This window comes from Strigops habroptila, chromosome 2 (assembly GCF_004027225.2).
Source record: "Strigops habroptila isolate Jane chromosome 2, bStrHab1.2.pri, whole genome shotgun sequence".
Classification (NCBI taxonomy): Eukaryota; Metazoa; Chordata; class Aves; order Psittaciformes; family Psittacidae; genus Strigops; species Strigops habroptila.
Window position 1 is genome coordinate 84,752,851 of NC_044278.2, and position 72,089 is coordinate 84,824,939.

A 72,089-nucleotide genomic window follows, 5' to 3' on the forward strand; every position below is an offset into this window, starting at 1 on the left:
AAAGTAAGTTTCAGTGTGCACCCATGAATCTAAGAATGAAGTCCTCTGTGTTAAACTTACTCAGAATCTAATATATTTAAAAGACATCATTTTGCAGCATGGAGTGACTCCATTCCAGTGGAGAAAGAAATAATCTCAGTCTATTCTAAAATTACAAAGAAATACACTTTTGATTGTTTTGCTTTTTATTCTAGATGAATTAACAGCTCAGAGAGGAGACGGAATCCTGTCTGACACTGTTGCAGACTTGATCAGCTGGTATTTTTCACCTGCAGCAGCCCTTAGCCTAGTATCTATCAGACCAGTGACCATTCTACATGCGTACAACTATGACTCTCTCAGAATAACAGCCCATCAGAGTGTATTGAAATGGCTGGAATCTTCTTTTTTACCTCTTTCCAAATGTCGCGAATGCAAGCAGCTCATTAAAAACTAAACCCCTAAAAAAATCTCAGGCAATTGATTATTTTATATCCACACATTAATTACTGGTGATCTAGACATTAATAGATTTAATTTATTTTTTTATTAAGTCATGAACATAAAAAATATATTCCCTCAAACTAATTACATTTTTAAATTGCTGTGTTTTAAGAACAACTTCAGGCAATACATTCTAGTGAGTACAACAGAAGCTCGTTATATGCATTGATCAAATTTCAGATTTAATGAAGATATGGAATATAACTCTTTTACTTTAATAGTGGCAAGCAACCACTTGAAGAAATTAAACAACTCCAGATTTTCACAATGTGTGAGAAAAAGAGTTGTGACCAGAGAACACCTAGCTAGTAAGAATTGAAGCCCAAAGAAGTTTTGGATGCCCCATCCCTGGAAGTGTTCAAGTCCAGGGTGGATGGGGCCTTGAGTGACCTGGTCTAATGGGAAGTGTCCCTGTTGATGGCACGGGGGTTGGAACTAGATGATTTTTAAGGTCCCTTCCAACCCAAACCATTTTATGTTTCTATGAACCCTGGAACCACCTGCTTCAGAAAAAGAAACAAGTAGGCCTGGATGCTTCGGATGAGAGATGTAAAACGTAATAGGAAGACATTCAATACTCTGCTGCACATGAATGTCTCTTCTAAATTTTTAAGACACACAGACACCTTTAAATACCAAAATTTGAAGTTTAATCATTCTTGCAGAGTATCACTGTATTAAATGTTAACTGTTAAGTCAAAAACATAGCATTGCATCAGCTACTAAGAAGGAGAGAAACAGCTGTTACAGCTGAACCCAGGACACAAGGTATTGTTATTAACATTTAATTTACACAGAGAGAAAGCATAGAATCTTAAGACCAAAATTTACATGTCTAGAATGTAGGCATCTAAGTTAGCCACTAGATTAATGGGACAGAATCAGTACAAATGGGACAGAACTACAGTGCTGTTCTTCTCCTATGAAAGCTGATACCTAAAATATATTAGTATTTTATTCATTCCAGTCAGCTTGAAAATTATTATCACTACAAGACAACTTAAAAAAAAATAAATATATAAAATCAGACCATGTGTAATAGGTAGGTAATTCCTTTCTGCAAGATTATGTGCTAAAAACTAAATTCCTTCAGAGGATCATTGTACTAACTATGGAGAAATAGCTTCTAGCTCAGGAAGTCCTTGAGCTACAAATTGTCAGAAACTAAGAACACATTCATGCCACAAATTCTTTCCTACATTTTATTTGCAGAAAGCAGAGTAAAGGGATTTTAACCTTATCAAATATTGGCAGACTTCTGTTCGTAATAGGTAAAAAATATTCACCAATAACTTTTCACCATAATTTCATTTAATTTCAAGTGCTTATTTGGCCCACAAATGAGTCAGTAAATAAAATCACAGCAGTTATTTTCAGTTTTCTGAAGTCAAAATTGCTGTAGTAACAATAATGATAATGATGGTAATATCAACAACTAATAAACCCTTTAATAATAAAATTTCCATCTGAAAATTGATGTTTAACATATTTACTGTAAGCAACTTCTGAAGAACAGCAACAAGAAAAATTGAAGGACCTTTGTCTAGAAACTACATGAAGGTAGATGACATAAAACTCTGTGGCTATGTAACTACAATTTTATAGGTCATTCCTTAGGAGACACCTAATAAAGATATGCCAGGGAGCACTCACTATGTTGTATTCTCAGTTATACGCTCAAATGAGGCATTTAAGTTTCATTCAGGGCATACCCCTAGGTATAGCCCTACTTAAAGTACAAAGGTCTGCATAAGTGTCACTGTAAGTAACAACACCCTCCTGGAAAAGAGAAGGCACACAACAGTGGATAGGATTCTAGTCCTGACTGCTCATGTGGGGCTAAGTTTCGTCTTAGAGCTCCTTAGAAAGGGAGATAAGCTCACATCTATCAATCCCTGTCTCCCTTCACAGCTGTGGGACGATATGGACTGGAAGTCTTTTGCTTAGTGCTTTGCCAGTGAGCTTCTTAAATATATTAATATCCAGCAGGCAGTGGGGGTTTTTTTCTCTTTTAGTGCTAATTGCTAGGACTACTGAAGATTAGGAGAATTCTTACTACTGGAGAGGATGACAGAATTTATGAGAACAGGGACTAAAAAAGTAATGCGGAATTGACTGTTCATAGTGGATTTACATGGAAGATTTTCATCCCCAGAATGAATTTTACTAGAGAGGTAATTTACTAATTTTATTAGAGAGGGTAAGACTAACATTCTACAGATTTCAGTTAATGTAGTTTCATTATCTTACATCCATGAATTTCATTAGATATGGAAAAGATTTAAGGAAGCACTGCATACCTGTAAAATGTATCAAATTTTAAGAAGTTTCATGTGAATAAAATAGATTTTCATTTTTAACCTGTACTTCCATGAAGTATTTAAGTATATTATATGCATTTAAGTATTCTCTTAAATAAACAAATACACAAATGAGTAGACAGACAACTATGTCCTGACATGGATGATGGCCTTCTACCAGATATGTGCTTTGCCTTGTGAAATTATTTGCTGTGACCTCTGTTTATTAATTCCCATGCATATACTTTTAATTGTATAATCCTTATTAAATAGGATTTTTTAATTTTTTTTTTTAAGAATAGTGATTATCTTTATTGGTGTAATTTTGTGGGCTAGCAGTTTATTTCTTACTTATACTTCCTGATTCACTAAAGTACAGAAATTAAATTAAAAAAAAAAAGAAAAAAAAAAAAGCAAAAAAAAAAAAAAAACAGTGCTATGAAGGTGTCTTTGTTAAGAAGATAAAATTTTATACCACTAGTGGTTTGATTGAATTTTCTGCTCTGTTTTCTTTATTCCTGTGAAAATTGTAGGTTTCTTAGCATAACCTCTACATCCTTTTCATATTGGTTCTGATGAACAATTCTTAATCCTTGTTGTACAGCAACACCCTGGAGGAGCTGAGGAAATTAATGTTTCATTCATTATAATAAATAGATATTACTCTATAACATTGGTTCTTGGGTTTAGAGAATATATTGAATTTAAATGCCCTATACAGATACATACTATTTATTTTGGACTAAAAATTTCAATAAAAGTTCTTAGAGGGTTAATTCAGCAATTAACTATTGCTTTTCTTCACTGTATGTTCAGTTTTCCTCTTGAACATAAAATTATTTTAATGGTTTTCATCCACACAAATACACAACACACACACACCTCATTTTGCATAATCTGCCATGGGTTGCACGTCTGCAAACATAATAGCTAATTTTACCAGACAGGTGGTGCTATTATTCTGTGTACCAAAGGGCAGACTCCAGCCATAAGAGCCGACAGCAAGTCTCTCTTCACATTTTATTCTGAAAAGCAACTGGCATTTTTTCCCCTCTGCGCTCTGAGGGAGCTCGCAGAATAATAGGTGAAATGTCAAGAATAATTAAGAAAAATGATGGTGTTATATTGCAGCAAAAGAAATTCATCTTTTCTGCTCTGATCCTCCTGCCCACCTTCCCTTCTGCTTTTAAATGTCATCTCTGTTCTGAAATTATTTAGGATAGGCCTTGAAAGAGGGTAGAATATTTTTTTAGATAATTTCTAAATTTGGGTTGAATTTCTGATGGCTATTTCTCTCCATATCCCTCCAGTTAAAAAGACTTCTTTCAATTCTTTTTCCGACTATGTTCAATTGTGGTAAAATTAAGTACAGATGTACAGATGTTTTAGTTTCATGGCAGAAATGGAAGAGCGAGTTCAAGCCCAGATACCCTCTTCTTTCCTCTTCATCTGAAAATGGTTTCATATATTTTATTTTACCATCACTCTGCTGGGCTGGATGCTCAAAGGCAGGGTCTCCTCTACACATCATGCAACTGATGCTACATGGAGTAAGTGGGCCGCACTAATTACACAACGAGCTTGAATAGGAAATCCCAGTCGTCCAGGAATTCTAGAAGTCATCATGGACTGGGCAGAGGGCAAAGATTTTGGGATGTCACCAGAGGAGCAGGTGATGCTTGCCGAAGAGGCCCCACCCTATAATGAACTGTCAGAGAGTGAAAAGCAATATGCCTTGTTTACTGATGGGTCCTCTGTATTGTGGGAAAGCGGTTGAGATGGAAAGCAGCTGTGTGGAATCCCCTGTGACAAGTTGCAGAAACTGCTGGAGGAGAGGGTGAATCGAGTCAGTTTGCAGAGGTGAAAGCCATCCAGCTGGCCTTGGACATTGCTGAATGAGAAAAACGGCCAGTACTTTATCTCTACACTGACTCATGGATGGTGGCAAACGCCCTGTGGGGGTGGTTGCAGCAATGGAAGCAGAGCAACTGGCAACGCAGAAGTAAACCCATCTGGGCTGCTGCATTGTGGCAAGATATCACTGCCTGGGTGCAGAACCTAGTGGTAAGCCACGCAGATGCTCCTCTACCCAAGAGTCAGGCTACTGAGGAACATCAGAACAACCAGCAAGTGGATAAAGCTGCTAAGATTGAAGTGGCTCAGAAGGACTTAGACTGGCAACATAAGGGTGAATTATTTTTAGCCCGGTGGGCCCATGACACCTCAGGCCATCAAGGCAGAGATGCAACATATAGATGGGCTCATGATCGAGGGGTGGACTTAACAATGGACACTATTGCCCAGGTTATTCAGGAATGTGAAACGTGCTGCAATGAAGGAAGCCAAGCGACAGAAGGAAAGGCGGGGAAAGTTGGAGGTTTACTTCTGTCCTTGTTCTGCTTGACTTTGCTACTGCTGATAGTAGATACCAGATAGAAACCAGATAGAAAGAGAACAAATTTCCTCTACCAAGAATTTTGAAGGATTTTTCTTATTTATAATATAAACTGAAGAGAAATGTTACATACAGTTTAGTTCTTCACCTTTCATGCCATTGTATCTCCCATTATAGTCAATCAGATGTGTATTGGACTAGAGGAGGTGGCATTGCATCTTTTGGATTTATTTCTCTCTGTAGAATGAGTAACTCATTTTCACAACAGCTGTGTCAGATCAATCAATGTTATAATATTTTGTGACTCACAACCACAAAATTTTAATAGGATATCTTGTCAATGACCTCTAGCTATATACTGTTAAGATTTTCTTACCTACTCAGTCAACCAGCCTGAGATTTGTCTCACCTAAATTGGCTTATCTGAAGTTAGACATTCAGTCTAACACTGATGTCTAAAATGCCTTGGTAGTCAATAGGAAAAAAAAAATCCCAAACTGAAAACCAAAACACACTTGCAGTCAGCAAGTCATCCCAACATGAAAAGGTAATTCTTTATTACAGTGAGAGGGAATCTGAATGACTTATTTAGACTAGTCTCCTGCTTTTTTGATTGGCTTAAGTTATGTGGTTTTTTCCTATTTAATTTTCTTTATGACTGCATTCTGAAAATCAGGTTTAACCACTCTGCGATCTTCGTAGCTCTGCTTTATATATCTGCTCAAGTTTTCTCCAATTACGTTAACAATTGGGGAAAGAAACTGAACTTACTGTCTCATATATTTTATCTTGAGTAAAATTGTCCCCAAACAGCTGTTAGATTTTCAAATTTTATGGTCTATAGCTATATTCACAGCCATTTTTGTTATTTCATTTTTTGACAAATAAGTGGCAAGTTAGGCCTAATTAACATGACAAGCCATCTATAGCCTAATTCTCTAATTTTTCCATTCACTAAGATATATTGTACTAATGGTAACACTTGCCCAGATATTACTGTCTTCAGATACAAACCACTAAAAATCCACCCTATGGAGTTTGGAAAGATAGATACAAAGACCTGTACATTACTTACACCAAATTTATATCTACTGTGATTCAGAAAAAAAGGACAAAATTGATATCAGGAATAAAGGGAAAAGTAGCATACTATTTCTAATAAATAAAAAGAAACTCAACATTTCAGAAAAGAAGATTGAGAATGGCAGATAATGTAAGCAATTCTGATGCTATAGTATAAACCAGGATAAAGTGCGTATGATAAAAAGAAGGTAGGCTCCTTTAAAAAAATGTAGGTAGAGTTTGTAGACCTCATGTATTAATTGTCTTTTAAAACACTCATGCTCAGCAAACAGCTAAATTTCCTGATCTATGTTTGACCTAAAACTTTCCTAATTACCTGAAATTCCACTTTTGCATATGCCTAGAACTGGTTTTGTTTCCTCCTGAGGACGAACAGACCTCAACTAACTCCTGATGGAATTCATGTCACCTAAGAAGACCAAGGTGGTAGGACTTCAGACTGAGAGTCTGAATCTTGTACTTTGAGCACGCCTGACACTTACTGAGCCACTTACAAAACAGCTTTACCTTTAAAACACAGCTGTCAGAGGAAGGTGATGAGGGGATGCATTGCTCATGTTTTGTATGACAGACTCTTGGTTAAAGAAATCACTTGGGAGATTTGAGTTCAGTATCCTTAATCTAAAGGATTTCAAACTAAAATCACTTTTTTCCCAGGAGTGTGCCCTGATCACCACAGAAGCATAAGGGAGGAAGGAAGGAAATTAGGAGAAAAGAAAATGGGGATACCTTTTTCACCTCATGTTGAAGCTTTGTCTCTGGTCAAGAATACAAGATTCATGAACCCTGCAGGAGAATAAACACAGCTCTTCAGCTTTAGAGTTAAGAAATTCATAGCAAAGGACAGGCACCAGCACTCTTAAAAACCCTGAGCCTTGTTCAGAATTGTTACAGTTATTGTCTCTCTCTTTGCATTCTCAGCCCTAAGTCCATGGTAGAGAGCTACCTTCCAAATACTTATACCCAGCTGAGAAGTCTCTGCCTTTTGTTATCATTGTCTCAATGCGGTAGGGCTTCCTGAAAACAGTGATTTGGCAAGTTATCCCATGTTTGTACTGGTAACAGATCTAGTACTAGTAGTGCAGAGATAATTGAAATTCACTACTTTTCAGACAGCAAAAGCATCCTTCGTTAAGCAACCAGAGCGTGTCTTGTTGAATCACACAAGAACTTGTTACCCTTCAACAAACTGTGGACTGTGTCCTCACTCCATTGATTTTTTGCTTTCTCGTTTAGAGAAAAAATGGGTATACCGTTCAGTTTATTAAAAAAGTATCAAGGGCAGAGTGTGTAGCATAAAGCCAATGAAAGGTAGGAGCACACACTCTCAAGCAATTAGAAGTTTAGGGTGTGTCATTGTAAATGACACACAAGCCAGTTTCTTATGTCACTTTGGTGTATTTCATCTCTTAATGAAAACAGGCTAACAATACTGCCAGAAGGAAGCAACAGGTAATTAAGATGGCAGTTTTATTAAGAAATTAAGAATTCAGTATCTGGATACTAAATGGCAAATGTTGAAATATCGACTGTATATGTCTGTCTGGTTAACTCTGAATTGGATTCTGTCCTACCAGTCATCTCGTTCAATGTTAATGTATTTAAAGTAAAAGAAAAAAAAATCTGCTTTAACTTCTTTTGCCCACTTTTCTTTAGTGTAAACAACTCCTGAAGCTGAAATTCAAAGGAGAATTGATTAGGTTCTATGAATAATCCTGAGTATTAGATTATGGGGCATCTCTGATGCTGCAGCCCCACATAACATTCAAATGCGGTTTGTTTAATATAGCATATTAAGAATTAGCAGTGAAAGTGGCTTCACTTATTAAAAGGATGCTGATCTCAGAAAGATTTTTTAAAAAACAATAGATGCCCATTCCCTTAACTTCACAGTGTATTATGACACCTTAGATTTTAAAATATGTATCTCTCTATCCTCTCAGAAGCAGATATGGGAGCAATGTTTCTTTTCAACCATTTGTTTGTGTTAGTCTTGCAGTTGTCTGCAGCACCATTCTGTTAATTCGTCGGTCTAGATCAGCAATGGTGCAAATGCTAGGGGTAATCTGAGCTCCTATACTTCTCATAAGGAGAGAGAGAAAAGAAGCATTAAGCTTTTATGGGAATCTCCTGGCTTGTAACGATACCCAAATTAATTATAAAGAAATCAGAGGAGAGCCAGAATAACAACATTTGGATTCAAATTTTGAACAAGCAAAAATATAGGGATTTAGTTCATCTTATTATAGAGAGAATGACCAGCTGCTGAGTTTGGATACAGTCTGAATCTAATCCTGAAACATTATTCCTAACATATTTGTGCTGATCTCAGATGTATGGCAATGGCTTTGTCCTGATAATGCATGGATGACCAATCCCTGCAGTATGTGGTTCACCAGTTTTTCTACAAAAGCCCTTTTTCAGTGATTAATTTTGAGACAATTGCGTAATTTCCAGTTCCTCAACTGAAGAATTACTTCTGCCTGCAGTGAATTTGAACATTCCAAGGTCCAGATGTTTTCAAATTACAATTATGTCTGATCCCTAAACCACTTTATTTATTATTTTATTTGTATGTAAATCATAGAATCATAGAATCATAGAATGGGTAGGGTTGGAAAGGACCTTAGGATCATCTAGTTCCAACACCCTCGCCATGGCAGTGATGCCTCACACTAGCTCATGTCGCCCAAGGCTCTGTCCAGCCTGGCCTTGAACACTGCCAGGGATGGAGCATTTACCACTTCTTTGGGCAACCTGTTCCAGTGCCTCACCGCTCTCGCAGTAAAGAACTTCTTCCTTGTATCTAACTTGAACTTCCCCTGTTTTAGTTTGAACCCCTTACCCCTTGTCCTAATGCTACAGTCCCTGATGAAATGTCCCTCTCCAGTATCCTTGTAGGCCCCCTTCAGATATTGGAAGACTGCTATGAGGTCACCATGTAGACTTCTGTTCTCCAGGCTGAACAGCCGTAACTTTCTTATAAATGGTCTAGCACATCCTCTAGGTCATTCTTTTTCCATAGATTGTTCTACTACCAGAATGCTAACCCACTTTGGCCACTGAAATATTAGAAAAAAGATCCTATTACTTCAATCTAATCAACTGAAAAGATGTTCATGAAGGATGCCTGCTGGTTGTGTATATGTGTATTTATGTTCTTGGTTTGTTGTTGAATAAATGATTAAAACACAGGACTGCCAATTTTGCACATAACTTCAACAAACTGTTATTTGATTTAATTCTTATTTGAAGCCAAAGTAAATATTCTCATTACAGTACAGAGTTTTATCTAGAAAATGAGATACCATGTTTCAATATGATCTGACTAGAAGCTGCCTTTGATCACTTTAACACAAAATTATACATGTATAGCTTATTTCAGCTCCTACGATCCACCAAAGTATGCAGCTACTGTGCTACAATCACTACTAACAAATCATTAGCTATTATAAAAATAACTTCAAAACTTATATAATATCAAATTATAAATTAAATTTCAAAGTATGCTGGAGCACTAACATTTTATTTCAGTTTCTAACACTCATATATCATTGCAAGTGATAAAAAATATCATCTTTTCCTCACTGAAAAGATTGGCAAAGTTTTCTATTAGCTCGTCTTTATAATTGTATGCAAATACAGATCTGGAATGCTATTGCTTCTTCACAGAGTATATCCACCACAAAGAATAGCTGTGCATCTTCAAATTTAACAAAGATCTTAAGCCTGCCCTAAAGGCTTTGTTTTATCTGTTGAAATGTTAGTTTCAGTTTAACAGTTTTATTTGTTATGACAATTTTGGAATTGTAGATGTATATTAGAAGCTGACATTAAGTCCTTTAAAGTAATTTCATATCTGGTAGAACAATGCTATTAAATACTAATGACTTTCACTAATAATGCTAAAGCTGTAAGTTTATACAAAAGTAAAGTCTTGGTCTGTTTTCCATGAAAAATACAAACAATTTTGAAGCACTTCAATGTCTTCTAAATTAATATTGCTTTGATTTTTTTTTTCTTTTTTTTTTTTTAGTGTCTATGTCCAAACTTTGGAGAGATTTAATAATACATATTCTTCATCTGTTTTCCAACAAGCCACTTGTCCTCATTTAAATGGAAAATTGTTTTTAAGCTTATTAATAAGTGTATAAATGCTTTTCATATAAAGTCTTTAGAAAATTTAATTAAATACCTCCACGTTTAATGGAGGCCCTTTCAGGAATATTTTCCAATAGGTCTACACTTCTCCCTTACAGGAATCACCTGCCATTTACCCAACACTGAAGTATCTAAAGGCCATTTTTAGGTGGAAGTCCTTCTTACTGTCAACCACTGACTTGAAAACTGACTAAATCCCAAAGGTCACATGAATAGTTGATTTTGTGTTTAACAAATGAATATTAAGTACATTGCTTGACACAGCATTAGTTACTGTAAGCAATTTTGAGATACTGAAAAAGTTGATGTTTTAGGAATTGCAAAAGCCATTGTATATGGAACATTAAGAATGGAACAAGTTTAAGGATGTGCATTGCTATGAACACATACTGAGTTGCATAAAATTAAATCATGATATACCAACCTTCATAACAATGAAGGAAATTATAGGAAAATAGAACATGTCTCTAGGCCAAGATTATTTTTTTTCAGTTGATGACTTAGTATACAGAAATAAGAGTAGGTACTCATCCCATGCTTGCAAGTAAATCTTTAGCTTTCTTTCACACTGTACTTGAAAGTTTTAGGATGTTTGCTTCCTAATTTCTATTCAATATATCTTTTTTTCTCTCTCCCTTCTTCAAATGAGACATTTTTTCTCCAAGTCCGTCATATATATTAAGCCATGATACTGGCTAAAATTATTTATTATTCTGTTTGAAGAAAAACGGCTATGTCAAACAGCAGCTGTGTGCAACAGTTCTTTTTACAGTTTATTCTGAACTTGAACAGATCTCTAACACTTCCTCCCTGCCCTCTGTTCCTCTCAATCAAACTAACATCTAATCCAAGTATTAGATTAGCTTTAACTTTGGAAATTTCAATTTATGAATCTAAATGATGGGTAGAAGAAGGAAAATAAAGCTAAGATCATTTTGCTATTTGTGGTAATATTTCACAGAATTACAGACAATAAAATTACATTTTCCAGTAACTCACTGAGTCTGAATCACCTTTCTCCAAGTTACCCCAAAATTCTCCAGTAGAGAAGCCAGGCAATTTGCTCTCTTATTGATTGTTAGAGGTCAAAATACAGTCAACTTTTTAACATAGAAAATGGGGCAGTACAATCAGACACTTATTATAAGCCAGGGTGAGGCTACTATACAGACAAAATGTATAAATGTTAAACCAATCATTACAAACCAGAATCTTAGCTATACTGCATAATTTGGATGAGGATTTTAGGCAGATCAGCAGATGCATTTCCATGTCCCTGTTCATCTGCTGCTATACTGAATTAGACACTATTTTGTGTGTGCAATTAGGGTTGCATCACTTTCATACATACTCAAGTGGTTTTAAAAAAACATCTATGATGGCTTATGACACTGCCACTAAATTCAATGGCAGTCAGTTCAAAACAAAAATTAACATTGTAGTTTCATAGGAAAAATTTAAAAGTCTAAAAATTTTAAAAACTGAGATTTAGGATTTTAAAGTAAATACTAAAAGCTTTTAATTCCTTCCATTTTTGGGGGGTTTTAAACAGCGACATTTTGATATGTAAATTTGGAAGCATTATAGGAATACCATATGTTGGGCAAATGATCAGAATTCCAAATTTTTATTCCTACAATTCCATTGTTTGTTGCCTGAATTTAGCAAACAAATTTACTTTCTTTACCTGTAAACCAGAGATGAAAATAGCAATTATTTATTTTGTGGAGCATTCTACAAAAGCTACTTAAAACTGTTATGAAATTAATATATAACTGAGGAGAGAATCCCAGACTGCAGGGAAAAAAAATAAAAGTCAATGATTTTATAACTGATATAAAACAGAAATATCCTGAAGCAGTTTAAAAACCAAGGGATGTTTTCACACCTCTCAAAAGCTAAACAGCTCACTGTGATGACCAGGGAAGATGGTTTTCTCTTCTTCCATATAGTGCAGCACCATTATTCAGCTATACAGGTGACAGGAAAATTTTTGACTGTCTTTGAAGTCTCAGATATTGAAAACTACTAAATTTATCGGTGCACTGATTTGGTTTGGGATAGCAGGTGAGATTTCTTTATTCATAGAATCATAGAATCATAGAATAGTAAGGGTTGGAAAGGACCTTAAGATCATCTAGATCCAACCCCCCTGCCATGGGCAGGGACACCTTGCACTAAACCATGTCGCCCAAGGCTCTGTCCAACCTGGCCTTGAACACCGCCAGGGATGGAGCATCCACAACCTCCCTGGGCAACCCATTCCAGTGCTTCACCACCCTCACTGTAAAGAACTTCTTCCTTATATCTAATCTAAACTTCCCCTGTTGAAGTTTGAACCCATTACCCCTTGTCCTAACACTACAGTCCCTAAGGAAGAGCCCCTCCCCAGCATCCTTATAGGCCCTCTTCAGATACTGGAAGGCTCCTATGAGGTCTCCACGCAGACTTCTCTTCTCCAGGCTGAACAGCCCCAACTCTCTCAGCCTGTCTTCATACGGGAGGTGCTCCAGCCCCCTTATCATCCTCGTGGCCCTCTTCTGGACTTGCTCCAACAGCTCCATGTCCTTTTTATGTTGAGGACACCAGAACTGTACACAGTACTCCAAGTGAGGTCTCACAAGAGCAGAGTAGAGGGGCAGGATCACCTCCTTCAACCTGCTGGTCACGCTTCTTTTGGTGCAGCCCAGGATACAGTTGGCTTTCTGGGCTGCAAGTGCACACTGCCGACTCATGTTAAGCTTCTCCTCAACCAACACCCCCAAGTCCTTCTCTGCAGGGCTGCTCTGAATCTCTTCTCTGCCCAACCTGTAGCAGTGCCTGGGATTGCCCCGACCCAGGTGTAGGACCTTACACTTGGCTTGTTTAAACTTCACAAGGTTTAACCTTATTCCATCTACTATGAGAGGTTTAACTCAATTCCTTTCTCACTAGGCCATTTTAACTTTTAATTCCCAAATTGTATTTGCATCTGCTGCATCTAAATAAAAATGGGGCTTCTGAACACTTGTTCTGAATACATTTGGGGGCTGCTAAGTGAATGTATATCTCACTAAGGTCAGTCCAGTTTAAACGTAGGCACCTACTTTTATTTGATATGGCCTGGAGTTTCCATAATACTGGACCAGCAGATGTTATGTAGGCCTTATAAGAAACCCAAAAGTTTCTGTGACGACACCACAGCCTAGGTAAGGTATCCCAGAGCATACAAAAAGACACTAGACAGTTATGTTTTGGCAATTGAAAGCTGTTCTGTGCGTCTTTGTATTAACCAAAGGGCTTATAATCTGTCCCAAGGTGATGGAAGTAATAAGAAGCATCACCAGTACATATTACAAAGTTTCTGATTTTCTGTATTTCTGTCATACAGGCTTTATCAGAGGAAGGTGGTATTAGCTGAGGATTGGGAGAATGAACACACATACCTTTACTCAGATCTTGGCAGGATCAGCATATAGGTGCCTACATTTAGGAAGCTAAAGATTGACATTCTCATGTGAACTGAAGGTTTGCTTCAGCCAATTAATTGTCATGTCTAGACACTCCACATTGCATTTTCAGCTTCCTAGCCAGTTTGACACAAATCTCCCATAGGTCTAATGCAGCTTCTGTCAATCACATATGAATGTCACAAATACACTAGTCTATCTCATATGGCATTGGACACCTACTGTTAGGATGAATCAAACTTCAAATACCCAATAACATGAACTTTATAAGATATGATCACTGCCACATGTAAGCTGCACTGAAATTCTGTTGCCTGCAAGACAGAAATGAATCTACAACACAAAAAATGAATCCCACTGTTAATCATTGACTAGATTTAAATTCAATTAAAATTGTTTAGATTGTATCTAAAGAGAAGAGTTATTCCTGTTACACATTTTTCATTTCACAGATAAAGATTTAATGAACTCATAGATGTTTTCTGTAGTGTTGAACAGAAAATAAAGCACAAAAAAACCCCATTATATGAAAGTTATGATCTAAAGAAGTTTAGAGCAATTTTGTGAAACGTTGCACACAAAAATAGTGCAAGAGTGGTTATTGCTGTTCAGTGAACATGGAAACAAAACCCCAGTAATTAAGATTGTGTAATTTGACCTTTTTTTTGATGCAGCTATTAATATAAAATATGATTTAGTAGCCCTCATAGCCCTCACAAAATTGGATAGATACTTAGTATCTCTGGAGCTGTAAGAAGTCTAGCACAATATTGAGAAACAGGGGAAAGAACTCGGGGAAGAACACAGGACCTGGAGATGTATGAAAAGGTAAATCAAAGGCAGGGAGCCAGTATCAGGAACAGAAAATTGAAAACTGATCAGAACTTAAAGGGAAGAGGTAAAAGATAGCTCAGAGCTGTAGTCATCGATTATAAGTGTTAAACAACAGGAATTAAGAACAGGAACAGACACAAACAGGTATTCTAGCATAAAGACAGCTACCTCTGTTGGGTGATAAACATTCAGTCTAACAAGTTGTCCTGAGTTCAGCTTTCCGGCTGGGCTTAAACCATGACACAAGTATAAGCAGTTTCAAAAATCAGTCAATTTATCTCATTAAAGGGAACTGATAGGAAATTTTTGGTCTGCGTCATTACTATAGTGCTACATCACTGTAATTTCATTGATTTTTGTATTTTTCCATAAAATAATGAATATTTTCTCAGCTGTTCTCTGTGGCCTTTCTCCACACCTGGCACATACACTAGATAGAGTAATACAGTTTGAAAATCTTTATTACTGCAGGTATTACTATGTTTTATAATATTTCTTTTGTATTTATGTAATAGCTAGATGCTAAAGCCAGATAATTTCAAAATGGAAATTCAGATGAGTGTGGGAGAAGGACAGTAAATAAAGGAGAAGATAACTTCTCATAATCACGAGTCCTTCACTAACCTGATCTTAAAGAGATATACCAAAAATGACAACTAGGTCAGATGACAGAGGACAAATGTTACAGAGTAGCACAAACCTATAGGTTGAAAATCAAAAGGCTAATGAGTGAAAAAAATATGTAGTAAGTACTGTTACTAAGAAAACCTTATTCAACTATATAAGAAGAAAAAGGAAAAGAATTGCTGCATCATTCTGTAGAGAAATTCCCCAGCAGACAACACCAAGACTGAACTTTTTCATTAAAGTTGCTAATGATAGTCAGACAACCAACACAATTCATAGCAGCTCTAAAGAGGTAAGAGGTCATTTAGAACAAGAAAATAAACGAAGAAGTAATATTGAGGAAAACTTAAAAATTCAGGAAGAAAGCATCCTTTTTTTTAAGTTCTCAGAAATGCACACGTTTCAAGTCATATTTAGACTGTGCTTATTCTATTGCCTAAAGCTACTGGCACTTTCTTTGTTTAATAATTTAGGCATTAACACACTTGCCTGGTAAAGGAAAGAGGCTTTACTCTTTTTATTATTATTCATGTTTATACCTTTAGAGGGCATTTCAGTTCTTGGATCCAGATTAACCTGGTTCCAAAATAGTGAGGCTGGGGATCCTGCAGTAGCAAAGGTCTTAAATAAACTCATTTCTCTGCATGGTATATATACTCAGCATTGAGAATGCTAACTGATGTGAATTCCATTTTTGCTCTTCTACAAATATCACCCTTTAGATGGTTACCTAATTACTTTGAATTTCATTCTTGGAACAAAGTTTCTAAGTCTTAGGCAATGCAAAACTATGAATCATAACACTTAAGGGCATTTGCTGAATGTCTGCTTCAGAGATACACTCTTAGCATTTATCTTTGAGAACTCATGAAAGATGGATGAGGTCCTAAAGACTAAGAACACAAAACAAAACAAAAAGACAAGGTGCCTATCTTTGAAAAGGAAGAGTGGTGAAACAGGTCAGAAGGGAATAAATATTGACCAGCTAGTCAACTTTATTTTCCAGAAAAGTACTGGAACAAATTATCAAATAAAATGTTTGTAACTACACAGAAAATAACAAGGACGTAAATAACAGCAAGATGTTAAGAACAACTCCTATCAAACAATACTCTTTTTGTTGGTGGTGGTAGTGGTGGTTTTTTCTCCTATAACAAGGTGGTAAACCCTTTAGTTAGAGAAGAAGCTGTAGACTTCTCATACCTTGATTTTAAAGAGGCTTTTTATGTGTTATTCTTAATGAGACTTGCCAAATAGCTAGGATGTATTGTATCAGGTTTTGCAGAGCTCTAGTCAGCTGTTGATGTTACTTATTAAAAATTGGACAAACAAATTGGAAAAGCAGCATGATAAAATCAGATGACATCTTTTAAAACTGTGCCTGAAGTCCTACAATTAGTAGAAATAACCACAAATACAGGCTAGGAAACAACAGATTATGTGGCAGTTACAGCAAAAGATCTGGAAATTTTAATGGCTGAGTATTTCTGTCCTGAGTCAAATAAGAATAATATTTTAATGGGTATAATTACAATATTATCTATAACTTTACTAAGTTATACTCAGTAGCAGCTGAAGAAAGTAACTATTTGAAGTGCTTGGTACAAATTATTTGGCTTTTGGTTGCAGTGCAGAAAGGTGTTGGTCTCCCTATGGTATAGCCACTAAACCCATACAGAAGTCTCAGATACCATAGGTCATTTCAAATGGCCCTAAACACCTATGTTTATGTACCCAAACTAATGCCCAGGCATTGACACATTAGCTACATGGTTACATGCAACCAAGGGAAATCTAGTTGATATGGACAGCATTGTCTTTAGGGATTTGATTCTTTTATGTTGGAATAGGCTTCAGTTGCCTCATGAGATGCCTGGAAGGTTCAAAAGATCCAAATGGGTAGGGAAGATGTGATACAATGACTTAGAGGGGACCTCTGCCATTCTGTAACTGCAGTGCAGGACCAGAAACAGTGTGCCAGAGCATTTCAAATTACATGAACACCTGTGCAATTCTTTAGCTTAAGCATTTATGCCACTCTTTCACTTTAGAGTAGGCCTAATAAGTGCTGTTGGTTCATTTAACCAGATAATCAGTTATTACACAGGAGGCCTTCAGATCTATGTCAGGTGTGTACACGCCTGCATAGAATCATAGAATGGTTGGAAAGGACCTTAAAATCATCTAGTTCCAACCCCTTGCCATGGGCATGCAGACAGAAAGTTACGTGTCTACAGAACGAAATCACTGTCAGGACTCTAAGGGCACTAATAGGTCTGACTGTTCCTTACCAGCCTCTCTGGTGCTTCCCCACCCTGCCTATGGCCCAGGACGCGAGAGCTGTCAGATGCTGACCCAGCAACACCACAGCAGGGCTGGTCTCCAGCTCCCCACAGCCCTTTCTGCCCAGCCACAGGCCCCTCTGCACTATGCCCACCTGTGGGCCCACGTCCCAGCTTCACGTAGGTCTGCCCCCAGTGAGGTGCCCACTGCCTGGGGCTGGGGCTTCCCCAGTGCCCCCTGGCTGCCCTGCCCCTGGCTGAGGGGTGGGACAGGTCCTGGCTGCCAGACAGTGGGACTTTGAGCAACGTGGTCTAGTGAAAGGTGTCCCTCCCCATGGCATGGTTTTGGAACTAGATGATCTTTAAGGTCCTTTCCAACCCAAACCACTCTATGATTCCATGAATTAATTCATAGAATTAATGGGTAGGGACGCCCCACACTAGACCATGTCGCCCAAGGCTCTATCCAACCTGGCCTTGAACACTGCCAGGGGTTGACCATTCACCACTTCTTCGGGCAACCTGTTAAAATGTCTCACCACCCTCACAGTAAAGAACTTCTTCCTTGTATCTAACCTGAACTTCCCCTGGTTTAGTTTAAACCCATTACCCTTTGTCCTATTGCTACAGTCCCTGACGAAGAGTTGCCCTCCAGCTTCCTTGTAGACCCCCTTCAGATATTGGAAGGCTTCTATTACATGACAGTATTTAATATGATATAATGGCCTCATCTTTCTTAAATTTGATGTATCAATTTAAAATCCTTTGTTTTTTTCACTAGTTACTGCACACTTCCTGCTGACAGCTAGTGTTGAAAAACTTAATAGTAAGATTCAATGTAGAAAGCTGCAACTAAATTAATACAACAAAAATACAGGAAAAACGGGGATGGCAAAACAGTCCTTAGAGTAGAGGTGATCAGTGAATTTTCGCAAGACTTGTTCTTTATTAATGTCAGAAAAGACACATAACCCTAAATTGTTTGTTTGAGGTCAAATACCTAACATATGGAAGATGCTGAAAATTATGTTTCCATTGTACCAATTCCCAGTCTAACTTGACCCACTGGGATTTAATTACACTGTGGCTCTGATGGAATTGCTCCAAAACTGAAGCTTGGTAAACCAGTCGTTCTTAAGTGCCTTCTCCTCCCATATAGCTACTGAGGAGAGGGACGTGCATGACTGTCTTCTGTTGGGAGCTCCACTCAGCTAAATTAACAAACAGCCCTTCCAGATATTTAGCTGTTGAGAAGTAGGAAGGTATTAGCATCTGCCCATATTTAGACATTTGCACTGAAGAGCTCCATAAAGTGCCTATCTCTTTCCAACAGTGATGTTACCTGGTTAATTTAAAATCTTAATTTCATATTTGTCACAACCTTAATTAAGATTCACTCAGGCTTTCAAAGCTAATTGGACAAATTTTAATTAATTAAATAGCACTCTAATATCTGTAATACAACTTTTATTCAAAACCTTTAGGTTTTCCAGCAAAAACATGTTAACTCAAGAATGAAAGTCTAGGCAGACTCCAGCCTAAATGTTATTCTTCTTTCCTGCTACAGCTTCTTCCCCTCTACAGATACACATGCAAACTTCCTACATTAACTACACTGCAAATATGAATTATGAAATCTGAATACTGATGGTAGCCCATAAAGAATACTTCCGTAAAGAATTTCTTGAAAATGAAAGCATAACCTAGTATTTTCCAGAACAAAGCCATAATAGCCAACAAGCCTACAACCACTAATACTGGTCCAGATCTTTTGCAGAAAATGAGAGATAACTCATTATTTGCCACAATACCATATGGGCTAGTGTGATGGTTATGCAAGCAAAACAGTGAGTACCACATTCCAATACTGGCCCTGACACAGATACTCTTAAGACAGACACAGGTTCTTTGGCTGAATGGAAACAGCAGCCCCTCATGGCTCCCCATGCTTAGTAATCACCTTTCAGACCTGAAATGTTTGAGAAAGGCAGTTACTATCGGGAGTCAAAGAAAATTTAAGAGCTTTCTAGAAATTAAAGGGAGTTGCCCTGAAAGAAATTAATTACATAATGCCTGGAAGGATATTAGACACATTTAGGCAAGGAGGTGAATCTTTCCCATGTGTGAGGTGGATATTTACAACAAGACGGAGAATCTTTACACATCCAAATCTGCATAATTAACATATACAGAAATTGAACCTGGAGAACGGGCTGAAGTTTTACTGCCTAAAGTACTCCTCCAGTATCTTACTGATACAAATGCATTAATAGTGAAAAAACTTTAGATATAGGTTAAATGTCTTGGAGACGTGAAATAACTCTCACCTTGAACTACTATCATAAAATCATAGAATAGTTAGGGTTGGAAAGGACCTTAAGATCATCTAGATCCAACCCCCCTGCCATGGGCAGGGACACCTTGCACTAAACCATGTCGCCCAAGGCTCTGTCCAACCTGGCCTTAACACCGCCAGGGATAGAGCATTCACAACCTCCCTGGGCAACCCATTCCAGTGCCTCACCACCCTCACTGTAAAGAACTTCTTCCTTATATCTAATCTAAACTTCCCCTGTTGAAGTTTGAACCCATTACCCCTTGTCCTAACACTACAGTCCCTAAGGAAGAGCCCCTCCCCAGCATCCTTATAGGCCCTCTTCAGATACTGGAAGGCTCCTATGAGGTCTCCACGCAGACTTCTCTTCTCCAGGCTGAACAGCCCCAACTCTCTCAGCCTGTCTTCATACGGGAGGTGCTCCAGCCCCCTTATCATCCTCGTGGCCCTCTTCTGGACTCGCTCCAACAGCTCCATGTCCTTCTTATGTTGAGGACACCAGAACTGTACACAATACTCCAAGTGAGGTCTCACGACAGCAGAGTAGAGGGGCAGGATCACCTCCTTCGACCTGCTAGTCACATTTCTTTTGGTGCAGCCCAGGATACGGTTGGCTTTCTGGGCTGCAAGCGCACACTGCTGGCACATGTTAAGTTTCTCATCAACCAACACCCCCAAGTCCTTCTCTGCAGGGCTGCTCTGAATCTCTTCTCCGCCCAACCTGTAGCTGTGCCTGGGATTGCCCTGACCCAGGTGTAGGACCTTACACTTGGCTTGGTTAAACTTCATAAGATTGGCATCGGCCCACCTCACAAGCATGTCCAGGTCCCTCTGGATGGCATCCTTTCCCTTCAGTGTACCAACCAAACCAACACAGTTTAGTGTCGTTGGCAAACTTGCTGAGAGAGCACTCAATCCCACTGTCCATGCTGCCGACAAAGATGTTGAACAGGACCGGTCCCAATACCAATCCCTGAGGGACACCACTCGTTACTGTTTCTGAACTGGACATTGAGCCGTTGTCCACAACTCTTTGAGTGCAGCCATCCAGCCAGTTCTTTATCCACTGAGTGGCCCGTCCACCAAATTGATATCTCTCCTATTTAGAGAAATTGGTCAGGCAGGATTTCCCCTTAGTGAAGCCATGTTAGCTGTCCCAACCACCTCATTGTTTTTCATGTGCCTTAGCATGCTTTTGAGGAGAATCTGCTCCAAGATTTTGCCAGGCGAGGCTGACTGGTCTGTAGTTTCCTGGGTCTTCCACCTTCCCCTTCTTGAAAATGGGGGTTATATTTCCCTTTTTCCAGTCATCGGGAACTTCACCTGACTGACAGGATTTTTCAAATATGATGGACAGTGGCCTAGCAACTTCATTCGCCAGCTCCTTCAGGACCCACAGATGGATTTCAGCAGGTCCCATGGACTTGTGCATGTTCAGGTTTGAACCTGATCCTCTCCTACAGTGGGCCTAAGGTCTTCATTCTCACAGTCCCTGCATCTGCCTTCCAAGACCTGGGCAGCGTGGTCAGAGCATATGCCAGTGAAGACTGAGGCAAAGAAGTCGTTAAGAACCTCACTCAGCCTTCTCCAAATCCAGGGTAGCCAGTTCTCCCGATAGCTTCCGGAGATGGCGCACGTAGTTCCTAGTCTGTCTTTTACTTGCTACGTACCTATAGAAGCCGCTCCTGTTATCTTTCACATCCCTTGCCAGATTTAATTCTAACTGGGCCTTAGCTTTCCTAACCTTGTCCCTAGCTTCCCAGACAATATCCCTGTATTCTTCCCAGGCCGCTTGTCCTCGCTTCCACCTTTTACAAGCTTCTTTTTTTCCTCTAAGTTTCCTCAGCAGCTCCTTATCCATCCATGGAGGTCTCCTGGCCCTCGTTTTGCACTTTCTTCTAGTCGGGATGCAACACTCCTGAGCACGTAGCAAGTGATCCTTGAATATCAACCAGCAGACTTGGGCCCCCATGCCCTCTAGGGCTTTATCCTATGGAACCTTACTAAGCAGGTTCCTGAAAAGGCCAAAGCCTGCTCTCTTGAAGTCCAGGGCAGTGAGCTTGCTGCACGCTCTTCTCACTGACCTGAGGATCTCGAACTCAACCACCTCATGATCGCTACAGCCAAGGCTGCCCCTGGAGAGTCACATTCCCCACCAGCCCCTCCCTGTTGGTGAGCACGAGGTCAAGCATGGCACCTCTCCTTGTCAGCTCCTCTATTACTTGCAAGAGGAAGTTGTCTTCCACACAATCGAGGAGCCTCCGGGATTGCTTGTGCCGGGCCATACTGTCCCTCCAACAGATATCAGGATGGTTTACAGCCCCCATGAGGACAAGAGCCTGCAAGCGTGAGGCTGCTCCTATCTGTCTGTAGAGCGCTTCATCTGCAGAGTCCTCTTGATCAGGCGGCCTGTAACAGATCCCCACCGTAATGTCCCCCCTCACTGTTCTCCCTTTGACCCTGACCCACAAACTCTCTGTTGACTCATCACCCGTCCCCAGACAGAGTTCCATACTCTCCAGTCTGTCACTGACAAAGAGCAACTCCCCCTCCCCGTCTGCCTGGCCTGTCTTTTCTAAACAGCCTGTAACCTTCCCTTCCAACACTCCAGTCATAGGAGCCATCCCACCATGTTTCTGTGATACCAATGATATCATATCCATGTAGCTGTGCACACATCTCTAATTCCTCTTGCTTGTTCCCCATACTACGGGCGTTTGTATAGAGGCATCTGAGCCGAGCTCCAAATGAAGCCGACTCAATGGCTGGGCCAGCTGAAACATCTCTACATCGCTCCAAGCACTTATTACAGGTGCTGGCAACTGACCAGGAGTGTTGGGATGGAACAATGCTCTCCTCCCCCAACACAACTAGTTTAAAGCTTTCTTGACCAGCCTGGCAAGCCTCTTACCAAAACAGCTCTTCCCCTTCTTTGTCAGACCAACTCCACCAGCCTCCAGCAGACCTGGCCTCCCAAATCGAGCTCCATGTTCTAAATACCCAAACCCCAGATTATATGGCACCACCGTTCTAACCATTTATTTACCTGTCAAATGTGCCTAGCTTTTTTAAAGTCCTCCTCCTTATCCTAGAGAATTGACGAAAAAATCTCTGAGCTCCAGAGCCCCTAACCACCTCTCCCAGGGCTCTGTAGTCCTTCTCAATGTTCTCCAGGCTACTGCTATTTATATCGCCAGCACCCACATGGACTACTAGAAGGGGGTAACAGTCGGCAGGACTTACTAGACCAGGCAGCCACTCAGCAACATCCCTGATCCGAGCCCCTGGTAGGCAACACACCTCCCTCGAGACTGAGTCAGGCCAACAGATGGGTGCCTCTGTGCCCTTCAGAGTCACCTGCTTCTACGACCCGCCATGTTTTTCCTAGAGGCACCAGCAGTGATCCTCTTTACTGGTGCATCAGCAGGTTGTTCACTTGGTGCAGTGTTTGTTTCCTCCTCAGCCCCCCCGCAGAGCTGTGCAGCGCTTCTGGGTGGGGACATCAGATTTAGGAGGAAGCCTCTTGATATTAGTTGTCCTCTTCCTCCTTTTTTTGTTGGGTTTTTTTTTTTTTTTTTTTTTTTTTGTTACCAGCTCCCAGCTTCCTAGGTTGCTGCCCTCCTTCTTTCCCGTATGAGCTATGATAGACACTTGTGGCCCCTGCAGGGTTTGGGCCTGAGGCAAGCAGTCCAACTCCCCCTCAGCTTCCCTGGCATCTTTTAGCTACTGACAGTCTGCCGCAGCTCAGCCCCCACTGCAGGAGGACTTCCACCAGGGCGCACCGAGTGCAGCCCTGCCCATTGTGCAGCCCTGCCCATTGTGCAGCCGTGTCTCAAGAGACAAGTGGAGGCACTTTCTACACCCATAGCTCTGCGCTGCAGCCTCCCCTCTCATCAGTTCTGTTTGAGTGCGTACATTGGCCACCGCCGGGGCAGCCAGAGCAGAGCAGAGCTCCCAGACCACGCCCTGGTCGTGAGGCGAATGCTCACCATCCTGCTCGCTGTCCGGTCGCCCTGCCTGCACGAACTGCCACACCACGCCCTGTTGGCTCGTGTTCCCTGGGGCGGATTTTTACCCACTGAGGGCTGATGCCGTCCCTGCTGGCGCCGCGTCCTGTGAGCGCCTGCTCTTGTCAGCGGAGCTGCCGGCTCCTAGCCAAGTCGTGTCGAGGACTTGAGGGTCCCTTGGTAGCTCTCGCCGCTCAGAACTGAGGCTCCGGGACGCTGTGCTTCACCCCGCTCCGGTCTCAAAGGCGTCCTCTCTGGAGACTCACCTCGGCAATTACATTACACAAATAGCAATGACATTCTGTAAAGGATATTGAGAAAGACAGGAAAAAATACTGAAAATTGAACCAATTTGGGGTTGTTTTTTTTTTTATTTCTGCAGTCAAATTCTTCGTAGTTGGGCCTCCAGTGTTATGTTATCTCTAGCAAATTGTACCCAAATTGGGAATTCAGAGAATCAGTTGGAGTCTCAAGCATGTGTTCTTGCACCTTGTAGACAGTTTCAAACTGATCTTCTCAGTGATTTGTAATGCTTAGATTATTCCTTAACTCATTTACAGGCATGTATTATATCTCAGTCAATATACAATAAATTTTTGCTTTGTCATCTTTTTCTGGTTGATATAAAAGGGCATTCATGTATCCCGGCTTATAAGTTTAGGAGGTGTGTGTATTTTTTTAATTATTTTTATTGTTTTTTACTCTTAGCAAATTTTGAGATGATAATCACAAAATTTACTTCAGTGTTAAATGTCACTAAGATTATATTACTTCTCCTTTGCACAAGCCATCTATTTATATACAGAAAACATTTTGTGCAGTATCATGCAGCTAAGAGGTCTGCAATGCTATCAGTTTCCTAACCAGAACTTACCAATTTTGTACATCCCATTGATATTACATTTTCCTAAGTGTATTACTACCTTGTATTTATCTAAATTAATTCCTTTGCTCTAAGGGAACCTCTTATGACAGGGTATAATCAATCAATCATGCTTGCTTTGTAGTAGTTCAGCATGGCAAGTTGTACTTCCGCATTTAAGTGACCAGATTCATTCTGAATGTTCGCATGTGTGGTATTACTGCATCTTTGCAGCTCCTTAGTGCCAAGTTCATCATTGCTACTCCTGTCTCACAGTGACAGAAAAAATCAACTTTGGCTATTTCCATTCAAAGAAGGAGATAGAATGAAGGAATAAAGAAATACATCAGGTACTAAACTTTTGTCTGACTGTGTGTTTGTCCTGGGTTCAGCTGTACTAGTCATTTTTCTCTTTCTTAGTAGCTGGTGCAGTGCTGTGGTTTTGACATTCAGCCTGGGAGCAACGCTGATAACACTGATATTTTTAGTTGTTGCTCAGTAATGTTTACTCCAATTAAGGACTTTCAGTCTCATGCTCTGCCAGGGAGGAGGAACACAAGAAGCCAGGAGGGAGCAGAGACAGGACACCTGACCCAAACTGGCCAAAGGGGTATTCCATACCACAGCACGTCATGCCCAGTATATGAACTGGGGGGAGTTACCCGGAAGGGGCAGGTCGCTGCTCAGGCCAGGCTGGGTGTCAGTTGGCGGGTGGTGAGCAATTGTATCCTCTCCCCTTGTTATTTCCCTTATCATTATTATTATTGGTGGTGGTAGTAGTAGTTTTGTAATATACCTTAGTTACTGGACTGTTCTTATCTCAACACACTGGATTTACATTCTTTTGATCCTCCTCCCATCCCTCCAGGAGTGGGGTGGGGGAAAAGAGGAGGAGTGAGAGAGCGGCTGCGTGTTTCTGAATTACTGGCTAAAACACCACAACAGTGTTTTAAGCGTAGAGTGAGCCTAGGCTTAGACTTACTGGGGTATGTTTTGAGGTGAATCCCATCTTAGAGAACTAATTCCAAATTATTTGATATCCAAGAATTCAGGTCTTCCAGTGGTGAATGAAAACACGAGGAACTAACTTTAAATATGCTCATGGAGACAATAAGGTGCTATATAAGGGTTGATGATTGTTTTTTCTGTATCTTCTGTACTTGAAAGATTGGTGGTGGTATATTTAGACTAATCCTATGGTCTCAAACAGATATTGTTCCCAAATGTAACTGTTAGCAATAATACTCCTAAGTATAATTGGCTTTAGGAGAGTTATACAACATAGTATTTAGGAGATTGATAAAACATAATATTTTCATGTGCAAATTCTTTCAAGATCTTTTATAAGTTCTTACAGAGAAATGTATGACTGGATTTCTTAAATTATAGAAATTGTATTTGCTACAACCTTTTGTACTTACTCATCTATGATTCTATGGTTTGCTAAGTGTAAAAATAAGATTTGAGTTTCTGGAACAGCTGTGAAACACTGATATATTTTACATCAAGTTTTATCTCTTCAAGGTTTTTCTAAATTGTATCACCTTCCTGCTTTGATTGATAGACCAATACACATGTAAAATTATTGTACAATCAGACTATAAACTATTATTATCATCTCTCAAAAGAGAATATGTATTTATGTCACATTGATTATATTAGATTGAAAATGTAAAAAAAAAAAAGTCAAATTTTGTGACCTTATGATTTATTTTATAATTTTGATATAATGCTAGAAAATGGATGACTGATCTCCAGCATACAGAGCTTTATTCAGAAAAAAAAATAAATTGTGTCTAACCAAAACTTGATTTCCTGAATGGTAAAAATTTACATGTTCAGATATACTGAAATGCAGGTCTAAACAGATTAGCACAAGGATAAAAAAACAGACTGCTGTATGCACAAATTAGTAATTTTGTCTCTCTCAAAAAGTTTCTAGAGTTATGTAGATGGCTATTTCATCTACACCTCATGATAAGTGGGTGTGAAAGTTCTAACAGAACTAAACCTTACTGTTGATTAACAAAAAACATCTCTGCTTGGGACATAAGTGCAACAATCTAGCACTAAGACAATAACACTAGAGAGATACTTCTGATCGTTCTTAGAGCTCATTAATGGATAATACCTATTTAATAGGATGTGAGAATTACTACTTGGGAAAGTGACAGTGACAAACCAAAGCTCCTACTCAGCTACTCTGTGTGCATATGACCTTAATTTAAGAGTTAGCCAGTAAGATTGTTTAAAGCATAGCCCTGATACCTTAGCTTAATTTCAGTAATATTACTTGGTATTAGTCAATCTTTGACAGGTTAACTAAGGCAAATATAATAAAAGCTGTTATTTTAGTTTCAAGAGAGTTGAAGAGATCTTGATAATTTTTTTTTTTTTTTCTCAGATATTCTACAGGCTAATAGCAAATATATTAATAGCTGTCATAATATGTAGTTGTCATAGTTATCCAGTTGTGTGTTCCAACCTTAGACTATATGTCAAGTTTAAAACAGGTAAATTCAAACTATAAAAGATGTATTTTTAAGTGCTAGCTTAGTTAGGTATTGAAACAAATAATCAATAGATATCTTGAAGGTTTTACATTATTATTGATTACATTATTAATACAATATTAACTGCATTTTGAAAGCATTTGTTCTGGACCAATTAGAAATTAGAGATCAGGGCTGAAATTATCTGGAATGCAATATGCAGAAATAAAGATTAGATCATGTTTATGGTAAACCACTCAATAATCTATTATTTTATTCCAGTATTTCCTGATTTTTTTTCTCTTTTACTTAACATATGTTTTGTAGAGTGTTCTTCTTTCCTATCCTCACATACTTTTGCAACTTCTTTTATGCAAAGGTACAAAAAACCTAAACTCAGTAGTGTAGTCCTCTGATCTGAACACAAACTGGATGCCAAACTGAAAATTCTGAGGTAGTATTTAATAAAATAGCTAAACCTAAAAAGCTTTAAAAAAGAATCAGAACGTGATTTATTATAAACAATGGTATTACATACATTATTAATTTTAATTTACTGTAGTAAGAGATGCTGCATTTGTTCTCCTGTGTGTTTCCATGCTTGCTTTAACATGTATTGCAGTCTATTCTTGCCATGCATCAGAAGCCAGAAGACCTTGTTGCAAGTTTTAGGGAGAATGTTCCATGTTCACTTTCTGGCATATGAAAAAACAGTATTTCACACTTCTTTCCAGCTGTAGAAGGAGGCTTCTCAATGTCTTTATGTACTGAAACAGAAAGGAGGTGAGCACTCCTCTCCAATCTGGCAGTAAAAATACAAGACTAAGTAATGAGTAAGCAAGTATGAAGGGGAAAAAGTGAAGGAAGCACAAAGTGATTGAGGAAATATAATTAAAACAGACGAATGAAGTTCCAGTTCTCCTTTTGGTTTTAGATAATATATTGTTACATAGTTCCTTTTCTTACTCCTTTTCAGTGTATTTTGGTTACTGAAGAACCATGGGAGGAACCACTACTGGAATTTTCACTTGAGATGTAGAAATAGACAAAGAGATCTAAGCAAATAATTCCTGGCTGTATTTACAGGGGAGATGTATAAAGCCTACATGGTTTTAAGGTCAATAACTGGATCATATGTCAAGCTCCTTTTTACTTACAAGTAAGCCTGTAATCTTTTTAAAAGTCATGGACTGAGAAAAAAGCAAGTTTTCTTACTGGTCAAAGCAACCCCAATCGTAACAGGATGTACCATTGGTACTGGGCAATTGGTGTCTGAACTGAAAATACCTCAGATGTAAAATATCCACTTATAGACAGTTTTGTGTTATGTTTGAATCCACGTAGATCCATAGATTAAAATATATGAAGATACAGACACTATAAATTCAGAAGCCTATGTAATTCATCGCAGGTTTCAATGTTCCTTTTGCAAGTATCCAAAACTTGCTCCAATTAGGAAGTTTTCTTTGCTGTATAACTAAATAGGGATGAAAGAAGCCTTTTTTCAATTTTTTATTTTTTTTTTTTTTAAATACATCATGGGCAAACTGCTAGTCTCCTGCCAAGGGATAGCCAATCTTGAAAATTAGATTAGCGGTTTACCTTATGTTCCTAAGGTTTTAATTTTACACCACCTACTTTTCTTCTGACAGAGACACATTGCAAGCAGAATATTCATCTGTTTTAGGATTCTCAGCCCAAACACATAAAATTTACTTATCTCCACAAAACAATTGGTGAATGAAACCATGCTGGTTAAGTACATATTTTAGTTGCTTGCAAGAGTTCTCCCTAAAATGAAGTGCATTGCTGAACTAGAAATAATGTAGCTTTTCCTGTGGCCGAAGACAGCCTGTTGTTTGTTCAGACAAAGGACTTCATAAAATTAGGTGTTACAGCACCATCTGGTGACTCGTATTTAATATCTTATGAATAAATGCAACATTCGTTCAGTGGTAACATTTTTATTTAATTGGAATAAAGAGACTATTTTCTTGTTAATATTAAATAATAATATTGGAAACTGATGATTCTATTCTGATATGGAAATATACCCACTATTACAGTACCTGTTTATTCTTGCACCTATCATAATCTTTATGTTAGCTCTTTGTGGCAGAAAATTATTATTATTGGTCTATAAAATGCACAGTAAGTCCTAAACTAGAGTTCTAAAGAAAAATAATCTGGCTGTGTCAAGAGTTTATTTGAGAAAGATGGGTTGGTGCTATGAATTTACAAAGACAAGTTCAGTATGAGCCACTTTGTTTCTAGAATAAAAATGCACCTAAATACAAATCTTTTTTTCACTGTGTTCTTAATATATTTTTAGCAGATATATCACAAGTTGTATGAAGGAGTAATGAAGGCATTGTGAATTTAGTTAATCTGTACAACCAGCAACCATATTTAGTAAAAACTTATAAAAATTTTGGTTGGAAGGAACCTTTTGGTCACACTTTCCCACTTAAAGAAAACCCCTAGTATGGCTCCCATTTCTTTGGAAAAAAATCAAGTCAACTGATGCTGCCTACAGGAAGGTGGGGTAATGTAAATATGTGCATTTTAACCTCTTCTGCACTGGAATATCCAGGCATATATGTACCAAAAAGCAAATAATTATATACGGAAACATAATATCTCCAAACAGCAACATTAGAGTGAAATCCCTAATGGATTTACATAGTTTTGCTTTTTGAGAACATAATGTAGACCAAAAGTTGAGGGATTTGTCGGTGCTTTCTAATTACATTTCTAATGCTAAATTACTCTGTAAAGCTAATATATGTCAGAAGAACATATTAAAACCTTTCAAGTTTTCATCAGTCAGAAGCCTTCAATATTTTTTCTTGTAGTATTAGTCTCATCAGTGGAAGAAAGAATTTTGGATAAGTTTCCTGTAGATTTTGCAGATGCAGAACAATATTTGCGAGGTGGGAGAAAAGGAAAGAGGGTTCCTGGAAGAGCAACAACCTCTCTCCATTCAAAGCAACTGTGACATTTCAGACTAGAAAAGAACAAATTTTAGAGGAGTGTCAATTTGTTAAGCCTAATACGTTTTGTTGCTGTAACCAAAGAAAAGATATTTAGTTTGTCAGGAAATTTATATACTACAAGGTCTTAGGGACACTAAAATGACTAAGGGAATTTGGAACATCTGACTTTTAGGGAGAGGCAGAAAGAGTTGGGAGTCTCCAGCCTGGAGAGAAGAGAGATCAAGGGGATCTTATCCATAAATTCCTTATGGGAGAAAGTAAAGAAGATGGCAACAGTCTTCTCAGTGGGACTCAGGGTCAGGACAAGAGGCAAGAGACACAAACTGAAATATAAAAAATTCAATTTAATCATAAGGACAAACTTTTTTTCAATGACCTCACCTGTCTGAATTTATGACCATTTTTCCTCTTTTGTCCAGCTGTGTACTTCAGTAAAGACTCTGGCTTCATTTTCTTGGTAAACTACTCTCAAGTGTTGTAAGCTGCTGTAAGGTCCCTCCAAGCCACCTCTTGTCTATGCTGAATGAGCCTGACTGCCTCAGTCCATGTACACCTAGCTATCTGGATATGTTTTAAATCTAGCTGTTCAATGATCTACATGGCAAGAAATAAGAATTTTAAGATTAGCCTTTGATAACAGTTTTTCTAAATGTTCTAATGCTGTACTGACGTTTCTGGGGAAAGAAATAGTTTTGGGTTTTTTAATAGCAGTGTGATAGTATCATCTATGTCTTGTTTGTTTACCTACCATCTCCTATATCCACTAGTACTTTATACTTTCTTCGGAACTTGTGAGGAAAGAAACCTAACTGCTTGCCTTCTCATGGCCACTGCACATTTAGGTAGATGGGACTGTCTGAATTGTTGAGGAGATTGATAGTTATCTGAAAGCACCTTACTGTTCTCAGCATGTGAGGAAATGCTGAAAGAGTTAGAGAAATAAAAAAATGAGTGACACAACAAAAAAGACATTTGCAGAAGTTTAACCTGGAAAGATATTGAGAAGACCAGATAGCAAAAGCATAACCAAGCCTCAAATGTAGTGGAGGTAGTCAAGCAAATCTGAATGGCTTCCTGGGTTGCTATAAACACTTCAGAGTGCCTTTGGATGTCTAAAATAGTCTAATAATAACTTGAAGTAAATAATCCCCAAAGATACTTTGGATATGATGGACATTTTCTTTTTAACTTGTTTCATTTACCGTATCTATCAGGTCTGAATTTTCTGTCTACAAAGTATATCAAGTGTTGTTTATTATTTTTTGTCTTCATAAACCCTATTTTTAGAAAATGAAAGTTCTGGTGGTTTCGATGTACTCACTAGAAGGACAAGAATTAATGGATTCACTTCAAGATTCTCATTGACTCACATATATTATAGAATCCTAGAACAGTTTGGGTTGGAAGGGACCTAAAAGCTCATCTAGTTCCAACCCCCCTGCCATCGGCAGGGACACCTTCCACTACACCAAGTTGTTCAAAGCCCCATCCAACCTGGCCTTGAACACTGCCAGAGATGGGGCATCCACAGCTTCCCTGGGAAACCTGTTCCAGTGTCTCACCACCCTCACAGTAAAGAACTTCTTCAAAATTACCTTTTGTCCTGTCACTACATGCCCTTGTAAAAAGTCGCTCTCCAGCTTTCTTGTAGGCCTCCTTTAGGTATTGGAAGATTGCTCTAAGGTCTTCCTGGAGCCTTCTCTTCTCCAGGCTGAACAACCCCAACTCTCTTAGCCTGTTTTTGTAGGAGGGGTGCTCCAGCACTCTGATCATCTTCGTAGCCCTCCTCTGGACCTCACTCCAACAGGTCAGCATCCTTCTTATGTTAGTAAATACAATGACAAGGCATTGTACATGGCCTCTGAAAGTAAATGGCGCAGCACAGTATGTATGCACAAGGCCGAACCTCTCTATACCCTCCCAAAAGAGTACTTTATTCCTGAAGTCCCCTGAAATAGTCCCTGAGCCATGCTATCCCTTAGATACTGAAAAGGAATAGGCAGAGAAGATCAGTTTTGTGCTAACTGTAGCTGTTCTAGGGAGCATACCAAACGTGAAACAAAATAGATAATTGCATACTATTGGCTGTGCCTATTCCCTGCTGCATTTTGTCTGTTACTATGGATATTGCCCTCAGGTCCAATTTTGACTTTGGTTTTCTCTTTGAGAGCATGTAGCAATTTTTCTAGAGTCATATGAAGAAACCTTTTCTATTCACACAGATTCATAGCTATGAATATCTGAAATTTACTCCAGTTCCAATGTGGTTTTATTCCAGCTCACTGCGCACTGACAGAGCAAGATGGCTACGCAGAGATAATACCATAAAATCATCAAAGACATGGTCTGAACATATAAGCAGGTTGAATTAATCTTCAACACATTTCTTCAATTTTAATTTTTTTATATATATTTTATGCTCATCTCAAACAATATATATTTCAAATAAACTGACATATGTGTGCTAATTTCTACCCAATTCAGACATTACTGCTTGAAAAATATCACAGAAATATACAACTATTAATTATGTGGATGTGTTTAATGACCTTTGCCATTCTAGTTCCAGATGCTTAGATAAATGATATTCGAACGTAAGATGTAATTTATTTATAAATAAGAGACATAAGCTCTGCATTTGAGAGAATGCACATACTTATGTAGGCATCAAAATCAAAATAAATTTTTTACTAGAGGACTACCCAGTGCAGCTTCTCAAAGGAAATACTGTTTATCGTCAGTATGAAAAATCTTGCAGATTAAGCACAAAAGAAAACACTAACATTTTGTCCATTCCATATTACCTTGATTGACATATTTCTAAGAGGAGAAATTGTTTCCTTTTCCTAATAGTCCCAAGATTAAGACATTACCAAGGCTTGTACTGAGTTAGTTACATTAATATGCACTGATCATTTTCACTTTGTTCAATTTTCTCATTCAGTACTGCTCAGTAGAATGTCTTTTCATTAGGTTGGTGAGTAATATAGGTATCTTGCCTTTCCCACAGGGCATGTACTCATGCCTACTTTGGGGTACCACCTGTTCATAAATGTTGATTGTTTGCCTTATTAATAGGCCCCAGGCAACAGAAGGCTTTGCTATGAGTATAAACCACATTGGATGGATTCAGTAGCAAATTCTCAGAGCAAAAAATATTTTTTGAAATAAGGTAGATTCTCTAAGCATGTGCCATATATGAAATAATTGTAGTTCCAAATATTCTAGACAAAACTGCTTATAGCTTTCTTTCTTTTGCCTGTTGCTTTTTTCATTTTTACTGTTAGATTTTAGGCAATTTCCAGACTCAGGTTCTGAATTTTCAACAAATTCAGTCTTTAAAACCAAACATGTCATACCTTTCTCAAACCACCCCAACGTTTAATCCAAGCCCACTTCAAAGCTCATACAGTTCTCCTAAAATTATGGATTACAATTAAAATTACAATTATAATTATTGATTTATCAACGTTGGTAAAACATTACCTGCAATAAACATTGCAATATTAGAAAAAATGAAAACTTCTACTCAGGTGTCAGTATGTGGTAGGTTTCAGTAAACACATTTTTTCTCTGAAAATTAACATTTTACTTTGCTTTATATGCATTTAAATGTATACATCTTTAAAATACCAATCAATTACATTGATGCCTTACAGTTTAAATATTTTGGTGTCTTATAGCGAAGAGATTTACAAAGTCAATGTGCCTTTCAAAACAGTCAACTCTCTTACCTTTTTTCTGAGATCCTTAATGAGGCCTGAAAACCTTATAGTTGATTGAAGTTTGTTTACTCAAGAAGTAACAGCTACCAGAGTTTAGCTACTGAAAGTGATATAATTAACATCTTCTGTTAACTTTAAGTGATTCTAGATATGTCAGCATCAGAACAGATGCTAAATGAGTTGCTGAACTGCTTTTAAAAATGCACCTCAGATATTGGTTATTGGCAATAACTCTTTCCAGTATAAATAGAAAAGAATAATTGGTACCTTATTTAGCAAAGGCAGGAATGGTAAATAATTCACACATTCTTTTTGTGAAACCTTAGTCAGAGGGAACATACTTTGTGTAGATATAAAGATTTTATTTGTGAAATCTAGTTTCCATTTAGTCACCAGTGAAACTCCAAACAGCCATCTTAATAAGAGCCAGGAGTTCATACCCAAGTTCATATTTAGACAGATTAGTTTGAACTGAAAATATATAAAAATATACTTTCTAATAACAATATGATGGTGTTCTGTGGTTAAGATATGTGATTAGTTGGCAAAGAACTAGATTCTTTACTTATCCTGTCATCAACTTGCTATGCCCTTAAAGCAAACTTTACATTTGGGGTTTTTTTATGTTTCTGGGTTGTTTTTTTTTCTGCTTGTGTAAAACACAGCACCGTACCAGCTACTAAGGAGAAAAATAACTGCTACAGCTGAACCCAGGACAGCTTGTTTGTTTTAGCTGGGTTTGTTTTGGTTTGGATTTTTCTATTGGTACACACATTCACATCCTGGAGTCTCATTTTCACTAATAGTAAGTACTCACAGCTGCAATTAAAGCCAATGGAACCATGCTGTGAATGTAAAATCTTGTAGGAAGCCGATTTCTCTTAAAATCAAGACTTAAATGAATCAAGTTGAATCCTTAAATATCAGTGTATCTTTTCAGTCTTTAAGTTCCTCATCTAAGACAATCTCTCCCTCACTATGGAGTGTATGAAGATGACTTAATTCTTGAATCATTCAGATTCTAGACGCATAAGCATTATAAGAAAGCCCATGAAGATAATAACTAAATATACCAAGTTTATCTTTAAAAGGATGTTTGAATATTGTGCTGTAAATATATGACTAAGACATTTAATAATGAAAAGGAAAAATCCTGAATTGCTGTCCATTTCAAAACTACTATCCATTCTCTTCATGAAGTGTCTGCAATAAAAATAACTTAATAGAATGATTATAACAGTTGTATTATCATGCTCAAAAGGGATAAAAGTATGATTTAGCAGGCAGTTTTGACTTCTGAGATTTTGGGTTTTCCATCTCAATATTACTCTTTTGTTATGGTTTGGTTTGTTTAATACTTCTAATTCTGTTTTTCAGCTGGTATGCTTTCTAGCAAATGCTGTTACAGGTTGAAATCACCTTTTTCCTTATTACTTTTAAAATACATGGATTGTTTGCTGTTTCTTCTTTATTGCCTAAAGCCCTTTTGTATTCTTGTTGTCCCAGAGTGTTATTTTTCCTCATTTTCTGATTGCCAAAGACTTGAAATTAATAGATTCAGTAGGGTTTTTTCTACCAGCAACAAAAATATCCTTAAAATGGCAAGAATAATACTTTGTGTCAAAGCCGCATTACTTCACATGAACAAAATTAATGTTTACATTTATTCTTCACGGAGTTAAAGGACCACTATTTATGTTTACATGACTCAGTGTTTATTTTAATGGCAATCACCATAACTAACATTAATTCAGGAAAAAATCTTGTATTAGTTAAGGAACATATTGAAAAGTTCTAGGTCAGGTTTATAATGATTCCCAGAATCCTAACGACACCCCCAACAATGTATTTGTAATACTTTCTCTCAAGAAATCATTGAAGAATACTTCAGTTTATATTTAACTTCCTGTAGTTTTGGAAGGCTTTACGGTGGCTTAACATGACAAAACCAGAAAACTATATATCTATGTGACCAGAAATTTCACTTCTTTTAAAGGGAAAGGTTATTCTAATATTACCATTTTTTGTTTAAAGTCCTAGGGATAGGTCAGAGAGTGATTACTGTTGGGGCTTTTTTTGTTGTTTGTTGTTTTGTTGTTTTTTGTGGGGTTTTTTTCTAGTTGTTGTTTTTCTCATAACGAGATCGATTATTATTTTTCAAAAAAGAAAACTTCAAGTAAATTCAGGAAATATCTAAAAGACTTTTCCCTAAAAAGGGTATTCTCTAAACAATTTAAGCATTTTTAACTAGAAGAAAGATAATTTTTTCCTGGGTGTAACATGCTACCCATATTTTAAAAAACAGTAGCAATATTCCTTCTTATAATAAATAAAGATAGTGGGGGTTTTTTTTTCCTGCATTTGCGAAAGATTCTCACTTATACAGAAGATAGAACTGTTAAGAATAATGCAAGTAAAGGCAAGTATCAGTAGTTTGATTTCATTTTACATTTGGTCATTTTTATAAAACTTGCATCCGCCTTAAGAAAGCAATAAATTTTATGCCCGTAATGTAACAGTTTATGCAAACATAGCATTTTGCATTCAGATCTATCATACAAACAACTGTGAATATTTATATTGGTGTTAATTAAGTCTGTGATGGTATTAATTTAGATAAGGAGAGCTGGCCAAATCCCAAAGTGCTATGGGTTTTTTAACATGTACCTGAAAAAAATAATCAAACTTGCAAATGAAAATGTGGTGTAAGAAAGATCTCACTTTACAGATAGTACCTTCATGACATCCAACCACTGAACCCTCATTACCAGTAGTCTGCAGTGTCATTGTGGCTATCAGCTAATAAGACATGAAGCAAAACCCTCTTGTTCAGAGAGATGAAGATGAACCACTAAGTCAAACTGATACTCTAAACTAGGAACCAGCTGGCACAACGTCACCACAAAGTGCATTAGAGAGGTAAATAACCTCATGCTTTAACAGATTAAATCAAAGAATCTGATGGGGGCGTGGGAGTATTCAGAGTTGTTTCATTTGTTGGAAGAATTAGATGAAACAAAAATAGTTATCCCTGATACAGCAAGACTTAAATATGTTTCAGCAATGGGAAAAAAATAGAGACGGGGTGCTTTTTGGAATAATTTCTAATTTAATTATAATTTTACAGTTTTTGGTACCTCATGTTTTCTCCTTTGTCATTGAGTATATTTGTCATCTCTCCTTAAAATAATGCTAAACTACTTTGACCTCTAATGCTCTTGGTATAAGTCTCCTCAATAACAAATTAACAGCCCAAACTTCCAGTAAGAAATTGCAATAATAGAAGTTTTAATAGACTTTCCAGTAGTGAAATTAGACCCATTAGAAGATATTCTAAATCAGATATAGAAAATTGGGAAGGTTTTGGAGATCCTGAGTGCAGATCCTTTTTCATCTCTTTTAAAAAGACAACACTAGATCCTCAGAAACATTTAGTTTTCTGTTCCAACTTTGAGGTCCAGTTTCCATTTAAAGTAACAAGGAACTAAAGACACATTCAGCCTTAAGAGTACCTCCTTTTAATTTCCCTCCTCCTTTCTAGGTGTGGAAATCTTCCAGTGTAAATGAGCTTCAGTAGATTTTACACAAAGAGGGGCATTTTCACATGTTTGTATGCCTGAATGTATATTAGCCTGAAAAACACCATAGAAACAGATTGCACAAGGAATGTCCTTTATTCCAGCCAGTGAGTCATACAGTAAGAAGACTTATACACTAATTACCTCCCAAAAGCTTCTGTCTGACCAATGCTGATAAGGTGCATCCTTTTCTGGAGAGTATACAAGGCCTGAGTGGTCTGGGTTGCATCTTGCTCCAATTAGTTTTGTCTTCTTCTCAGATCGTTGGCTGAGATTCCAGCCAGGATGTAAACCTTTGGTCTTTCCTTATGATTTTGACTCTGGCTCCAGACTCACTGAGAACATCTGCACTACTGTGGCAGAAAGGCAGGAGGTGACCTCAGACACTGGACTCTTTCCCGCTTTGAGTACTTTGCTCAACTATTAATCTGCTCTCAGGAGAGGGAGGGGGCAGCCTCTAAGCAGTATGAATGTGAGCCAGTTTGTGCCACTTGGCTTTGGGTTATGTTTAGATTTGAAGTCCCCTTTATATATCAGGAGCAACGTACCTACTGACTTCTCAGGTTATCAAGTTCTGTTTGCATTGGCTCTAACATTATCTATTCCACTTGTTCTGCTCATTCTGGGGCATGCCCCCTCTTCACTGAGCTCTTTTGGAAGTGATGCACTGCAGAGGGAGTAATGACAGCCGAGTCGTGATGTTTCAACTGCGAAAGGATTTCTTGTTTTCCTTTTATTATGAAAGGAAAAGTTAGGCAACAAACAATCCAGAGACACTACACAGATTCCAGTGCTCCTTTTAAGTAATTGTAACATAATACATGTTTTCATACTGTGTAGCCAGAACTAGAGTGTAGGGGGAAAAAAATGGCTATATTAGGGGAAAGCTGTATGGAAGCCTTGCATTTCAGTCCTCAGACTAATATCAGATGAACTCCCTTTTTCCTCAGCAATGTATCAGGCGTAAATTAATAAGTATAATCTGAAATCAGTAGAATATCACCAACATAAGCCTTAGAGTATCATCAACCTAAGCATGGTGATGACTTCAGTACATTTAAATACTGACAGCTCTGTTTCAGTCATTAGCTATCTACAAAGTCTTTGTCAGTGATTTACAGTGTAAGTCCCAATAATATGTGTTACTCCAGAGAAGTGAATTAATCTTTACCAAGATAAATACTGCATTTTTCCTCTGATCTTTACATACTTTTTTTTTCTTTCCAAATAAATAATAAAGTTCCGTGGGCAATTTTAGCCTTTTCCCTTTTAGCCTGTTATTCTCAAATGAATGGCAAAAAGGATATTCAAAGAAAGGCTTTTCAAATTACTTATATATATATATTCAGCCTGCTGACTTCAACTACTAAATAAGTTAGCTTAAATAGGAAAAAGCGCCTTTTATCTGTATCTTTTTTACATTAAATTGAAGATGAAGGTGCAGATTTAAAAAGGAAACAGAGTTCAGGAGACATAGGAATGTTATCGGACAGCTTTATTCCACATGGAATATATGTATCAACTGTTACAATACCAAAAAAAAAAAAAAAAAGGACGAGACAAGTAGTAGAATTTTGTATTTAACAAGCAGCAAGGAAAAGAAGCTTGTGTTACTTACACACAGACAAATCATGAGTAAATACTTTAAATGGGTGTATTCAGAGCAGCACAAAACCCCAGAATAGGTTGCTCATCCTCAGCTCATCAGACTGGATGCAGCAAATAGTGAAAAATGGTATTTAAATAACACACTTCTTCCTTCTAGGAGAGCAGTTCCCAGGTCAACCTTTGGCTGCCATGGTCCTCCTTTTCCTTCATGGGAACAAGACTCCTGATTTAAACATTACTAGAGAAAGGAGGTCAGGAGCCAAGGGGAAGAAGAGGTCAGTCAACCACAACGCTCCTCTGTGTGGAAACAAGCCTTTAGAGGGGAGCTCAGGGAGTTGTGACACACCATTCTTCCCTTTCTCCCTTTAGCACAGAAGCAGCAAAACCCCTTGGCTGATCAGTTAGCCCTCATCTTCAGAGAACCTGAGGAAATAAAGATCTCACTGTTAGCTGTGTCAGTGAGGCTTTTAACTTAAATAAAAGTTCATGAATTTTAATTGTCCCTTTACTCACCATTAAAATGTCTTGTACAACTTTATCATCATCCTTCAAAGAATTCTGGATGAATCCAGTACTTCTGCAGATATTATAGGATGAGGATTGTCTGAGATTCCATTGCTAAAATCTCTGAAATTATGTTTTATCCATTCAGAATAAATGAAACTTCTTTTAGAATTACTTAAAATCATTTGTACTATGTCTTTATGTTCCCCACCATTTTCATCAGCAATCTTTTCAGTCCTTTACTGTGTATCCATTCAGGATTCAAATAACTATATAGGAAACTAAAGGGACTATTAATATTTATAGCGTACCTAGGCACATTATTCTGGAGGTCAAAAGAATGCAGCATTTGGCATAACAGTGCAATTGAGATGTGTTACTGAACACTTAAGAGTGCTTGACTGCTATAACAAATTATACAGCCACTCTTCTTACACACTTTATTTTTTATTGTTATACCAGATAAGTTCTCAAAGAAATTACGCCAAAGCATACACCTTGAAAGAGCTGCTCAAAAAGGTTTTTTTTACAAAAAGGAATAGAAATATATAGTATCTTATTTGTTGTACTAATATTTATGGATTTGTTGGCAGTAATATCAAGTTCCATGTTGAAAATGGACAATCATAATACAGATTACGTTCTTTAAAAGAGGATTGCAAACTCTCTGGTAAATATCCTGACCACAAAGTTTATCATTAGTCTGAAACATTTTCTTTAGGAAATATTAGGTTGAAAGGGAAGTCTGAAATATTTTCTTTAGGGGAAAAAAAGTTTGGAAGTGACCTGGAGGGGCCACCTACTCCAAAGAGCTATTCCTGCTCCTTTTTTTGCTCTGAACAGGGCTAATCAGATCAGGTTGATCAGGGCTGTGTCCAAGTTAAGTCTTGAACACCTCCAAGGATGGCAATCCAACAGTTTGCATTGTTGCTGTCCTACCGTTTTGGCAATAAAGGTTTCTTTGTATCTAATGGAAATCTCCTATGTTCCAGCTTGGGTTTGTTGCCTCTAGTCCTACTGTCGTGAACTTTGAAGAAAAGTCTGGCTCTACCTTCTCTGATTCCTTTGACCATGTAGTTGTAGACAGCAAAAAGGTCTCCACTGAACCTTCTTTTCTATTGGCTAAATAGGTTCAAGCTTGAGAAGAGGAGGCTCAGGGGTGACATTGCAGTATCTGTCCCTCTTTTTTTGCTTATTATTTCAGTCTCTCCTTTGGAAGCTATTAATATAAATGAAAAAGTGTTCATCACACCAGAAATTATGATTTTTACTTTTTTTTTTGTAACTCAGAGGCTCCAGTACTAACTGCCATGTAGCAAGCTTCCATTCAGTCTTTAATATTAAACAGTCAAATAAGAATCTCTCTGTAGTCTCTCAGAGCACACCAATACTGCTGAATAAAAGAGACAAAGATAAGATCATGCACTTGATGAAGACATAATCACCCACAATGCTTAATTGTTAGTTGTCTTCTTGGCTCTCTTTTGGAATGCCTCTCCCCAGACAGTTTCTGCTCTTTTGGCCTTTCAAACAGGACTGATCCCTGGTCCTCTTTCATTAAAAAGAATTGATAGAGCCTCAGAGGCTAGGTGATTAGGCAGTACACTCAATCTTTCTGGCCTCTCTTGTAAATTCCAGATGTTACTAGGTCTATTCTCTGTGTTCTTTGAGTCAGTATAGCCCACATAGGAATCTTCACTTTTTTTTTTGCCTATTATATTATGCAATTACAATTTTAGGTATTATGCTTTGATTACTTATAAATGCTAACAAACTTCTCTAATTATGGCAAACATATATATGATATGTTAAGATTTACCTAAAGTTTAGATACTTCCATCTAACCACTTAGTTCTTCTCACAGCCATTGTAGTTAATGGCTGATTCCTATCAAGTGTCTGACTTCAGTGGGCAGAAGTGAGTTTAAGTGATCAGAATTCTCAGGAGGAGATTGTTTTCCAATTTAGGCATGTACCTAATGAGGTACCTGAAGTTAGATAGTGTGAGAATCATACTATGCATTAGGAAAAAAAGGAAAAAAAACACACCAAAAAAACCCCCACAAAATCAAAACCCAAAACTTTCTGATAGACAGACTTTATACCATAAGGCACAGTTCCTCTCAAGGAAGCATTTCTGTAATGGTTAAGAGTCATGGAAAAGTCTTAGTATAGCTTTACATATAGAACAGTGCGTACACTCACACACACAAAAAGATGTATTAAAGAAAAGCTTTGTCAGTCAGAATATGCAAATACTTCAGTTGAAAAAAGTTCAGCACTCTTATTTCTCTTTCTTTTATAAACATTTCAGCTAATTACTTACAGCTTTAAAAGCCTTATTCTATCCCCAAAGCATCCTAGAGTTAGAAATCTTTATCTAGGCTTAGTAGTTGTGGCAGAATGCCATTTGCGCTAAGTGATCAGTGAGAAATTGTCAGCTGCATCTGATGTCATAAAACAAGAAATGTCCCAGAAACTGCCAATCTGGTTGGGCTTAGTGCAAAATCTCCCATTGAATGAGTAAATGAATAGTTCTTTTTTTTTTTTTTCAAGTAAAAACACATACTTAATTTGTGCCAAAATTTCTTCTAAAAAGGTTACTGACTAATCCACAAAGACCTGTCCTGTAAGTGTTCAAAACTGAAAAGAATATGGGAAAAAACTACCACAATGTGCATGTAGAAACTCCTGGCCTATATGTTAATGTGGTTTAGTAGTTACTGAAATTCCTTTGGATCAGTGACAATCTATCTTCCACATATGCTGCACCATATTATTCACCACCTTCATTAAGATACAGAATTTCCATTGATAAACACAGCTAGGACTGAATCTTCATAAATCTCTGTGCTAGGACACATCTAAAGAGTTATTAGGGAAGTGATTTCCCTACACCCCATATGACCTATGAATCTTTGTAGTCAAAGACCTTCCACTTCCAGATAAAAAGCATAATTCAGCGTAAAAAAAAATCTGGGAGGGAAAGGAAGGGAAGAGACTAGGAGCTTCTGAATAAGCTTCTCACTCTTTGGGATCTGGACTGGTATGTGAGGCCAAACATGCAAAACTAAGAAAGACTAGTATCAACCACTAGGACCAACCAGTCTCTGAATTTCTTAGCTATGTTATCAGTAGAGGCTCTCAGAACTCAAGATTAGGGTTTTTTTCCCTGTGGTTCCCTCAGGATGAAGCACCCTAGGAATGCTGTAAGCATATCAAATTTGATTGATAATTTGAAGGTCTAAAATATTTTATCATGAAAAAGTGACATTTATGATTCTATTCATATGCATTTATATAACTTGCGTCATTGTAGATCATGTAAACCAAAACAATGTATTTCATGAACACTGTATCTTTACAAAAAACCCCACTCATAATGCTTGATTATCAGTTCTGTTCTAGATGTGAAAAAATCCTGCTTTGCTATGTACTAGCCATGAGTTTGTGGGCTTTTTTCAGTAAAAATTGCCAGAACAATATGGACATTCATACAGCTAGGCTGCTGTAAATGTGGATTAAGTGAACACCAAGAAGGCCTTGGTAAAATGATTTCTGAACATATTGGGAGTAGGAGGGATATAAAGGAAAGGAGAAGTGGGATGAAGAGAAGATATTCAATCCAATTGAAATGCTTCGGTTATTCAGACCTTAATTATTAAAATATCCTATGTTTTTAATAATGCTGTAACAAGTTTAAAATTCAAAAATGTCTTAGTAGGTATTTCTATACATCATTATTTAATTTTCACTTGTAAAATTATCTGAAATCATACTGGTATAAAATAGGAAGTATTATATTGATTTATTTCACTGAAACCAGTGAAATAGGTGGTATTCAAAGACATAATCAGAAGAAAGCTGTTTGTTGATGTTTATGAATATTTAGGAGGTAATGTCAGGCAGACATTAATGAGTTTGTAAAGCTTCTAACATCATTCAAGCATAAATACTGAAGGCTGGATTTTGTCTGGTCTGTTTGTTTGAGCAGAAATATAGGGAAGTTATTTAGTATCAGCAAATCTTGCACAATGTGATGACCTGTAAATGAATATCAAAATTAACTGCAGATGTTGCATTCAATAATCAGAATATTCTCCACGCTCTGGTGTTTATATAAGCATCTGTGGCAATTAAGGCAGCTTGCAAGACACAATACCTGAGTCTGACTTCTAGTCAGAGAAGGCAATATTGTTGTTAATGCATTGATCTTGGACTTAAGGGATTCATGGGGTTTTGTCAGCTTTGCCACAAACAACCTGTTTGAGCTTGGAAAAGTTTCTTAAGTTGAAATCCACAAAAGAACATAACAACTTTGTTGTAGAAATAAAACAAACCCACAAAATAAATCCTTAGAAACTCTGATAAGTTAGTCACAAATATTTCCCAAATATCAAAGTTCTGCTTCTGAATATGTCTAGAATTCCTTTTACCACTGAAGGTCTCATCAGCTCAGCTCTCATGTCAACTTATCTATCTGATCAAGAGTCATAGAGTGGATATGGGTTAAGCAGACTCTTCTGAAAATCAGTAGACAGTACAGCATCATAAAATCTTTGGTGAATTCAACCTTTAATTTCTTGGTGTTTCACTTTATCAGTGCCATGCCACCACTGTCACGTCTGCGATGCCACTCCCGCATGTCAGAGCAGCGAAAGAGCCGGGGCAGTCAGGATTGGTGGGGCCCGCGCCAGCAGGCTGCGTGTGTCCGCGGGCCGTGGCAATGGATGGACGGGGTGGCATGCCACGGGGTGGCATTCTTCGGAGAGAATGGTCCTACCTGGAGCCTCTGGCAGAAAGCTCCAGGGGAGACTCAAGGTCGACCCCTTGGCTTTTGGAGTCGGGGATATAGAGGATCCGAGGCCAGCTACACTCCCACTGAAAAAGAGATACTGACAGCCTACGAAGGGGGTCGAACTGCTTCAGAAGTGATTGGAACTGAAGCACAGCACCTCCTGGCACCCTGGTTGCCTGTGCTGGGCTGGATGTTCAAAGGCAGGGTCTCCTCTACACATCATGCAACCGATGCTACATGGAGTAAGTGGGCCGCACTGATTACACAACGAGCTCGAACAGGAAATCCCAGTCATCCAGGAATTCTAGAAGTCATCATGGACTGGGCAGAGGGCAAAGATTTTGGAATGTCACCAGAGGAGGAGGTGATGCGTGCTGAAGAGGCCCCACCATATAATGAACTGTCAGAGAGTGAAAAGCAATATGCCTTGTTTACTGATGGCTCCCGCCGTATTGTGGGAAAGCATCAGAGATGGAAGGCAGCTGTGTGGAGTCCCCTGCAACAAGTTGCAGAAACTGCTGAAGGAGAGGGTGAATTGAGTCAGTTTGCAGAGGTGAAAGCCATCCAGCTGGCCTTGGACGTTGCTGAATGAGAAAAATGGCCAGTACTTTATACTGACTCATGAATGGTGGCAAATGCCCTGTGGGGGTGCTTGCAGCAATGGAAGCAGAGCAACCAGCAACGCAGAGGTAAACCCACCTGGGCTGCTGCACTGTGGCAAGATATCACTGTCCAGGTGCAGAACCTGGTGGTGAAGGTATGCCATGTAGATGCTCATGTACCCAGGAGTGGAGCCACTGAGGAACACCAGAACAACCAGCAAGTGGATAAAGCTGCTAAGATTGAAGTGGCTCAGATGGACTTAGATTGGCAACATAAGGGTGAATTATTTTTAGCCCGGTGGGCCCATGACGCCTCAGGCCATCAAGGAAGAGATGCAACATATAGATGGGCTCGTGATTGAGGGGTGGACTTAACAATGGACAATATTGCCCAGGTTATTCAGGAATGTGAAACGTGCTGCAATTAAGCAAGCCAAACGGTTAAAGCCTCTCTGGTATGGAGGACGATGGCTGAAGTACAAGTATGGGGAGGCCTGGCAGATTGACTATATCACACTCCCACCGGCCCGCCAAGGCAAGCGCTATGTACTTACCGTGGTGGAAGCAATCAGTGGATGGCTGGAAGCATATGCTGTGCCCCACGCCACTGCCCGGAACACTATCCTGGGCCTTGAGAAACAAGTCGTGTGGCGACACAGCACCCCAGAGAGAATTGAGTCAGACAATGGGACTCATTTCCGGAACAACCTCATAGACACTTGGGCCAAAGAGCATGGCATTGAGTGGGTATATCACATCCCCTACCATGCACCAGCCTCTGGGAAAATTGAGCGGTACAATGGGCTGTTAAAAACTACACTGAGAGCAATGGGTGGTGGGACTTTCAAACACTGGGATACACATTTACGAAAAGCCACTTGGTTGGTCAACACGAGGGGATCTGCCAACAGGACTGGCCCAGCCCAATCAGAACTCTTACGTACTGTAGAGGGGGATAAAGTTCCTGTGGTGCACATAAAGAATTTGTTGGGGAAGACAGTCTGGGTTATTCCTGCTTCAGGTAAAGGCAGACCCACTCGTGGGGTTGCTTTTGCTCAGGGACCTAGATATGCTTGGTGGGTAATGTGGGAAGATGGGGAAGTCCAATGTGTACCTCAAGGGGATTTGATATTGGGGGAAAACAGCCAATGAACTCAATTGTATGCTGTTGCCTGCTCTATAACACTTTTATAGCCCACCAGCTAGATATCTTCAGGTTGCCAGCAACTGACGCTGACTTCCTTCCGATCATCACCCCGACAAAGAAGGAACTTGGACGAAACCAGACAAGCTCAGCAGTGACTAGACGAGTTCAGCAGTGTCATCAGCAGGCAACAACCCAACACCACACACTGTCCCTCCTGCCCTGAAAGACTATTACAAGAGACGAAGCCTGACATCATGGACTGGATGAATTCAGCAAATTCATTCAGAGCATTCAGCAAATGCTCTGACCACACCACAAAAGTCTTGGAAAGCAAATGCAGGGACCGTGAGAATGAAGACCTTAGGCCCACTGTAGGAGAGGATCAGGTTCGAGACCATCTTAAGAACCTGAATGTGCACAAGTCCATGGGACCTGATGAAATCCATCCGCAGGTCCTGAAGGAGCTGGCAAATGAAGTTGCTAAACCACTGTCCATCATATTTGAAAAATCCTGGCAGTCAGGTGAAGTTCCCGATGACTGGAAGAAGGGTAATATAACCCCCATTTTCAAGAAGGGGAAGGTGGAAGACCCAGGAAACTACAGACCAGTCAGCCTCACCTCTGTGCCTAGCAAAATCGTGGAACAATTTCTCCTGGAAAACATGCTAAGGCACATGAAAAACAACGAGGTGGTTGGTGACAGCCAACATGGCTTCACTAAGGGGAAGTCCTGCCTGACCAATTTGGTGGCCTTCTATGATGGAGCCACGGAACTGGTGGACAGGGGCAGAGCAGTTGACGTCATCTACCTGGACTTGTGCAAAGCATTCGACACTGTCCCGTATGACATCCTTGTCTCTAAATTGGAGAGATATCAATTTGATAGATGGACCACTCAGTGGATAAAAAACTGGCTCGATGGCTGCACGCAAAGAGTTGCGGTAAATGGCTCGATGTCCAGTTGGGAAACAGTAACGAGTGGTGTCCCTCAGGGATCGGTGTTGGGACTGGTCCTGTTCAACATCTTTGTCGGCGACATGGACAGTGGGATTGAGTGTGCCCTCAGCAAGTTTGCTAACAACACCAAGCTGTGTGGTTCGGTTGATATGCTGGAGGGAAGGCATGCCATCCAGAGGGACCTTGACATGCTTGTGAGGTGGGCCAATGCCAACCTTATGAAGTTTAACCAAGCCAAGTGTAAGGTCCTACACCCGGGTCGGGGCAATCCCAGGCACAGCTACAGGTTGGGCAGAGAAGAGATTCAGAGCAGCCCTGCAGAGAAGGACTTGGGGGTGTTGGTTGACGACAAGCTTAACATGAGCCAGCAGTGTGCGCTTGCAGCCCAGAAAGCCAACCGTATACTGGGCTGCACCAAAAGAAATGTGACTAGCAGGTCGAAGGAGGTGATCCTGCCCCTCTACTCTGCTCTTGTGAGACCTCACTTGGAGTACTGTGTACAGTTCTGGTGTCCTCAACATAAAAAGGACATGGAGCTGTTGGAGCAAGTCCAGAGGAGGGCCACGAGGATGATAAGAGGGCTGGAGCACCTCCCGTATGAAGACAGGCTGAGAGAGTTGGGGCTGTTCAGCCTGGAGAAGAGAAGGCTGCGTGGAGACCTCATAGCAGCCTTCCAGCATCTGAAGGGGGTCTATAAGGATGCTGGGAAGGACTCTTCCTTAGGGACTATAGTGGTAGGACAAGGGGTAAGGGGTTCAGACTTACACAGGGGAAGTTTAGATTAGATATAAGGAAGAAGTTCTTTACAGTGAGGGTGGTGAAGCACTGGAATGGGTTGCCCAGGGAGGTTGTGGATGCTCCATCCCTGGCGGTGTTCAAGGCCAGGTTGGACAGAGCCTTGGGCGACATGGTTTAGTGCAAGGTGTCCCTGCCCATGGCAGGGGGGTTGGAACTAGGTGATCTTAAGGTCCTTTCCAACCCTTACTATTCTATGATTCTATGATTCTATGATTCTATGATTCTATGAACTTTATAGGGATTGGTCCATGGACTAAGGAATGATATCTCTTTCTTTGTGTGTGGGTGTGGGTGTGTATATATATATAAAAAAATATATATATGAGACAAAAGTGATGGTACACTGAAAAATGTGGGATCTGAGCATGATGTGAATGGTATGGAATAAGGTGTGGATACTGTTCTGGGTTCAGCTACAGCAGTCATTTTTTGTCCTTCTTAGTTGCTAGTGCAGTGCTGTGGTTTTGACTTTCAGCCTGGGAACAATGCTGATAACACTGGTGTTTTTAGTTGTTGCTAGGTAATGTTTACTCCAACCAAGGACTTCCTCAGTCTCATGCTTTGCCAGGGAGGAGGGGAAGCTGGGAGGGAGCAGAGACAGGACATCTGACCCAAACTGGCCAAAGGGGTATTCTGTACCACAGCACGTCATACCCAGTATATGAACTGGGGGGAGTTACCCAGAAGACCCAGATCGCTGCTCGGGTCGGGCTGGATATCGGTCAGCAGGTAGTGAGCAATTGTATCCTCTCCCCTTGTTACTTCCCTTATCATTATTATTATTAGTGATAGCAGTAGTGGTTTTGTATTATACCTTAGTTACTGGACTGTTCTTATCTCAACCTGTGGAAGTTACATTCTTTTGATTCTCCTCCCCATCCCTCCGGGAGCGGGGGGAGGAAGAAGTGGGGGAGTGAGCCAGCGGCTGCGTGGTTCTGAGTTACCAGCTGGGCTTAAACCACGACAATCAGTTGCAAAGAAGAATAGCAATGTTACATTTTTCCTGTGTCTGGATATAGAACAAGTAAATTCTTTTGAGACTGTTCATTAGATGTGTGTTCACATGGGGTTCTACTTCTTACTGTGTTACGTCCTGCTTTCTCTTACTGGATTTTTTCCTTCTGTATGAACATTTAAATATCAGTTTGGGACAGAAGGTAGTTTCAAAGTCTCATTTCTCCAAGTCCACACACAGTAAACATGAGAATGCTATCTGATATGGCCTTTAAGGACAAGGTACTGAAGGCAATCTATATTTAAAAAATACTACCAAAGATTCCATGTGAAATAGAACTCTGAATGATTATGGCACAAGGACAAAGGCAGTTGTGAATATATTCATAAAAGGAAAAAAAAACCCAAAAAAGAAACTTGTTGGGTTTGTTTGTTTTCTCGGTCGCTTTTTAAACAATAACAAAATATACAGTGACTTGAAAGACATAGTCAGCATCTATAAAGATTGCTAAATGTTTGATTTATTTTTGGTCTAACATATCCAAGACTTTTTTATGAATTTACCTGATAAAATACTCTGTGCACTGAGTTTTGTGGTCTAACAGACTAAAATGTTTTACAAAATTCTCAGGATCAGTAATTTTTTTTCACTGAATCAAAAAATGAGAGCATAATAGCAGAAAATTAAAAAGTAATGAAAACAGGGGAATTATTTTCCTGAGACTTGACTGTCCTTTGAGAAAATAATTTTAAACAAACTTTTAAAAATTTTGAAGACACAAAGTTGGTGGAGTTTTTCTTCCCGCTTCCTGTATGCATTTCCATTAATGATTAGAATATTAGCTAGCATGAGCATAACTAAAATATTCAAATGTGGCAGACATGTTTAGATAGTGTCATGGAATTTGTAACAAATACTGTGTAGTGAAATTTGCTGTAGTTGCAATGAATAGGGCTTTAGAACAGGTTTCGACCAAAAGCAGCCATACTGCTTGTCTGTATCCTCCCTATCATCACTTTTGCATTTACATACACAGATTACATTTGCATATCTTTATGAGTTATACATTTTAACTAAATTTTATTCCATAGGAGTTTTTATATCAAGGGAACATGAACATTTTAAATTCCAAATTATCTCCAAATTACTGATTTCGGGAGAACTGTGAGGGTTTTGTGCATTACTCAACTTTATGTAAAATGGCCAACTAATGACAATGTTTAATTCTGAACTCTGTGTTCCACGAGATTTATAGCACTCGCTCAGTTCTGAGACAGAAGCACAGATATGACTTTGTAAAAAATTTATACAACATAACATTTTATCATTTTGTTAATTTCTTCGGGATAATATAGACATCTTTATACAGGCTGCAGTACTTCAAAATCTTAGACTATTTTTGGTTTAGTAATTTTAGAAGGCATTATGCTTTTATGAAATATATTTGTAACCTGATATCCAAAAATGACAGACCTGGCATCTTCAGTCAATTTAAACATAATATCAAAATGGTGTCTCTGAAATGACTTCTCTGAAATATTAAAGCACGGAAATGTTAGCAGTAACATTCATTCTTTCCTGTGTGATCTCCTCTGGACTGCCTAATTTGCAAAGAATCATACAATCTGGATTTGCCTTTGAAAAAGCATGCAAGAGCCAGATTGTTGCTTTTTGTGGTAAGGAAGAAGACACATATTATTTTTCATATTGGAAGAATAAATGATACCATCAAATTCTCACTTATGTGAACTGAGACTGATTATGCCTAGGATATAAAAAGAAGACTTGAAGGGAAATGGAATTTCAGAAAATTACATTATTTCTGCAAGAGAGGGGGAAAATGTGGTAAAAATCTTTGATGACTGACATGTACCTCAGGGACTGGTAGTAACTAGCAGGAGCATTTCAGAATGTTTAATATTCGGACATAGGGAGATTACTCTTCTCAAATAACAGACTCTGCTTACAAAACTCGATAAATTACATTTTAGGATTCAAGCCGACTTGATCAAAATGGAATTTTAACCTAGGAAGTAGTTGGTGAAGTCCTGGACATTCTGATATACAGGAAACATGGAAAACAGATATTCGTGGGGGGTGGGGGGAAGGGGGTGAAGGGAGAGAGGAGGAGGGAATAAAACTTAAGAGTATTTTAGAAACAGAACACTGGACGTAAGTATTAGGCATGGTGTGTTATGTTATATATACTGTACACATATATATATGGTATGTTAGAAAATGGATTTTGGTTCTGATTGAGGACTATGTGGAGGCAAAACCCAAACTAAAATACAGCCAAGCAACAAATAATACAACCATGTTGGACAATAAGTTAAAGGAATAAGAATTTCCATTACATGACAGAAAGAAATGGAGAATTGAGAGGGAGAAGCGGCAGACAAAAAACTAACATGGCAATCAACTTTGTTGATGGTTTGGGGTTTTTTGGGTTTTTTTTTCTTGATAGCTAAGAAACAGAATCCCTTGAGGCAGAAGTCACTCTGGAGAGGTATGTGTAAGAACTATACTAATGGAAACTTCCTATAGTCCCAAACATTCAGATTTGGAATACAGCAGTGATCTTGTAAGAGTATGAAAGAAGCAAGAAGAGGAAGTACGTGATTATGGGAGAATTTAATTTTCTGGCATTAATTTGAAAGAAATTCCTCCATAGACATTAATAGGTCTTACATACTCTTGAATATGCCAGTTGACAAATTTATGTACAAAAAAGTTTATGAAGTAAAAATGTCCTGGTGCTACTTTAGTTACTTCAAGTAAACAACAGGGAGGATCATTGCAGGGGCCAGTTATAAAAAATAAGCTTATATTGAGTAATCATGAGCTGATTCAGTTCATTTTAAATTGCAAGGCACAAAAAAGAATAAATAGCTAAGGTGTGGGGGTTTAGAAGAGCAAACTTTGAGAAACTGAGAAATTAGTTGCTAAAGCTGACCGAAGCAAAGAGCTCAAGGATTTGAACATAGTGGAAGCATTGGATTATTGTAAGTAAAAAGTGCGAATGCTATTTGAAGCAAGAGAAGAAAAATCTTAGCAGGAAAGGGCTGCAGACTTCTCTGGAGGAAGAAACACCTCACATAGGATATAAAGAGTAAATAAAGAACCCGAAAGAAATAGAAAAAGTGATTGATCAGCAAGGAGAGCTATGTCTCAGAGGTCAAAAAGGGCGAAAATAAAATGAGAATGGACAAAAGCCTGGTTGAGCTGAAACTTGGAAAGAAAATTTAAAAAAGTAATGAAAGTTCTTCAATCACATAAATAAAAAAATAGTAAGAAGAGAGAAAACTAAGACAGCTACACATTAAAACTGTTGAGAAATGAGCTAACCTCAGCAGCACCAAATACCTTATTTTTTCAAGAAAGATGGTAAGGAATATGACAATAATTGCTGATCAGTCAATAAGAGTGAAAGTAATGTAAATTATCATATCCAAGGCAGAAACAAAACTTGAAATGCTAACACTGACCAGATGAGGTTTTCCATAAGCTCTGAATCCCAAATATGAAATGAATGTATACGTAAAATTTAAAAAAATGAGTTGCCAGTAATTTCAGCAGCCTTGAATACAGTAAATAGTTGTAAAAAGACTTTTGATACCTGTAGTGCAGAAAGATAGTTAGCAAGGAAATGAATGGTAAGCAACTATGAAACAGATATAGAATAATAAATTGTGAATCAAGAAGTGTGCAGGAAGTCACTGGAAGAATGCGATGTGATACAAAACCAGTGTCTTTCCAGAGTCCAAGATTCTTATATTCTGGTAGAATTACATTTTCTAGTTCACATGAGTATGCTTTGTTGATCTCCCTTAACAAGGGCTGTCCGGATCCACACAAAGAATGTGGTTGCTTTGAAAAAAAACCAAACCAAAACCAACAACAAAAAAAGACCTGTCAGAAACAGGTTTTTCAACCTTTCATGGTTTGTGAGTTTATTACAGAGCAAAGTTGATTTTTAGCTGTAGCCATACATTTCACTTCTATGAAAGAATATGGTACAGTATATGAAGTATTTCACATAAGCAAGGCAGGATGTTTGATCTTGGATTCTGAGAGTTTGCCTTACTCATACTTTTTTTTAAGCAGTCATTGTCAGTGTTTGAAGCAGTGTATATGCTCAGTTTATTCACTATGAGATATCCAATCTGATTTTCACTGCTGTTATTATTGCTTTTTATATTTTCATGGAAAGCTGCTGCAAATATTTAGGATGGATTATGAGGAAAAGCTAAGAAAGTATATGGAAGTAAATACCCATCTGTGAAAAATCACAGAAGGAAAGGAGAAAATGATGTAAAAACATCATGTGGTTTTACACACATATAGTTGTGGAGGCCTAAACTCAACATTTGCTGTCAGCATATTGCACTGGCCACTAAAGCCGTTCTGCTGCAGTTCTCAGCTGGAAGACTGTACATCCTACTGAGACAGCAGGAAGCAAATCATTGTATATCAAACCAGAAAGCTAGGTAGGAACTATAGCAGGCAATTAACTGGAACTAGGCAGTACCCTTATCCCTGTATGTTACCTTCAACAGCTCCTCTCCCTCACTGTTCCTCTTCTCCCACAAGTGATAAAGAAATAAATCCTCTCAGAAGATTTTGCTCATTGTAGGAAGAATATGTTTTTCGCAGAAGTGTCTGCATCTAGTGTTTGTTGATGTCAAATATAGTATTTTATTAATATAATCTAGTAATTTGTTGACGTCATCTACCTGGACTTGTGCGAAGCGTTTGACACTGTCCCACATGACATCCTTGTCTCTAAATTGGAGACACATCAATTTGGTGGATGGACCACTCAGTGCATAAAGAACTGGCTGGATGGCCGTGTACAAAGAGTAGTGGTAAACAGCTCAATGTCCAGTTGGAAAACAGCAGCGAGTGGTGTCCCTCAGGGATCGGTGTTGGGACCTGTCTTGTTCGACATCTTTGTCGGTGACATGGACAGTGGGATTGAGTGCGCCCTCAGCAAATTTGCCAACACCAAGCTGTGTGGTTCGGTTGATATGCTGGAGGGAAGGGATGCCATCCAGAGGGACCTGGACACACTCGTGAGGTGGGTCGATGCCAACCTTATGAAGTTTAACCAAGCCAAGTGTAAGGTCCTACACCTGGGTCGGGGCAATTCCATGCACGGCTACAGGTTGGGCGGAGAAGAGATTCAGAGCAGCCCTGCAGAGAAGGACTTGGGGGTGTTGGTTGATGAGAAGCTTAACATGAGCCGGCAGTGTGCGCTTGCAGCCCAGAAAGCCAATCGTATCCTGGGCTGCATCAAAAGAAGCGTGACCAGCAGGTTGAAGGAGGTGATCCTGCCCCTCTACTCTGCTCTTGTGAGACCTCACTTGGAGTACTGTGTACAGTTCTGGTGTCCTCAACATAAAAAGGACATGGAGCTGTTGGAGCAAGTCCAGAGGAGGGCCACGAGGATGATAAGAGGGCTGGAGCACCTCCCGTATGAAGACAGGCTGAGGAAGTTGGGGCTGTTCAGCCTGGAGAAGAGAAGGCTGCGTGGAGACCTCATAGCAGCCTACCAGTATCTGAAGGGGGCCTATAAGAATGCTGGGGAGGGACTCTTCCTTAGGGACTGTAGTGTTAGGACAAGGGGTAATGGGTTCAAACTTCAACAGGGGAAGTTTAGATTAGATATAAGGAAGTTCTTTACTGTGTCCTTTCCAACCCTAACTATTCTAGTAAATCCTAATTGATATAGCAGAACCTACAGGTAGTAGGCAGATGAATAAAATCTATAGAAGCTCTGCATGTGGACTTCATTTTCCTTTTGGGGACTGATCCTGTGAAGATTGAATGTCAGAGCCCCTGATGAAAATCCTTTATCACAAACTTCACACATGCATTGGGTTGGGATGCATGGGAAGAACAGGATTGACTAAGACATAAAGATAGCTTCTTGATAGTGTTGATCATACTGATAGTATTGCACTTAGGTTTGGATTATTGGTATTGTTTACCTTTACTTTGGCAACTGTCTTTAATGAAAACATTCTTTTTCAGCATGAGGCACCACTTTTCAATAGTCTTAATGAAAAGCAAATTTCGTAAGGTTCTGTGTGTAAAGAAATTTATGTCAGCTACTCGTTTTTCATCACTATCAGTGCACCTTTCTGTGATGCTGCCTATACTTTGAAAACGCTGCACTTCACACCGCTTTTCTAGTATTTAGAAAATCTTTACAAGGGGATTACTATACCCCATGAACACATCATAATGGCAGCTGCAGCTGGGACTGTGCTGCTAGCTTGAGCAGCAAAATTAAGGATGAGATCCAGACAGGGTGTATTAGCTGGATAACAGGAAAGATGAGAGTCTGTTTTTTCTGAATCTATACCTTGCACTGGAACGGAACGAAACAAGATTGGGTTGGGGGCTAGAATTTTTTGGTGACATTTAAAAAAATGAAGCTCTGATTCATTTCACAACAGTGTTTGAGCCAAGGATCAAAGATATATATGGAAATAGAAATGACACCCTGTACTTCCAGTAGCTGAGTTAGTGGATGACTTTGCTTTGACCTACTCTGCAGGTGTCCACTGAGTAAATAACAATGATCTAAGATGATTTTTCCATCCAAACAGAAACACTGGATATACTGTTCATTTATCACTGCCTCTAAATGCATTCAGAGAAAGTAGACAACACCTCCTTGCTATACATCTTCTCCTCCTCACTATTAGTTACAGTGTATGACACACAGATATGATAACATTCTCCTCTAACCCATTCTGCAGGCAGCAATCAATTTTAATTTCTTTCTCTTTCTACACTGGTATGAACACCCTTAAGATTTTCAGTATATGTAAATGGGAACATAAATAAACTTATGTCTGTTTTGAAGTTTCAAATGGTCTAATGTATGTCTATCTGCAGTTTTCTGTCATTGTTGCCATAATTTAGTCCATGCATCTGTCCATTTCTTTTCTGTCAGAAGTTAATCTCAGGTCTCTAATGAAATGCCAGACCTGAATACAAGCTCCCTCTGAAAATAATTCCATTTAAGTCTTATCATTCCCTCAGGAGACCATATTTCCAAGCTATTGTGAATATATCAAAAAGTACATTTGAAGCAAAAACTGTACAATAGTTCATTACAATTTATGTGCAATTAATTCGTTGTTTATTCACCTATAATGGCATTCTGACATATAATTATTTGTACGTTGTTTCTAGCTTTTAACTTTTAGGTTAATTATCTTTAATAGTGTTTCTTGTACCTAAAATACCACTGGACCATAAAAGTGTGTAGTTTTCAGTTAATTTTATATGTTCTTGCTTGTGAGAAGTGTAGAGCAAACTATAGAGCTGAAAAAAAGTAGCACATCCTTAGGTGTGGTGGGTTGACCCTGGCTGGATGCTAGATGTGCACCAAAGTCACTCTATCTCTTCCCCTCCTCAATTGGACAGGGGAGAGAAAATATAATGAAAGACTTGTGGGTAGAGATAAGGACAGGGGGAGATCATTCAGCAATTACTGTCACAGTCAAAACACACTCGACTTGGAGAAATTAATTTAATTTATCAAATCAGGGTAGGGTACTGAGAAATAAAACCAAATATTAAAACCAGCTTTCTCCCCACCCTTCTCTTCTTCCCAGGCTTAACTTAATTCCCGAATTTTCTACCTCCTCCCCCTGAGTGGCACAGCGGGACGGGAAATGGGAGTTGTGGTCAGCTCATCAAGCGTTGTTTCTGTTTCTCCTTCCTCCTCAAGGGAAAGGGCTCCTCATACTCTTCCCCTGCTCCAGTGCGGGGTCCCTCCCACAGCAGACAGTTCTTCTCCAATGTGGGTCCTTCCCATGGGCTACAGTTGTTCACAAACTGCTCAGTGTGGGTCCCTTCCATGGGGTGCAGTCCTTCAGGAACAGACTGCTCCAGCATGGGTCCCTTGTATGGGGTGCGGTCCCTTCCATGGGGTGCAGTCCTTCAGGAACAGACTGCTCCAGCATGGGTCCCTTGTATGGGGTGCGGTCCCTTCCATGGGGTGCAGTCCCTCAGGAACAGACTGCTGCAGCGTGGGTCCCATATGGTGTCACAAGTACTGCAGCAAACCTCCTCCAGCATGGGCTCCTCTCTCCATGGAGCCACAGGTCCTGCCAGGAGCCTGCTCTAGCACAGGCTTTCCACGGGGTCACAGCCTCCTTTGGGCATCCCCCTGCTCCAGTGTGGGGTCCTCCGTGGGCTGCAGGTGGGTGTCTGCTCTGCTGTGGACCTCCATGGGCTGCAGGGGCACAACCTGCCTCACCATGATCTGCACCACAGGCTGCAGGGGAATCCCTGCTCTGGCGCCTGAAGCACCTCCTGCCCTCCTTCTTCACCGACCTTGGTGTCTGCAGAGCTGTTTCTATCACACATTCTCACTTCTCCCTCTGGCCGCAATTGCTCCTATGCAGTAACCTCTTTCCACTTCTTAACTATGTTATCCCAGAGGCTCTACCACCATTGCTGATGGGCTCTGCCTTGACCAGCGGCGGGTCTGCCTTGGAGCTGGCTGGCACTGGGTTTGTTGAACATTAGGGAAGCTTCTGGCAGCTTCTCACAGAAGCCACCCCTGTAGCCACCCCAGTACCAAAACCTTGCCATGCAAACCCAATACGTTAGGTAAGGGCAGGGATGTGTGTGTTGGGAGCAGGGAGAGGGAAAGTCCTGCAAAAATGGAAGACTAGCCAATGGCCTAAAACGGCCATTAATACCGTTCACTGTATCACTTTAAGGTAATGGAGTTTTGACATTACTTTGCAAATACATTTAGCATATTTTAGTAAGATGTGGGTAGGTATGCCCCCAGAGAATAAATTCAGCTCAGTGTGCTTTAGAGGATTGTTAAAGGTTGGAAACCCAGAGGATAGGAAAAATCTATGTCATCCAATATGCACCCTAACTGGTAACACAGAAAAAAATGTTGAAGTTCACTCAGCCTTCTATTAAAGTGAGAATATTGTCCAAGATCATCTAAATAGTCACATAAGTAAAATCATTACTCAAATCCCTTGTTAGTCCCTTACTTCTCAGCAACCCTTCCAGAAGAAAAGGGATTTAGTTGCAGGCTTTTTATAAAATATACCAAAACTTATTTTTTATAGCTTCCCCAAATATTAATTGACTACTAGGGAGTTAACCAATGTCATTTTAGCTAACTATAATTCTTTACTAACTTAATCATAAAGTATTTTAAAGACTTGTTAGATTTATTCAATGAACTCTATTAGTAAAGTACTAATAACTTTGCACATTTAATAGGAAACAGGAGGCATTATTAACACAGAGAAAAAAAAAGAAATAAGAAGCATCAATTAAATTTCCTTATCATGCTTCAGGCTTTAATATTCTGATTACAGTATTGGTGTAATTTTTTATTTCCAAAGTCAACATCTGAGGAAGTTTCTTGCAGAAAAGACTAAGTTTTATGAATCTAAGAGAGCTACTGTGCATTTGGTTTTATTCTCCTGAGGACCTATTAATTACCTGAAAAGTCATTCTATTGCTTTTTCACATGATTGTCTGTAACTGTCATGCATACTAATAAGCATTTATGTATATAACATACAAACCAAGCGTAATGCCTACATAATCTTTGTGTCACATAACCACATTGATTGTGAACTTCTTCTACAGAAGTGATTTTCAGTCATTAGAAGGCCACAGACATCATGTGAAACTCTTTAATTAATTGTATGGTTAAGTTGATCATATTTTACCAGAACCCCTATTGCTTTGGTTTTTTGTAACTAAAGCCATTAGGAGGTCTACGGTCTCCTAAAACAGCATCTGAAGGTCAGACACACTACCCTAGAGCATCTCAGACTATACTATGCAACTGTATCAAGCCTTCAGCAGCCACTCGTTGTTTACAACGAGTTCAGATATCGCTGTTTTTAACTCACTTGCCCAGGCATAGGTGTCTAATACCCTCTGAGATGCTTATCTTCACAAATCACATCTGTCCTTCGGCTGTCTATCATACCTGCTTGTTTCACAGGGATGCGTCTGCTACCCTCAGGCATATTAAATGCTACTAGGCACCTAAATGTAGATAATTAATTGACCCTCTGCCTTAGATGACTAATATATGTTTTAACTTTGAAGAGATACTGATTCAGTGAGCTGTCTACACTATGGAACTTAACATAATGTGCTCCTTTAAGTCTTAGAAGAAGCAATGTGTTTTGGAAGGAAAGAATTGTGGGTCTCACAGAAGATAGGTGAGTTTGTAGGTATTGCAGTTTGAATAAATTTATTTTTTCTCTCTTCTATTGCTTTCCTCATTGTGGGGGAATTTCTGCTTTGTTTTGCCCTTCTTGGACAATTATACTTGGTGAGAAGCAGCTACAGCTTGTACCAGAAATGAGTCAAGCAAGAATCATAGAATCATAGAATCATAGAATAGTAAGGGTTGGAAAGGACCTTAAGATCACCTAGTTCCAACCCCCCTGCCATGGGCAGGGACACCTTGCCCTAAACCATGTCGCCCAAGGCTCTGTCCAACCTGGCCTTGAACGCTGCCAGGGATGGAGCATCCACAACCTCCCTGGGCAACCCATTCCAGTGCTTCACCACCCTCACTGTAAAGAACTTCTTCCTTATATCTACTCTAAACTTCCCCTGTTGAAGTTTGAACCCATTACCCCTTGTCCTAACACTACAGTCCCTAAGGAGGAGTCCCTGTCCAGCATTCTTATAGGCCCCCTTCAGATACTGGTAGGCTGCTATGAGGTCTCCACACAGCCTTCTCTTCTCCAGGCTGAACAGCCCCAACTTCCTCAGCCTGTCTTCATACGGGAGGTGCTCCAGCCCTCTTATCATCCTCGTGGCCCTCCTCTGGACTTTTTTATGTTGAGGACACCAGAACTGTACACAGTACTCCAAGTGAGGTCTCACAAGAGCAGAGTAGAGGGGCAGGATCACCTCCTTCAACCTGCTGGTCATGCTTCTTTTGATGCAGCCCAGGATACGATTGGCTTTCTGGGCTGCAAGCGCACACTGCTGGCTCATGTTAAGCTTCGTGTCAACCAACACCCCCAAGTCCTTCTCTGCAGGGCTGCTCTGAATCTCTTCTCTGCCCAACCTGTAGCTGTGCCTGGGATTGCCCCGACCCAGGTGTAGGACCTTACACTTGGCTTGGTTAAACTTCATAAGGTTGGCATTGGCCCACCTTACAAGCGTGTCAAGGTCCCTCTGGATGGCATCCCTTCCCTCCAGCATATCAACCGAACCATACAGCTTGGTGTCGTCGGCAAACTTGCTGAGGGCACACTCAATCCCACTGTCCATGTCGCCGACAAAGATGTTGAACAGGACCAGTCCCAACACCGATCCCTGAGGGACACCACTCGTTACAGGTTTCCAACTGGACATCGAGCCGTTTACCACAACTCTTTGCATGCAGCCATCGAGCCAGTTTTTTATCCACTGAGTGGTCCATCTATCAAATTGATATCTCTCCAATTTAGAGACAAGGATGTCATGTGGGACAGTGTCGAATGCTTTGCACAAGTCCAGGTAGATGACGTCAACTGCTCTGCCCCTGTCCACCAGTTCCGTGGCTCCATCATAGAAGGCCACCAAATTGGTCAGGCAGGATTTCCCCTTAGTGAAGCCATGTTGGCTGTCACCAACCACCTCGTTGTTTTTCATGTGCCTTAGCATGTTTTCCAGGAGAAACTGTTCCACGATTTTGCCACGCACAGAGGTGAGGCTGACTGGTCTGTAGTTTCCTGGGTCTTCCACCTTCCCCTTCTTGAAAATGGGGGTTATATTACCCTTCTTCCAGTCATCGGGAACTTCACCTGACTGCCAGGATTTTTCAAATATGATGGACAGTGGTTTAGCAACTTCATTTGCCAGCTCCTTCAGGACCCGTGGATGGATTTCATCAGGTCCCATGGACTTGTGCACGTTCAGGTTCTTAAGATGGTCTCGAACCTGATCCTCTCCTACAGTGGGCCTAAGGTCTTCATTCTCACGGTCCCTGCATTTGCTTTCCAAGACTTTTGTGGTGTGGTCAGAGCATTTGCTGGTGAAGACTGAGGCAAAGAAGTCATTAAAAACCTCAGCCTTCTCCAAATCCATGGTAGCCAGTTCTCCTGATAGCTTCCAGAGAGGGCCCACGTTGTCCCTAGTCTGTCTTTTATTTGCTACGTATCTATAGAATCCTTTCCTGTTATCTTTTACATCCCTTGCCAAACTTAATTCTAGCTGGGCCTTAGCTTTCCTAACCTGGTCCCTAGCTTCCCAGACAATGCTCCTATATTCTTCCCAGGCTGCCTGTCCTCGCTTCCACCTTCTATAAGCTTCTTTTTTCCCTCTAAGTTTCCTCAGCAGCTCCTTGTCCATCCATGGAGGTCTCCTGGCCCTCCTTCTGCACTTTCTTCTAGTCGGGATGCAACACTCCTGAGCACGTAGCAAGTGATCCTTGAATATCAACCAGCAGTCTTGGGCCCCCCTGCCTTCTAGGACTATATCCCATGAAACCTTACTAAGGAGGTTCCTGAAGAGGCCAAAGTCTGCTTTCTTGAAGTCCAGGGCAGTGAGCTTGCTGCATGCTCTTCTCACTGTCCTGAGGATCTCAAACTCAACCATCTCGTGATCACTAGAGCCAAGGCTGCCCTGGAGCATCACATTTCCAACCAGTCCCTCCCTGTTGGTGAGCACGAGGTCCAGCATGGCACCTCTCCTTGTCGGTTCCTCTATTGCTTAAAAGAGGAAGTTGTCTTCCATACAATTGAGGAACCTCCTGGATTGCTTGTGCCGGGCCGTACCGTCCCTCCAACAGATGTCAGGATGGTTGAAGTCCCCCATGAGGACAAGGGCCTGCAAGCGTGAGGCTGCTCCTATCTGTCTGTAGAGCGCTTCATCCACAGAGTCCTCTTGATCAGGTGGCCTGTAACAGATCCCCACCGTAATGTCCCCCATTGCTGTTTTCCCTTTGATCCTGACCCACAAACACTCTGTTACCTCATCACCCATCCCCAGACGGAGTTCCATGCTCTCTAGCCTATCACTGACGTAGATAGCAATGCCCCCTCCCCGTCTGCCTGGCCTGTCTTTTCTAAACAGCCTGTAACCTTCCATTCCGACACTCCAGTCATAGGAGCCATCCCACCATGTTTCTGTGATACCAATGACATCATATTCCTGCAGCCTTGCACACATCTCTAATTCCTCTTGCTTGTTCCCCATACTACGGGCGTTTGTATAGAGGCACCTTAGTTGAGCTCCAAAGGTATACATACTGTCAAGATAAAAATTTCCTTCTTTCTCTATTTTAAAAAGCAGCAGCAGGAAAATTTGTGGCTTTTACCTTCCCTTAAAAAAAAAGGAAAAACAAAAGCCAGACAGCATATGCTCAGACTTATTCAGTGTTTGCTGAAATCCAGCCAATACAGCTGAGCAGAAACATTAAAATACCTCATCTAAAATTAGTGACTTAAGCATAATGAATATAAATTACATTCTTGATTTTTTTTCAGGTTTCTTCCTTTTCTCATCTTCATTTTTCATCAGCCAAAGTAGAAGTGTTTTCTGATAATTAATCCACATAACTGCTTGAAATTTCTCCTAATCCTAAGAGGCCAGATGAATCTTTATCTTTCATCTTTCTGAACCGTTTACTAAGCAAATGAGAATCTCACTACCTATTACACAGAAAGTACAATTCTGTTAACCTTTCCCTCAGATAGCTTGTTGTTATCTAAAGCTATCTGTCTACAAATGTGTAAGGACAGAATATTTCCTCAGTAATATAGCTCATTGTGGCAATCAAGAATAAAGTGGGCTTCCTGACAGAGGATGTTGAGCATCTTGCCTTCATCAAAATAAAGCATCTCTAGCTCATGCCTGCTCCTGATGAAAACTGAAGGGAAATATAACTTTCACTTAAGGTACTGCAGGAAAACTGATAGCTAATTAGTAGGCTTGCTCCAGTGGCCGCACCGGTTGAGTTATATAATAGTGTCTACACAATGAATGACTTATTAAACAATTCTCAATTTCCTTCATGACACTAAGTTGAATGTCCTTTTTTTTTCTTTTAGTTATGTTATTCCAGCGTTAGTGACCCAGCAAATCCAGCCTGCCTCTAGGCAACTTAACAGAGGTGAATCATATTTCTTGTCATTATAGTTCCTGCTAATCTTACTGTAATATTTTTCTTCTGTATTTGGATATTGAAAGATAGGCTGTAGCTGTCACTCTTTCCAAAGGAGACAATTACTTACATTTCCTTCCTTGCTAAAGTTGATCAAAGCATCTATATATGTATATATATAAAGATATATTCTGCACATACAGCACTGAAAAAGCTTGTTGTTATCCATTGTTGTCAAGGATGACAATACAAAACTTCTTTCCAACCTTAATTTTGATTGTTAGCTTTTTTGTGATTGTATAATTTTAAAAGGATTATTTTCCCATAAAGAAGACAACATATCAGTTCATCTAAGAGCTGTCCTTTTACAGATTTATTTTGGGCTTCCTCATTGGTTTGGATAAAGTTATTTCAGTTTTACTAGACCTTATTCCTTCTTGTGACAGAAACACTATCTGCCAATAAAACAATTTAAAATGATGTGACAGAGTTTCTTCGTGTGGTGTGATTCAGTATTTTGGCTATCTTCTGCATAACATAGAGTTACGATTGTCCAGATTTTCCCCACTCTTTTTTATTTGAAGCCTTTAAGAAAATTTCAGCAAACCTTTCCCAACCTGCTGCTTGAGACAGCTTGAAACTGATTTTATTATCCAAAATCATACCATAGAGCCTGATAATTCCTAGACAGGCTACGGGCAAATAACTGTCAGTGGTTGTTAAGTAACAAAAACAGTTTATCAGAAGGAGGTTGATAACTCCTTCCATATTGCTGAAACCAGTAATAAATCAAATTAATCCCTCTGATTATCATGATTTTGAAGATGCTGAATGGATGAACAGAAATTCAGCCATGTGAGATTTAGGTGATAACAAATTAGCAGATGCCATATAGTAGGTGATCTATGAGAAAGTGTATTTTCACATATTTGTCAATATTCCTAAAGGCATACTTTAAAATAGTCTTAAATGGTGCACTAAACAATATATTGGGAAAAAAGGGATTACCTGTTTCATCTTTTCCTGTGATTCTAGTTATCAATCAGGCTATAAGGGATGGACAAGCAGGTCAACTGGATGAACTTCATAGAGTAAGTTATTCCATATGCTACTAGTAATAATTTCCAAAAGTCCCTTCCACTGATTCTGTGAAGACCTTTTGTGAGATAAACAAAACTGTAACAAACATTTTTGTTCTGCCATTTGCACCATTGTTTTTATATACATATATACATTCAAACACACACGCACACAAACAATTCCCTACTGAACTACCAAACAAAATTTTCCTAGCTACATCTTCAACACAGGAATATAATTAATCCAAGCAAAGATTATTCTGAAGTAACAATCAAAAGATTTCTCTCTGTTTGTCATGCGGTATTTATTCCTTGATTTTGAATAAGGAACTGAAGCATTACAGAATTATTTTTTTCCAATTATCACTTCGTTTCTCTGCTGGACTCATCTTTCAAGGATCATTTTTAAAAATTAGTTTGTGAACTCCTGTCTGCAGTTTAATGTTTTCTCTGTCAACTGTGTGGAAGAGCTACTGTTTATAGGAGAAAGGAACCACCAAGCAAATGTGTCATTACTGTTGTGTATGTTTTTTACATCAGAATTATTGATTTACAATGGTTTTCCTCAGGTTTGTCACTGTCACTTGTGCCTCCACTTTTCATGTTTTTCATTATATGCAATATTTTTCAATATTCAAGAAAAAATTATGACTGCATTTAATTCACAAGCATTCTCACTGAAAGTTTTGTTTACTTGCAATCCTGTAATTAGATTACACTGGATACATAATTGTTAGCTTGCAACGACTAGGGGATGGATTTAGCTTTGTGTGTGCTTGGACGGATTGCCTATTAGTCTTCAAACCAAAGAATAGGGGCGGGGGTGGATAGGATGTTGGTATTTTTTGTTTGTATGATTTTGTATATCCTGTGAGAAGGTCAGTAATCTAAACATATTGTCTTTTTTTCCTACATACTCTGTCTGTCGGGAACATATGTCATTCATCATAGAAGAAAGAACAGGAGTAAGCGAAACCACACTGTGACAGTAAAAAAAAAAAAAAATTAATGGAGACAAATGTACTGTAATCAAAATATTCAAAATATTGGTGGCTAATTCTATATATTTCCATCCAGTGTCTTTTCTTAATTAATGAAACATGAAAAAGCATTACTTGCATTTAATTGTATTTTGCTGACATAGAATATTGCAGCAACTGCAGAAACTTGCAGTGCTTTGAGAAGTAAAAGGACAAAAATGTGATTCCAATGTGTACTGCAAAGATACTTGTTAACCATTAATTCTGAAAACAGTTAATGTCATTGGATTAGAATTAGGTCAAGTTTAGGTCTTACTGCTTGTTGTCCAGGTAAAACTGTAGAAATTCCTGGAGATGAAGCAAGTTTTCATTACAGATTCTCTCAAATGGTCCCATACTAACCGAAATGAGAGACAATGGACAAAGAACCAAAGAACTCCTTTACAAGCAGGTGTATAAAGTTCCTTCCCTTGATTTAGTCAAAAAGGAGTACATACCAACCAAGTAAAAGTTTCTCCATTATTGGACTTCAGATGAAAGAGCTTATGCTTACATGTTTGTGTACCATAAAAAGTTTCATGTAGCTGCTACTGTTAAGCAAAAAAGAATACTGTCTTAAATATATTAATAACAAAATATTTCTTGTCTTTGTGAGGTTTATACTTATCCTAAAGTTAAATTGCCATTAAAATTTTCTTCAATATTGCCAGGCTACTGCTCTCTGCTTACTCAGTTTTCACTGTGAGTTCACTGGCGTGCATGAACTTACAATTTTCATATGCACTGTAAAAGTTAAACCCAGGCTTGCTTTAGTAAGAGTTTGTGATTCTTACATTGTAAAGCATTTTAACATGCAAATCTAAGAAAACCTTTGTGGATTTTGTGACTGCCTGAGCTAGTTATTCAGCAAATGTTTAGGAATTTCAGTTTTCTTTCCATAAAATGACCTCTGCAGATCAAGAATGCTTTTAGAACTTATTTATTTATTATTTATATTGGCTGAGTATTTTAGAGTAAATGTCCACTGTCATCTTCCATATTCATCATTCAGTACATCTTTATTACATTTTTCTTTGCATTCATTAGATAAGATTATAAAAGTGGGGTGTTTTTAATTTGAAAACTGTTACTTTTACAGATATTGGGGGAATATTTTATGTTAAAAATGAATTTACATGTAGTTTATAAAGTGTTAAACAATTGTTATATTTTACATTTATGTATAAAGTGTCATATTTTCACAGTTTAAAAGATTGGTTTATAATGGTGGTTAAAAATCATTACTATGCATTTTAATACATATCACATAACTGGAAATCATTAAATTTAATATCAAAGACTGCAAATGTGCTTTTTCTGTGTACAATATACCACAACTCATGTCAACTACCTTATGCCCAAAATGCCTTTCCAAACACAGCAGGGAAACATCCTCTGTGAGACAAGTTACATACAATCATATTTAACAGTAAGTACATTGAAGTAATTTGAAATAAGAATTTTCAAAACATGATTAAAATTAGTAGGATCATTTTTACTAGGAATCCTCAAATATTTCTGAGAGCCCTTCATGTATGCTAAATACATCTCTACTTATTCACTGTGTTATGGCTTGTTTTCTCATCATTCAGATATTAGACACACAAAAAAGAAATAAAAGAGAGGGGAAAATGTCCAGAACACCACTGTGTACTAAAACCTAAAACTACTGGGCAGTTTTTAACAAAATAATTTCAATTTTTTTTATTCAAAATGATAAATAAATGACCAGACTGTCATCTGCATCCTCTTTTGACTTCATGTCCTGTGTTAGAGAAATCAAATCAAGATTCAATCTCTTCCTTCATGTTTAGTGTCCCCATTAAATAAAGTTATCTCAGTACATATATTTGCTATGACAATAGAGCCATTTTAAAGGATTTATATCTTATTTGAGCTGCAAGTATTTTTGTACCTGATCCAAGAGAAGCCAAATGCAAGCAGTGAAAATGCTTTATTAAACAGGTGAACAGGCAACAAAGCTGTACTAAGATGACACCTTCTAATTGCCTGCAGTGCATCTGCTAATAAACTGCCAGAGCTCACAAAAAGCACTTCTAGGATAAAGGCCAGGACAATTGTAAAGGCTAAATTATTAATTAATATCAGGCAGCTATCATAAATTGCGGGTTTCTTGCCGGGATACAACATGTTGGAGGGTTTAACAGGAAGGGTTTTATGAATGCTGAAGACTATAATAAATCTTAGCAAATTCTAATTTTACATAAACCTGCTGCAGCCTTCATTTGTTACTAAAAGACAGACTGAAAAAGCTGTGATGTCCTAATTGCCTTAGATAATTCACCGTGGGTTTAAATTCAGCACAATGAATAATTTCCCAGAAACCGTGAGTAAAAAACTAATGCTTTGATTTTCGAGTTTTACATGATTTCTTACTGTATGTATCTGAAACCTAAAAGTCTTCAAATCAAGACCTAGAATTTAAAATTTTGAATGGTATACTGAATTTACCTCTATACTTATTAGCTCATCTTCTGGTCAACAGACTGGTTGGCTGCGTAATTACCCAAATCTGTAGTATGATGTTTAATGCTAAGTCTGCACTGGTTTTAGAGTGATTAGGTGTCTCATGCTACTTGTCCTCTTTAATGAACTAGAGTCCTGCGATGATCATTGTTAGTTAATTCCCTAAATGATGGAAAAAAAGGTAATCTTGGTTCAGGTAACGAGGATATTTATTAAATCTCCCAGAAGGTGACAAAAAGAAGTGATATTTCTTGCTGACGTCTTCAGCGGCATCACCATTCTAAATACACGATTGTTCATGTAGGTGTCAAGTTTCATCCACCTAACTCAATTATGCCCACATATAAAATTAATAAGCATAAGACAAGTAAATCTTATTATAAAAGGAAGCAAAGAAAAGAGATGGATAATGCAAGTCAGACCTGTTAAAATCACTATTTCAGATGGGGACATTTCAACCTAATTTCCTAAACTTCCTAAGAGCAGCAACGAATGAGTGAGCAGCAGACAGAATTTAAATTCTTTATTTTAGAGAAAATTAAATGTTCTTCTTTTTTCCTTTAGAGCTGATGTAAAAGAAACCAAACAGCTTAATGTCATATTTAATTCATTCTTAGATAGTACTGTTTATGATTTAGCAAGAAAAAAAAACAAAAACCCAAAACCAAACAAAAAATAAGTATTATGTTATTTATTGTCCATATTGGAGTCACTTTACTTGGCAATGGATAACAGGAATAGTTGTCTCACACAGCTATATCATTAGATATTGTTTTCACGTGTTATACCCATAAGTTTGTATATTTACATTTGGATTGACAAACAAATTAAAGGCCAAAGTACAATTTTTAAAGTGTTTAATATGATAAAAGCTAATGCTTTTTATATTAATTTTTAAATCTTAATTGATCTGTTGAATACACTGCAGTAAAGTTCTAACTATTTTAAGTATACACAAATGCAGTTAATAAAAGAATATAAAAATAAGAAACTAGAATTTGTTGTCTTATTTTCTATTTCTACTTCCTGAATTACATAAGATCTGAAAAATTGAAATGTCTGTTATTATGCACATTGAATTAGCTGAATTTTATTGACATTAACAAAAGTTTGAGTACTGAAAAATGTGCAGGTGTGTTCTTTTCAAAAGACCAGAGTTTTCATCATTAATCAATTAAATTGATTTGAATCTGGGTCAAATCCAGCATGACACTCAGAAATGTTTCATATAAAGTATTCTCCAAACAACAATAATAGCAATTCCACCAGAAAATGTAAATCCCATACCATTTGATCTTCGGCAAAATTGTGTGGTTTTAATTAGTCTTCCTAACCCAGTTTATGCATATTTTTGTGTGTGTGTGTATATATATATATGTATACACACGTGTATATATATATGTCTGTGTTTTCTAATTATATATATGTGACTGGACTACGGTTCATATCGTGCTTGTAATGGAACAGCTAAATCTCTCAGAAGGAAGATTCCCTTTCTTTTCTAATTGTTTCTGTTCAGGGAAAAAAGAAAAGAAAAAGGAAAAAAAGAAAAATCCAAACCAAACCAAAAACAAACAAACAAAACCAAACAAACAAAAAAACCCCCCCAACAAACCAAAACAAAACCTACCAACCAAACAAAAAAAAGACACCCTTATACAGTAATATTTTCCACTTTTTTCCTGAGGTATTTCAAAGCACTTCAGAAACAGTGAAGTCTACTGCCACTGAACCACGCTGACCTCTGAAAGGCAGGGAATTGCCTTGAAATACACACTTACCTGTTCAATGGTTGATTTTGGAAGATGAAATGTTGTCCAAGACAATGAGAAATGACCTCTTATATATTTGATAATGTCAAAGGGTCTGAAGTAGACATGTTGGGCAGATTGTACATCTATTATAAACAACATGGTGAAAATAACCTGCAAAAGGATTTACCTGTTTGGACTTTAAATGAACTTCATGTACATGACTATAAGAACATGTTTTAGAAGCTTGTTTGAGTAAGGTTTAGTGAAAAAGAAAAACCTTAGATTATGAGCTAATCAAGTACCTCTATCTGTTTAATAAAAAAGCTTCTTTGGCTTTCATTTTCTAGAAAGAATAACTAATACAAAAATTTGAACAAATTTAGGCTTGACTGTTCAGACTAATTTCCCCTTTCCTGACGTTTACTGTTTCATTGATTCAAAGTCACTTTTATGAAAAGCAGCTCTCTGGTAGAAAGAAGTGAAAACTCAAAATTGTTCCAGTAAAAACAAACCTTTCTTGAAGGGAAAGAGTTTGAGACAAAGTTTGAAAACAATAAAACTGAGGTTATGTATTATTTCATGTTGTTTTTCAGAGTTTGAGAGAGTCATTTTATGAACAATAAAACAAAGAACTCATGCAAGGACAACAGATGAACAGAAAACTTTAGTGTTCAGCATTCTTTTTGTCTAGGGGAGAAAAAAAAAAAAAAAAAGAAGTAAGAATTTGATTCACCCCACCCCCCATCTCCTTTCTCAGCAGCTGTTCCATTAAGAGCATGAATTGCCAACCTACTGTTTTCTGCCTTTGGCCAGGAGTAAAATTTTGAGGAAGAAAACCTGGTGGCAAAAAGCTTTGCTGACTTTAAGTGGTACATTTGATTTCACTTTGTAATCCTCACAAATATAAGAAACTTCAGCTTGTCCTTTCACAGGGTAAAGGTGAGAAGGGCTTAAATATTAAGATGAAAAAATAAATTTAAGAAATTTGGAGTTTAAAAGGCAAAGGTATTTGGAGAAGGCTGCCCATAAGAGGAAAACCAGACCAGTCTTTAGTTTCAAAGAACACAAGAATTGCACTTTTTTATTGAGCAGTGGGATGATGTTAGTAAGAGAGATATACTCAAGCTATCATATCATTCAACAGATAACGCAGTGAACAATCAGTGCTGTGCCATGTGTACTGTTACATAGTGGCACCAAAACACGAGGTGTCTAGACACATGAAAGAAAGTTTTGAGCTTGAAAATATTATCAAGGATCCAGGCTTGACAGATACTGGTGGATGAGCAGTTTTGTAGCAAGCACTCTACTTTCTTTTTTACTGCTAGAAATTCAGTTAACCCTACAATTTGTAAAAGACCCATGCACAATTTTACATTACAGTGATGTGGCAAGCATTGGACGAGAATGTTTCAAGTAAATTCTTTCCTAGTGAACTTCAGCAGAAACTGAAATATAACTATATTAATAGAAGCATCCTGACATTCAGAAACCATTATGGAAATAATTTCCTCAATTTCTTTACCCACCCCTAGCTACCCACCACACATACCTTGCCTTGCACATCTGTGCTGCAAATAAATGTGGTTTGCAGGACACTAATAAAACTCAGGATGAAGAGCAAATTCAATTCCAGAGCAAGACTAAAATAAAAAACACACCTCAGCATCCTTCAGTTTGCTTAGACCCAGCAGACATAGAGTAGACAAATTCTAAGATCAGGGATTATACCAATACTTTAAGCCTCACACAACCAATAGAATATTATAGCAGAGCACCAGTTTCATTACAGTTATGAGCAAGGAGGGCTTGCACTTTAAAAAATAAGTGAAATACTCTAAAAATCTGCATCCTTAGAGTATCTTGAAATTTGATGTGTGTGTCAAGTTTGCTGTTCATATCCGGGGCAAATATAAGTAAGAGGCAGTGAATTTATATCAAGAGGGACATACATGTACATAATACACACATACCTATACACATAGTTATAAAACTATATATTTTATATATAAAAAATGTGTTATTTTTAGAAATTTATGCATTAAATTATAAATATAGATGACAAAACTATGTAAAATTTCATATGTTCCTAATAAATTTCCCCAGTAAATCTCAGTTTGTTAACATTTATCATCACTAATACAATGCACCTGATCTCCATTTTGGGGTGCACTACTGAAGAAGGCAGGATGGCATGTAGCAAACAGTCCTTTGCCAGAGAGTTAAAGTAGATGTATCTGGTAAGCCCTAACAGGGCTTAGTTTTTAGGCAAGTTAATAGGCAAGTTTCTCCTGCTTGTCACTACTGACAAGCAAAAAGATCTCTCTGCATCACCATTGAAATATATGGAGTACTTAAAAGACAACCCAGGTGGAACCCATGTATTTAATTCCCTATGCTTAACATAAGCTACAGAAAGGAAATTCTTTGGACTTTGTACTCTGACCTTTGCTGTGGCCAGGGTGGAATGATACTATGGAAGTCAGAAGACATTACAAGCCAAACTGAATTCTTACTTACCCAAGACACCAGTGAGTACATACTATAAAATATTAAGCCTTCATATAATTTCACATTTGGAAAAACATTAGATGTTACATCCAGTTCACACAAAAAGAGACTTACCAAGCTTATATGCCTTTAGAAACCAA